The sequence below is a fragment of the Eriocheir sinensis genome, unplaced genomic scaffold (assembly GCF_024679095.1).
Source record: "Eriocheir sinensis breed Jianghai 21 unplaced genomic scaffold, ASM2467909v1 Scaffold154, whole genome shotgun sequence".
Taxonomy (NCBI): Eukaryota; Metazoa; Arthropoda; class Malacostraca; order Decapoda; family Varunidae; genus Eriocheir; species Eriocheir sinensis.
Window position 1 is genome coordinate 38 of NW_026110895.1, and position 72,089 is coordinate 72,126.

General features: G+C 42.5%; 3 protein-coding genes and 1 pseudogene across 3 annotated transcripts; all 4 read left to right on the forward strand.

The window, feature by feature from the left end:
* Nucleotides 1–315: 315 nt before the first annotated feature.
* LOC126990303 (protocadherin beta-1-like) lies at nt 316–2,196 on the forward strand. The gene is made up of 4 exons (XM_050848872.1): nt 316–334; nt 1,290–1,546; nt 1,696–1,830; nt 1,928–2,196. The coding sequence occupies exons 1-4, from the start codon at nt 316–318 to the stop codon at nt 2,093–2,095; spliced, it is 579 nt and encodes a 192-aa protein (XP_050704829.1). The 3' UTR covers nt 2,096–2,196.
* Nucleotides 2,197–3,954: 1,758 nt separating this feature from the next.
* LOC126990304 (protocadherin Fat 1-like) lies at nt 3,955–6,598 on the forward strand. The gene is made up of 5 exons (XM_050848873.1): nt 3,955–4,093; nt 4,217–4,353; nt 4,454–4,574; nt 4,694–4,929; nt 6,470–6,598. The coding sequence occupies exons 1-5, from the start codon at nt 3,955–3,957 to the stop codon at nt 6,473–6,475; spliced, it is 639 nt and encodes a 212-aa protein (XP_050704830.1). The 3' UTR covers nt 6,476–6,598.
* Nucleotides 6,494–42,450, forward strand: LOC126990307 (fat-like cadherin-related tumor suppressor homolog). Its single transcript, XM_050848876.1, is given in 23 exon segments — nt 6,494–6,633; nt 7,476–7,684; nt 10,346–10,490; nt 12,145–12,306; nt 14,503–14,759; nt 15,066–15,200; nt 15,302–15,548; nt 15,672–15,808; nt 15,909–16,029; nt 16,149–16,381; nt 17,233–17,419; nt 18,266–18,463; nt 19,853–20,041; nt 20,457–20,641; nt 22,335–22,472; nt 23,815–23,958; nt 28,215–28,388; nt 28,540–29,446; nt 29,449–30,911; nt 31,116–31,407; nt 40,009–40,032; nt 40,394–40,552; nt 41,897–42,450. Coding segments are annotated over 22 exon segments (6,126 nt in total). The 5' UTR covers nt 6,494–6,633; nt 7,476–7,519; the 3' UTR covers nt 42,361–42,450.
* Nucleotides 42,451–65,265: 22,815 nt separating this feature from the next.
* LOC126990306 (histone H2B-like) overlaps nt 65,266–72,089 on the forward strand; it is a 13,048-nt pseudogene continuing 6,224 nt past the window's right edge.

Genomic DNA, 72,089 nt, shown 5'->3' on the forward strand with positions numbered 1-72,089 from the left:
CTCTGTGTTCAAAGTGTTCCACTGTTGGGTGAAGAATTACAGTGCTCTTACCCCTAGCAGCTGTGACTATGAAATGGTAAACAAAAGGGTTGGTTGGTAAATTCACTCACTGCACAGTGTGCAGGCGGTCACTTTCATTGTGCTACTGAAGGACCTAATCACACGGGGATGCTACGTTCGATGGGCCATCTTGGTCTTGATCGTGACTTTCAGGGACTGTATACCTACTTTCAAGTAGAAATAGATGTTGATTAACCCCTTAATGACGATGATGCTGCTGGCATCATTTAGTTCTATCAGATGTGGGCAACGAGCATGCCGCCAGCGCCGGAGAGTGAGAAGCTTTCCAAAATTTGAATGTAGCGTGTAACTATAGGACTCTTTAGATGCTGCGTGAATAACTGTCACCTCTTTTGTTCCTGCTATGTCCCCACCACCATTCCGTGCAAAAATAGTCTACAGCTCCTGCCTACACATCATGGCGTCTGTAGAGCAATTCTGTTCCTCAGCCGTCCTTTTTGGCGGTCTTCTTTAGTTTCTACTTGTAGTGTGCGTACTGAGCGTAGTCTTGACACCTCCACTGATTTACGTGATGTTCAAGATGGACCAGTATCTAGTTCAAAGGAGGGAGCGGAAGTTGTAATTTTTTGGGAATCATGGAATTCCAGCTAAACGGTCTGTCCAAATAATAATCTGATTTCACAGTTGAATTATACGGATGATTCTCTACAACTTTTATTCAATGAGATTCATTCCAGAATGAAAAAACTACAAAAATTTACCAAAAATATTTTTCGAGTTTCACTGCAACTTTGGCTCTCCGTAGGCATTAAATTTCCGGGTCAAAGTGGAATGGAAGTGTTGGATAGAAATGATTTAATCGAGACTGAAGGGAGGAGGCAACTAAGAGGACACAGTAAGAAACTGAGAAAGAGGACTTGTTTGAAAAACCTAAAGAAGTTCAGTTTTCCATACAGGAGTGTGAATACATGGAATGGACTTAGCAAAGACGTTGTTGAAGCAAGCAGTGTCCATAAAATGAAGGAAATTCTGGACAAATATAGAGTGGGAGACAGGACTGACTGAGATTGAGCTCTGGCCATGTATACTACAAATAAGTAAATACAAATAGGTAAATACACACACAGACACATTACAGTACTGGGAAATCATACACTCATTTCCTCAGATAACACATACTAGCACACACATCACAATCTGCACCTCATAACATTCTGGCCCCAGCTAGCCACCTTCTGTATGCTCAAAGTCTTGCCTTGTGTTGGCAGGCAATGTGATCACGTCCCTGTGGATGGCGGGGCCACAGTCAGTGCAGTACCTGATCATGGTGGACGAGGGCATGAAGGCAGCCAGTGAGGAGAGGGAGTCTGGTGAGAGTGCAGGGCCCTTCACCGTGACCTCCACTGGCCTGGTGGTGGTGCACAGGGCCCTGGACCATGAGCGGCGACGCACACATCACATCAGCGTCACCAACCGTACACTGACCACGCCGCCCACGGTGGACTACATGACCATCTCTGTGGTGGTGAGTTTATGGCAGGAAGCAGCAAGTTTTGGTCTCTTGTCTGTATTGTTGATTAGGGTTTGGATTATTGGCTAAAATGACAGTCAAAGAAAGACATTTTAATTTATGGATTTTGAATTGGTTGGGTCTTGTTCTGGAATGACCAACAGGTGATGGACGTGAATGACTGCCCTCCACGCTTCTCTGAGTCCAGCTACACAGCCCTGGTGGCCGAGAACAGCGAGGTGGGCGCCACCGTCACCATCCTCACGGCCGCTGATGACGATGAAGGAAACCATGGCCAGGTAAATGTTGCCTGTGTCTCCATGTTATTTTCAGTCCATGAAAACATTCCCAGAATAAATTATTAAATGTCTGCTCTGCTCTGCTCTTCCTCCTCAGATCCAGTACAGCCTCGGCCCCGATGACAGCGCTGTAGTGAAGTCAACTTTCCACATTGATCCACACACCGGGACGCTGACCCTGGCGGCCCTGCTGGACCGCGAGACCATGGCCCAGTACTCCTTCACCGTCACTGCCACTGACGGGGGCCCCAAGCCATGGTCTTGATCTTGACTTTCAGGGACTGTATACCTACTTTCAAGTAGAAATAGATGTTGATTAACCCCTTAATGACGATGATGCCGCTGGCATCATATAGTTCTATCAGACATGGGCAACGAGCATGACGCCAGCGCTGGAGAGTGAGAAGCTTTCCAAAATTTGAAGGGTGCGTGTAACTATAGGTCTCTGTTGATGCTGAGTGACTAACTGGCACCTCTTTTGTTCCTGCGATGTCCCCCACCACCATTCCGTGCAAAAAATAGTCTACAGTTCCTGCCTACACATCATGGCGTCTGTAGAGCAATTCTGTTCCCTCAGCCGTCCTTTTTTGGCGGAATTCCAGCTAAACGGTCTGTCCAAATAATAATCTGATTTCACAGTTGAATTTTACGGATGATTCTCTACAACTTTTATTCAATGAGATTCATTCCAGAATGAAAAAACTACAAAAATTTACCAAAAATATTTTTCGAGTTTCACTGCAACTTTGGCTCTCCGTAGGCATTAAATTTCCGGGTCAAAGTGGAATGGAAGTGTTGGATAGAAATGATTTAATCGAGACTGAAGGGAGGAGGCAACTAAGAGGACACAGTAAGAAACTGAGAAAGAGGACTTGTTTGAAAGACCTAAAGAAGTTCAGTTTTCCATACAGGAGTGTGAATACATGGAATGGACTTAGCAAAGACGCTGTTGAAGCAAGCAGTGTCCATAAAATGAAGGAAATTCTGGACAAATATAGAGTGGGAGACAGGACTGACTGAGATTGAGCTCTGGCCATGTATACTACAAATAAGTAAATACAAATAGGTAAATACACACACAGACACATTACAGTACTGGGAAATCATACACTCATTTTCTCAGATAACACATACTAGCACACACATCACAATCTGCACCTCATAACATTCTGGCCCCAGCTAGCCACCTTCTGTATGCTCAAAGTCTTGCCTTGTGTTGGCAGGCAATGTGATCACGTCCCTGTGGATGGCGGGGCCACAGTCAGTGCAGTACCTGATCATGGTGGACGAGGGCATGAAGGCAGCCAGTGAGGAGAGGGAGTCTGGGGAGAGTTCAGGGCCCTTCACCGTGACCTCCACTGGCCTGGTGGTGGTGCACAGGGCCCTGGACCATGAGCGGCGACGCACAGCACATCAACATCACCAACCGTACACTGACCACGCCGCCCACGGTGGACTACATGACCATCTCTGTGGTGGTGAGTTTATGGCAGGAAGCAGCAAGTTTTGGTCTCTTGTCTGTATTGTTGATTAGGGTTTGGATTATGGGCTGAAATGAGGGTCAATGAAAGACGTTTTAATATATTGGTCTTGAACTGATTGGGTCTTGCTCTGGCATGACCAACAGGTGATGGGTGTGAATGATGGCAGAGTGCATGAAGTTTTGATCTCTTATCCTTATGGTTGATTACGGTTTGGATTTTGGGCTGAAATGACAGTCAAAGAAAGACATTTTAATTTATGGATTTTGAATTGGTTGGGTCTTGTTCTGGAATGACCAACAGGTGATGGACGTGAATGACTGCCCTCCACGCTTCTCTGAGTCCGGCTACACAGCCCTGGTGGCCGAGAACAGCGAGGTGGGCGCCACTATCACCATCCTCACGGCCGCTGATGACGATGAAGGAAACCATGGCCAGGTAAATGTTGCCTGTGTCTCCATGTTATTTTCAGTCCATGAAAACATTCTCCAGAATAAATTATTAAATGTCTGCTCTGCTCTGCTCTTCCTCCTCAGATCCAGTACAGCCTCGGCCCCGATGAAAGCGCTGTAGTGAAGTCAACTTTCCGCATTGATCCACACACTGGGACGTTGTCCTGGCGGCCCCGCTGGACCGCGAGACCATGGCCCAGTACTCCTTCACCGTCACTGCCACTGACGGGAGCCCCAAGCCTCTGTCCACCAGCACAAGAGTCACTGTACTGGTCAAGGACTACAACGACAACCCTCCAGTGTTCACCAAAGACACTTACGTCACTGGTGGTGAGGCACTACAAGGGTTTTATAGATAAGTGATTGACAGGAAATTGATTTTCTCTGTAATATGTCATTGGCTGTGAAGGTTTTATATATCTACATTGCCAAATTAGTTTTGTTTGACGCCAGTGCCTGAGGACACCGCCACGGGCACGGCGGTGGTGGAGCTCAGCGTGACGGACGCCGACGAGTCTGTGGCCGAACTTGACTTCTTCATCACCGGCGGCGACCCTGGCGGCCAATTCCTGGTGCACGCCTCAGGGGAGGTGGGTGGGAGGGATGGTGAGACACAACAACAATGGTGACCTGCCAACAACGAAACTGTTCTTTAACGAGAGAGTCATGTTGCTGTGGTCCATATTCCAGGTGTACGTGGCCGGTGAGCTGGACCGGGAGAGGCAGGCCAAGTACACCCTCACCCTCACCGTCACCGACGGGAAGTTTACGGCCAACACGACTGTTACTGTGACAGTCATTGACATCAACGGTTGGTGACAGTATAGTCTTGCCTGAGATGATAATGGATAATGTATGGTAATAGGTCATGAATTAAGTAAACAGAGTGTCTAGCACTTCTGTGACTCACACTGGTGTACTTCACGACAGACAACGGTCTGGTGTGCAAGGAGCCAATCTACCGTCGGGAGATCTCTGAGGATGCCACCCCAGGCACCCAGGTGGCCTCTGTTGTGTCCTGGGATGCCGATGAAGGCACTGCTGCCTGGAGCCGCTACATTCTCACCGGGGACAGCGCCCACCACTTCAGTATTGACCAGCTGAATGGCCATGTGGCCACAGCCACCCAGCTGGACAGAGAGGCACGGGACCACTACCACCTCACTGTAGGTATTCACACACACACACACACACACACACAAAAAAAAAAAAGGGCTATCAGAAAGCTGGAAAGGATACAGAGAATTGCAACTTAAATGGTCTCAGAACTCTCAAATATGATGTATGAAGACAGATTGAAGGAGATGGACTTGACGACACTGGAACAAAGAAGGGAGAGAGATCTGATCATGCTGTAGGCTATAGGTTGGTAAATAAGTTTGATGAGGTGGATAGAGATGATATCTTCTTAACTGCGAGAATGCAGGGGCTGAGAGGACATAGGGAGAAACTTAATAAAGGAACCTGTTTGAGTGACTTAAAACAAGTATAGTTTTCCACATAGAAGTGTTAACACCTGGAACAGTTTGCGGGGAGAAGTGGTGGAGGCGAACAGTGTCCAACAATTGAAGGGAAGGTTGGATAAATGTAGATATGGAGACGGGACTGTTAGAGCTTAGCTCGGGCCTGGTAGACTACAAATAGGTAAATACACACACACACACACACACACACATAGCAAGAAATTGAGAAAGGAGACTTGTTTGAAAGACATAAAGAAGTACAGTTTTCCATACTGAAGTGTGAATATATATATGAAAGGGACTAAACAAAGACATTGTTGAAGCGGGCAGTGTCCAAAAAATGAAGGAAACGTTGGACAAATAAAAGATAGCAAGGGATATACCTTCTTCTCAGTGTGGCAGATTTTAAGGAGGCCCAAGACAGTCAGCTATATTCAAGTTTTCATATTGTTCTCTCCCATCTCACCTTGTAAGGCACTGATAGGTAGACAGCATGTATAATAAGCAACACCAGCAAAGTCCTCAAGCAGCCCAGTCAGCCACAAACACCCAGACCTTACCTAGGCATTATAGCAGGAAATGAGCACTATCTTTGTAACATATTACAACATCGCAATGCCTATCATATATCTTACCAAACAGTGCCATACAACCTCACTGTATTTTTATCCTCCTCAGGTTTAATTGCACTCTCTACAAAGCTTACATGGCAGAAAACTCTTCTCAACCTTCTCATCAACCATTGGAACACACTACATTGCACTAGCTACCACACATCCTACCAAGCAGTGCCATACAACCTCACTGTCTGTTTATACTCCTCAGATTTAATCGCACTCTACGAAGCTTACCTGGAGGAAAACTCTTCTCCTCAACCTTCTTATCGACCATTGGAACACAATACATTGCACTACCTACCACACATCCTACCAAGCAGTGCCGTACAACCTCAGTGTCCGTATATCCTCCTCAGATTTAATCGCACTCTCTATGAAGACTACATGGAGGAAAACTCTTCTCCTCAACCTTCTCATCAACCATTGGAACACACTACATTGCACTAGCTATCATACATCATACAACCTCAGTGTCTGTTTATATTCCTCAGGTTTAATCGCACTCTCTATGAAGACTACATGGAGGAAAACTCTTCTCCTCAACCTTATCATCAACCATTGGAACACACTACATTGCACTAGCTATCATACATCATACAACCTCAGTGTCTGTTTATATTCCTCAGGTTTAATCGCACTCTATATGAAGCTTACGTGGAGGAAAATTCATCTCCTGGCCAGCTAGTCATCAACCTGGTGGCCACGGACCTTGATGCCTGGGACCTGGGCAAGCTGCAGTACACCATCCTGCACCAGACTTCAGAGGGAGCCTTCACCGTGGACAAAGAAGGTAGAGAGAGACATTGGTATTCTTAGACAATTTCATTTCTCACATCAACTTTTCTAAAGGTCAAAAAGGGGATCAATCAGGTTCTAATGAGTGTTTCTTTAGGTTCACGGTACAGAAGAAGAGTCAAACTAACACCGGGGTCTTAAAACTACCCCTGGAAATGAGCAAAACTCCTACGAAAGCCTTGTCAAATATGTGAACTTGGGAGACAAAATGTTTAGTAATACGGCCCATTGAATTTGCTTGTACTATACTTTTGAATTTTAGGTTCCTGCAGTAAGAGATTTCATTTGAAGGTTTGATGTATGAATGTTGTTGTTGATAGTATTAGTAGGAGTAGTAAAAGTAGTTGTAGTCATAGTAGTAACAGTAATGGTAGCAATAAAAGGTTAAGGAGATAAAAAAAAAGGATGGAAAACATGCTCTTCAAGTCATATTTTATTGAAGTTTTCCCTGAGACAGCATTACAGTAGCTTGTTTATTTAACTACATTTTAAACCTCAAGGAACCACATCACTAGAGCATACTGTTGTGAGGCTTTGAATGAAAGATACCCTAAACTTACCCAAACTTAACAAAACGCCGACGATTACCAAACAGTCACCATATGTCTTGACTCGGAAAAATCACATTTACATCCTTACTAAAGAAACTTTCTATATAACCTGAAACTGGCATCTCTTTTGGCCATTTTTTACTTCTATCCTTTTTTTAGGAGCAGCGTTTAGCAGGCTTTTTTCTACACTTTTATGCCCCTGAGCTGCTTCCTTTTCTGTAAAAAAAAAAAAAAGGGGACCTCATTCTTTGTTAATTTATACCATACAAACTTCACCCCTTCCCAGGCAACCTATACACTGAGACACCTCTGGATCGCGAGTCCCTGCCCATGCACAGCCTCAAGGTGTCTGTGATGGACGAGGGGGGCCGGGCCAGCTTCACGGCGGTGCGTGTGACGGTCCGCGACAAGAACGACAACCCACCAGTCTTCACGTTGCCGGAGTATCAGGCGAACATCAACACTGACTTGGCTCCCAGGACAACCATTCTCAAGGTGGGGAACACTGGGCAGGGAGGAGTTGGGCCCCGTTCACACCGTGGCAACGCTGGGCCATGACAACTCAGCGACTTTTAGGCCCCCATCACACTGTGCCGACTCGGCATCTGACAATCGTTTCTAGACCTCTTTCCGACCATGTGCGACCCTTTCACATCAGCATTTCACACCCAAGACCTTGTGTGCCCTTATTCGCTGGGTTGTCATGGCCCAGAGTCAGCACAGTGTGAATGGCGCCTTAATCAACTAATTTCCTTTATGGCCTTTGGAAATATTTGTTGAGAGACCCAAAATAGTCTAAGAATGGACTGTATTGGCTATACAGGCAGCGCCACATGTGGCCACTCAACTCCAAGCTGAATTTCCCACAGAGTTCAAGTTATAGACTAGAGTGCGTCTGAGGCTGTCTCAGGGATACACGGCCATGATGCCGCCATCGCCCCCAGCCGATGATTGCACACTCTTCACTCCTACCCGATTTCAGTTTTTCTCCATGTCAAATAGTAGTCAGGAAATCGGGTAGGAGGAAAGTGTGTGCAGTCGTTGGCTTGGAGCGGTGGCGGCACCAAGGCCTTGTATCCTGGAGGCAGCCTCAGACGCACTAATACATAACTTGAGTTCTGTGGAAAGTACTGCTTTGACAGTTCACTGAGTGGCCACGTGTGGCGCTGCCTGTATAGCCAATATGGTCCATACAGGCCTGGCTTTTAGTACCCTTACCTAGCTAGTAATTTCGGTTGTTATGCTGTCTCCATTCTCTGAACAGTACCAGTAGATCTAGTTTTTAGTCTGTTATTTATTGGGCCAGTAGTCAGTGAGGCCTTTTCTTTTCTAACCTACTATTCGCTGTAAAGAACCAGTAAGTTTATTATGTAATCTGTTGTTTTTTGGGCCAGCAGGCAATGAGGGTCTTTTTTTTTTTCTTCCCTGACCTACGTATTCCTTGTAAAAAAACTCGTAAGTGTACTATTTGTTGTCTATTGCCCTGTTCCTTCTTTTATAATGTTTCTCTGGAGGTGATTAGTGTGTCATTTTAGGGCCAGCAAGCAGTGAGGTTTTTTTTTCCTTTTCTAACCTCCATATTCCCTGTAAAAAACTCGTCAGTGAAATATTTTTTGTCTGTTGCCCTGCTGCTTCTTCTCATATAAGAACATAGTCCTCTTACCACTTGATATTGACCTCTCAGCCACCCTTCTCCACTTCTATAGGAGCAGCGATTAGCGGGCCTTTTTTCTACACTTTCTTTTTGTTGGCCTTGAGCTGCTTCCTTTACTGTAGAAAAAACTCCCCTACTTTTATAGAATCAGTGTTTAGCCGACTTTTTTTTTTATTTATCTTTTGCCCTTGAGCTACTTCCTTTGCTGTAATAAAAAAAATAGAATAACTACAATATTCTGCCCCCCGCTGCACTAAACTCCATTTCACTCTACCATATAATACTGTTTTATGTGAAACTGTACTGTACCTTGATTTGCTGCACTGTGTTTCTCTATGTAGGCATCACAATGGACTGCAATGGAGCCATATTATTAACCCGTCTGCTGCGATTGGCATGGATTTTGCCTTTTGGTACCCTGATAACATATACTCCCAGGTCTTTATCTGCCTCTGTGGTGGATAGTGGAGTGTTTCCCATGTGGTATTGGTATGCTGGATTTCCCCTCCCATGGTGCATGACTTACATTTTTCTTCATTGAATTGTAGCAGCCACTTTTTGTTCCATTCCTGTAGCTTGGTGAGGTCTTGTAGGAAATCTTCAGTCAAGGTGTTGATTTGTTCCACTATGTTTCTGTATGTATGTATCACAAGGGACTGCAAGCCACCATTTCAGGCTGTATTATTAAACATTTTGGCACCCAAGCTCACATATTTGACAAGGCTTTCATATGGGTTGTGGGGATATCCAGGAGTAGTTTAATGACCCTGGTGGTAGTCTGACCCTTCCTCTGTACCATGAATCTAAAGGAACACCCATGAGAACCTGACTGATCTCCTTTTTGGCCTTTGGAAATCGATGTAAGGGAAGGAATCATCTGAGAATACCAACCTTAGTGTCAGGAAAACTGATCGATGGAACTGTATGGCTGCATTAGGCCCATATTCTCAAGCATTTCTGGGCTTACACACCCATAGGTATTTGGTAAGGCTTTTGTAGAGGTTGTGCTAGTATTTCCATGGGTAGGCCAATGAGTTTAGTTATAGTTTAATTCACAAGGCTTTCGCACCATGACTGAAAAACAATCATGTGAACTCAGCCAATCACCTCCGTGGCCTTGGGAAATATTTGTTGTGAGCCAAAAGGAGGGGAAAGGAAAGAGAAAAAAGGGAAGAGAGGGAGACAGGGAGAAGTAAAGGAAATGTCAGGTAAAGCAAGGCTACAAGGAGGAGAATATAGGAAAGAGGAAGGAGAGAGGGAAGGGGAAAGGGAAGGAAGGGAAACATAGTTTGAGAATACATGCAGTGGTTTCAGATTACCCTTACCTACTTATAGATCTTGTTTGTTATACCTCCTCCATGCTCACCATCACAGTTAGAGGCCAGTGATGCAGATGGAGTTAACAGTGAAGAATAGTTAGAGAGTACGTGCAGTGGTTCCAGATTACCCTTACCCAGCTATAGATCTCATTTGTTATACTTTCTCCATGCTTGCCATCACAGGTCGAGGCCAGTGACGCAGATGAAGGGGCAAACAGTGAAGTGAGGTACCGCATGTATGAAGCCAACAGTTCTGAGGCACTGGAGCTCTTCTCGGTCAACCCCACCACCGGCGAGGTCACCGTGGCACAGACCATCCACAGCCGAGGTAATTCATCCACTTACTCACGGTCATGGGTGAAGAGTCGGAGTTGAGTCACCAGAGTCGAACCTGAGTCTTAATATTTCCCTAACATGTTCATTTTCCATTTCTATTTTCTCAGTCATCATTTTTCTTTGTAACAGTTTGTATGTCAGTCTTCTGAGTCTTATTATTTCTCTAACGTGTTCATTTTCTATCTCCATTTCCTCTGTGTTATCAGTTTCCTTTGTAACATTTAGTATTTCCTGCTGCCTCAAAACAATTATTCCAACAACCTAAGGACCATATTTTTATACATTTCAGTGCCCAAGCTCACATACTTGACAAGGCTTTCGTAGGATTCCTAGGTGTTTCCATGGATACTAGTGGTAGATTGATGAAGCTTTTATAACTTGGACCTACAAAGCTACTCATTAGAACCTGATTAACCCGTCCGCTGCAATTGGCACGGATTTGGCTTTCACTGGTAGCCTGGTAGCATATACTCCCTGTGGGTAGTAGAGTGTTTGTTTCCCATGTGGTATTGGTATGCTGGATATCCCCTCCCAAGGTGCATGACTTTACATTTTTCTTCATTGAATTGTTGCAGCCACTTTTTGTTCCATTCCTGTAGCTTGGTGATGTCTTCTGGTAGGAAATCTGCAGTCAAGGGGTTAACCTGGTAGCAGCGACGGGCCAAATTTCTGGCTTTACCGTGTAGCAGCGATGGGCCAAATTTGTGCCATGATATAAACCCCCCCAAAATAGATGATACATAAACTGATCACAAATGCATTGATATACATTATGAAATGGTTTGTGTGAGAGATGATTTTTTCTCAATTTTCTCGCTAAGAGGGACCAATAAGAAACATGATCCCCGCTGCTTCCCGGGTTAATCTTTCTCAGCCTTTGGAAATACCTGATGTGAGAGTCAGAAGTGTATAATACTGATCTGAGGCGCCTTACACTTCCTGCTGTCTGCTAATGCTCTGCCAGGCTGTGTCATCTTCGTGCACAAGTACTACATCTACCTCTCCAAAATTACACATGCTTTCTTTATATTCTTTACTGATGCGGGTCCGGAGCGTGTCTGGGTTAGGATAGTTACTACAGTGAGCAGTTTTATATCTTGAGCCGTCTGCTTTACTGTAAAGAAATTGAGCTTGAATGCACAAGTGAGTAGCGGGCTTTTTTTTTTTTTTTTTTTTTTTTTTTTTGCTTTCAATGTAAAAAAATATGTCCAAAAATAGCATTAAACTTTAATATTTTTTTACCTTTTTTTTTTTTTTTTTTTTTTTTTCCGTCTCCTTTACTCTAAAAAGTGTGAGTTTGGATGCACAAGTGATTATCGTATATAGAGAGACTGTTCCATTAGTTCCATGAGTAGCAGTGAACTCCCAAATTTTTGTATCTTTTCTTGACTTTTTTGTTGAGCTGTTTTCTTTACTCTAAAAAGTGTGAGTTTGGATGCACAAGTGATTATCGTATATAGAGAGACTGCTCCATTAGTTCCATGAGTAGCAGTGAACTCCCAAATTTTTGTATCTTTTCTTGACTTTTTTGTTGAGCTGTTTTCTTTACTCTAAAAAGTGTGAGTTTGGATGCACAAGTGATTATCGTATATAGAGAGACTGTTCCATTAGTTCCATAAGTATCAGCGAACTCCCAAATGTTACAGAAAATGAGGTGTACCAGTTTTTCATCCGTGGCGAGGACAGCGGCTCCCCCCAGCACCACTCCGACGTGCCCGTCACCATCTTCCTGCTGCCCCCTCATGAGAACCCCCCGCACTGCGCCAGGAAGTATGCACAGTTCTTCATCAGGGAGGACGCCCCCAGCGGTGAGCACCCACAGCTATCAGTAATATGACACACACACACACACACACACACACACACACATAAAAAAATAAGATAAAATTAAAAAGTCACTGGTAAAATGCATATTATTTAAGAAAATACAAGGAAGGAAACAATATGCAGATCACTTGGCACACACACACACACACACACACACACACACACACACACACACACACAGGCATTTGATAAGAGACTGATGTGGAAATTAGAAAATAGAGGAGGATTGGGAGAAAAATGACTATGGATGAAAAATTACCTGACAAACAAAGAAATGAGAACCGTGTTGAAAGGTGAGATATCAGAATGGAGAACGGTCACAAGTGACGTTCCACAAGGGTCAGTGTTAGCGAATATTATGTTTTTAATATTTATAGATGATATGCCAGAAAAAGTAAAGAGTTACAAGGGTATGTTTGCAGATGACACCAAACTGCTTAGAAAAATAAGAGATGAAGATGATGATTGTAATAAACTACAGGAAGATTCCAATGAGATACATGAATGGAGTAAAAAATGGGAAATGAAGTTCAATGAAAAGAATTGTCACACAATGAAAATGGGCAAGAGTAAAAATAGAGCAAGTGGAGTGTGTAGGATGGGAGGGACAATCATCGATACAGTGAAGGAAGAAAAAGACTTTGGAATTATAATACAAGATACACTAACATCTGAGAAGCACATAAATAAGATATTTGGAGAAACATATATACCGTATTTCCTGCCATATAAGACGCACTGACGTATAAGACACCTATAATTTGGCAAGATATATTTGAAAAAAAAAAAAAATTACCCTGAACTTAATGTGTGTGCAGTATTACATTTGGCCACCTTACTTACAATTATGACTATGATACCGTATGTTGCTTTGTGTCCATCTCTGTGTTCAAAGTGTTCCACTGTTGGGTGAAGAATTACAGTGCTCTTACCCCGAGCAGCTGTGACTTTGAAATGGTAAACAAAAGGGTTGGTTGGTAAATTCACTCACTGCACAGTGTGCAGGCGGTAACTTTCATTGTGCTACTGAAGGAACTAATCACACGGGGATGCTACGTTCGATGGGCCATCTTGGTCTTGATCTTGACTTTCAGGGACTGTATACCTACTTTCAAGTAGAAATAGATGTTGATTAACCCCTTAATGACGATGATGCCGCTGGCATCATATAGTTCTATCAGACATGGGCAACGAGCATGACGCCAGCGCTGGAGAGTGAGAAGCTTTCCAAAATTTGAAGGGCGCGTGTAACTATAGGTCTCTGTCGATGCTGAGTGACTAACTGGCACCTCTTTTGTTCCTGCGATGTCCCCCACCACCATTCCGTGCAAAAAATAGTCTACAGCTCCTGCCTACACATCATGGCATCTGTAGAGCAATTCTGTTCCCTCAGCCGTCCTTTTTTTGGCGGTCTTCTTTTAGTTTCTACTTGTAGTGTGCGTACTGAGCGTAGTCTTGACACCTCCACTGATTTACGTGATGTTCAAGATGGACCAGTATCTAGTTCAAAGGAGTGGGAGCGGAAGTTGTAATTTTTTGGGAATCATGGAATTCCAGCTAAACGGTCTGTCCAAATAATAATCTGATTTCACAGTTGAATTATACGGATGATTCTCTACAACTTTTATTCAATGAGATTCATTCCAGAATGAAAAAACTACAAAAAATTACCAAAAATATTTTTCGAGTTTCACTGCAACTTTGGCTCTCCGTAGGCATTAATTTCCGGGTCAAAGTGGAATGGAAGTGTTGGATAGGAATGATTTAATCGAGACTGAAGGGAGGAGGCAACTAAGAGGACACAGTAAGAAACTGAGAAAGAGGACTTGTTTGAAAAACCTAAAGAAGTTCAGTTTTCCATACAGGAGTGTGAATACATGGAATGGACTTAGCAAAGACGTTGTTGAAGCAAGCAGTGTCCATAAAATGAAGGAAATTCTGGACAAATATAGAGTGGGAGACAGGACTGACTGAGATTGAGCTCTGGCCATGTATACTACAAATAAGTAAATACAAATAGGTAAATACACACACAGACACATTACAGTACTGGGAAATCATACACTCATTTCCTCAGATAACACATACTAGCACACACATCACAATCTGCACCTCATAACATTCTGGCCCCAGCTAGCCACCTTCTGTATGCTCAAAGTCTTGCCTTGTGTTGGCAGGCAATGTGATCACGTCCCTGTGGATGGCGGGGCCACAGTCAGTGCAGTACCTGATCATGGTGGACGAGGGCATGAAGGCAGCCAGTGAGGAGAGGGAGTCTGGGGAGAGTTCAGGGCCCTTCACCGTGACCTCCACTGGCCTGGTGGTGGTGCACAGGGCCCTGGACCATGAGCGGCGACGCACACATCACATCAGCGTCACCAACCGTACACTGACCATGCCGCCCACGGTGGACTACATGACCATCTCTGTGGTGGTGAGTTTATGGCAGGAAGCAGCAAGTTTTGGTCTCTTGTCTGTATTGTTGATTAGGGTTTGGATTATGGGCTGAAATGAGGGTCAATGAAAGACGTTTTAATATATTGGTCTTGAACTGATTGGGTCTTGCTCTGGCATGACCAACAGGTGATGGGTGTGAATGATGGCAGAGTGCATGAAGTTTTGATCTCTTATCCTTATGGTTGATTACGGTTTGGATTTTGGGCTGAAATGACAGTCAAAGAAAGACATTTTAATTTATGGATTTTGAATTGGTTGGGTCTTGTTCTGGAATGACCAACAGGTGATGGACGTGAATGACTGCCCTCCACGCTTCTCTGAGTCCGGCTACACAGCCCTGGTGGCCGAGAACAGCGAGGTGGGCGCCACCGTCACCATCCTCACGGCCGCTGATGACGATGAAGGAAACCATGGCCAGGTAGATGTTGCCTGTGTCTCCATGTTATTTTCAGTCCATGAAAACATTCTCCAGAATAAATTATTAAATGTCTGCTCTGCTCTCTGCTCTTCCCTCCTCAGATCCAGTACAGCCTCGGCCCCGATGAAAGCGCTGTAGTGAAGTCAACTTTCCGCATTGATCCACACACTGGGACGCTGACCCTGGCGGCCCCGCTGGACCGCGAGACCATGGCCCAGTACTCCTTCACCGTCACTGCCACTGACGGGGGCCCCAAGCCTCTGTCCACCAGCACAAGAGTCACTGTACTGGTCAAGGACTACAACGACAACCCTCCAGTGTTCACCAAAGACACTTACGTCACTGCTGGTGAGGCACTACAAGGGTTTTGTAGATAAATGATTGACAGGAAATTGATTTTCTCTGTAATATGTCATTGGCTGTGAAGGTTTTATATATCTACATTGACAAATTAATTTTGTTTGACGCCAGTGCCTGAGGACACCGCCACGGGCACGGCGGTGGTGGAGCTCAGCGTGACGGACGCCGACGAGTCTGTGGCCGAACTTGACTTCTTCATCACCGGCGGCGACCCTGACGGCCAATTCCTGGTGCACGCCTCAGGGGAGGTGGGTGGGAGGGATGGTGAGACACAACAACAATGGTGACCTGCTAACAACGAAACTGTTCCTTAACGAGAGAGTCATGTTGCTGTGGTCCATATTCCAGGTGTACGTGGCCGGTGAGCTGGACCGGGAGAGGCAGGCCGAGTACACCCTCACCGTCACCATCACCGACGGGAAGTTTACGGCCAACACGACTGTTACTGTGACAGTCATTGACATCAACGGTTGGTGACAGTATAGTCTTGCCTGAAATGATAATGGATAATGTATGGTAATAGGTCATGAATTAAGTAAGCAGAGTGTCTAGCACTTCTGTGACTCACACTGGTGTGCTTCACGACAGACAACGGTCCGGTGTGCAAGGAGCCAATCTACCGCCAGATCTCCGAGGACGCCACCCCAGGCACCCACGTGGTCTCTGTTGTGTCCTGGGATGCCGATGAAGGCACTGCTGCCTGGAGCCGCTACATTCTCACTGGGGACAGCGCCCACCACTTCAGTATTGACCAGCTGAATGGCCACGTGGCCACAGCCACCCAGCTGGACAGAGAGGCACGGGACCACTACCACCTCACTGTAAGTATTCACACAACACACACACACACACACACACACACAAAAAAAAAAAAAAGGGCTATCAGAAAGCTGGAAAGGATATAGAGAATTGCAACTTAAATGGTCTCAGAACTCTCAAATATGATGTATGAAGACAGATTGAAGGAGATGGACTTGACGACACTGGAACAAAGAAGGGAGAGAGATCTGATCATGCTGTAGGCTATAGGTTGGTAAATAAGTTTGATGAGGTGGATAGAGATGATATCTTCTTAACTGCGAGAATGCAGGGGCTGAGAGGACATAGGGAGAAACTTAATAAAGGAACCTGTTTGAGTGACTTAAAACAAGTATAGTTTTCCACATAGAAGTGTTAACACCTGGAACAGTTTGTGGGGAGAAGTGGTGGAGGCGAACAGTGTCCAACAATTGAAGGGAAGGTTGGATAAATGTAGATATGGAGACGGGACTGTTAGAGCTTAGCTCGGGCCTGGTAGACTACAAATAGGTAAATACACACACACACACACACACACACACACACACACACACATAGCAAGAAATTGAGAAAGGAGACTTGTTTGAAAGACATAAAGAAGTACAGTTTTCCATACTGAAGTGTGAATATATATATGAAAGGGACTAAACAAAGACATTGTTGAAGCGGGCAGTGTCCAAAAAATGAAGGAAACGTTGGACAAATATAGATTGGGAGACAGGACTATCCGAGCTTGAGTTCAGGCCCTGTACACTACAAATAGGTAAATACACACACTGGCCTTTCATGGCTCAGTAATAATAGTAATAACAATATTAATACTAGTTGTAGCCAGGTTAGGGTAATGGTGCCTATGATGAGTCCAAAACTCCAGGTCCAGGTTGTAGTGGAGGACTGGGAGCACAAGGCCTGGCAGTGTGAGGTGGTGGTGGAGGTCCTGGTGACGGACACCAACGACAACCCCCCGTCCTTCTCCCTGGCCACCCACGCCGCCACCCTGCTGGAGGACGCGCCCATCAACACCATCGTCCTCAAGACGTCTGCCACGGACCCTGACCTCGGTAAAGGTTTTGTTGTGGCAGGGGATCAGGTCTGGGTTTTTATTTTTTTTTTTTTTTTTTTTTTTTTTTTACATCAAGGGAGGCAGCTCAAGGGCAAAAATCTCACTCCCTTTTTCCTTGCTGTTCATGCCCCTCACAAAAGACACGGGTATTAGGGCTTTTATGCTGTTCTGTGAGGCCCATGATCAGTAATGTGTGATAATGATAATGAGAATAATAATGATCATAATAATTAGACTCATAGCACTCGGAGAGTGCACACCTCCGCCAAAGATCATCTTGAAAATTGGTATGGGCATCAACTGTGACCTTATGCATCATATGGAAGCATTTGTTTCGAAATTTGATGAAATTCTTTTTTTTTTTTTTAACTCTGACCTAGGCAAACTTTTTGAGGTCAAAGGTCAAGGCCATCATGTGAAAGCATTTGTTTCGAAATTTGATTTTTTTTTTTTTTTAACTGACCTTGAGCAAACTTTTTGAGGTCAAGGTCAAAGGTCAAGATCAAGGCCGTTCAAGGTGCATCTTTCCATGCGCTAAAATATGAACCAAGTCTGAAGTCTGTGATGAGGAGAACTGTTAAGTTATGGCCAAAAATATGTAAATCTGACGTTTTGTGCGACCTTGACCTTGACCTTTGACATAAAGAAATTAATGGGTTCTATTCTGGATGGACACGAAGCTTCCCTGAAAAATTGGTTGAAATATCCACAAAATTGTGCACAGGAGACTGTTCACGAACAAACGAACAAATAAACATACCGACCGGACCGAAAGTATAACCTCCTCCCAACTTCGTTGGCGGAGGTAATAATAATAAGAAGAACGTCTCCTCTGTACCCCCAGGCATCAATCGACAGCTGCTGTACAACTTTGTGGACTCAGCGGAGGGCCACTTCACCATTGACGAGATGGAGGGTGTGGTCAGCCTGGCCCGGCCCCTGGACCGTGAGACAAGGGACTCCTACAGCCTGACAGTGTGCACCGTGGACCAGGGAAGCCCACCGCTGTCATCCACCACGCAGCTCATCGTCACAGTCTCAGGTTTGTGACGTGCCGCTGCCCTGCACTGCCCTCCCAAAGTGTCTAGTGGGGCATAAGTAGGTACCAGTGGAGGTGCATGGGCCATTAGAGACACACTTATTACAGAAATCTGTCATGCACAAACTAGTACCCAAAACAGAACAAATCTATCAAAAAATACTAAGAAGTTTAGGATATTTTTTTTGTCTCTAACCCTGTAGCTGCAGGGATCATGTTTCTTATAGGCCCCTCTAAGCAAAATAAAGAGAAAAAATCATCACTCATGCAAATCATTATATTATAATATATATCAACCCATTTGTGATCAGTTTATGCATCCTCTATTTTTGGGGTTTATATCAAGACAAAAATTTGCCCTGTCGCTGGTACGCGGTAAACCATAAGCTTGGCCCGTCGCTGCTACCGAGCTAATGGAGCATGCGTCTACATTGGTTCTCATGTCCTAAGCCTTGCTAGTTTAAGACAAGAGTGGATTCCAACAGAGGATCAGATTTATGCTGAAATCCATGTTTTATATTACCCAATTTACTCAAACAGGTTTTCCTAATCATCATCATCATTTCGTTTAAAGTCCGTTTTCACTCTTCATGAGTGGTTGGGCGGTTTATGGCTCATAAATCAAGCCATTTTCAGTTTTTGGCGCAAGATTTTCTGGGTGCATGCCCTTGCACACCCAACCACTTATTTTAAATGGTGGCCCAAGCCTTTGCCTGAACGAAACAGGCAAACCCTACAAGGCAGCAGGAGCAGGGGGCTATGAAGTTTACCACCCGCTATTTCACCTGTAGCTGGAACTGGATGGCCATTGACTCTAATAAACATGAGTTCATCTGCCCTTAGAATGGTCTTGATTTTAATCCACCTGGGGGTCCAGCACACCCTCCTCACTGGTCCAAAACAAAACCAGCGGGGTTGCCGGTTTAGCCGCTGACTACCCGACCCTGTGGCTGGTTGTACTGTGTTTCATGTTACCAGTAGCAGAGCACTACCTTAACTGCCCTGACCAGACAGACAGATTTTCCTAATGGTAGTCTCTATCCATAAGTCACGATTGAGAAGATATGTTTAAAGGAACCATTCCAACATGCCCTCGTTAGATTGACCATTGAGTCCTCACAATATAAAGTGTCCTGCCAACAGTAATCAACAGCAATCAGAGTTTACTTGCATGAAAAAAAATAGTTGCTTTGATGTTTAAAAATTTCAAGGAATAATCAATTCTTCAAACTTAGTCTCACTGATATCATTTGGAAGGCCAAGTTTATTTGTATTTTAGATAATGAATCCATCCTCCATATATTTTTGAGCCTCTGTCCCGTATATCTGCATTATGATGTCTTCTTGTACGAGAATGCTTCAAAGCAAGGCTGTGAGCTCCGTCCCCCACAGATGTGAATGATAATGCTCCTGAGTTTGTGAGGAAACTCCACGAAACTTCCGTGGCAGAGAACACGGCCGTGGGGACAGAAGTCCTGCGGGTCATGGCCACCTCAAGGGACATCGGCATCAATGCAGAAATCTCTTACTCCCTTCAGCACACCACGCTGGAGGAGTACCTGCACATCCACCCAAAGACTGGTACACTTGTGATCAACACCCTTTTTTTTTTTTTTTTTTTTATCAGTAGGTTGTTATAGTTCAACTCAGCCATGAAGTCAGTTTGGGCAGGGTGTTCGGGGAGTTCCCTGGCCATAGCATCAAATCTTATTTACTGTATACTGAATACTTGATACACAATTTCAAATAGTATGTAGATAACACACGAGGGAGGGAGTGATGTATTTGGGATGATGCGGCAGCACTGTGAGGAGGTTTGGGCCCCACCCAGACTGACTTCATACTGGTGTCAGACGATAGTTTGATTTCACCGCTGAAAATTGAATTAGTCTCTTTGGCTGGTGTGTGTGTGTGTGTGTGTGTGTGTGTGTGTGTGTGTGTGTGTGTGTGATGTTCTCATTCCCTGCAAGTCCCTCATGACCCACCACTGCCACAGGTGTGATAAACATTGGCGCCGAGGTGGACTTTGAGCGCATACAGCAGGTGGTGGTGACAGTAGTGGCCACGGCCTTGGTCAACCTAACAATCACTGATGTGAATGACAACTCCCCGGTGTTCACGCTGCCCACCTACACCGCCACAGTCAGGGAAGACGCTCTGCAAGGCGCCAGCGTGGTGCAGGTAAGCAAGTGCCTCCTTCGTCTCATCTGACCTCCGTGCACTCCCTCCACCACTCACCCTGTACCCAACAGCCTCCTCAGTTACCCTAGTCACTAAATCCTTAACTGCTAAACAGGTCTGGAAGGAGGTAATACAGTGAAAGAAAGGCTGTTGCAGAGTGAACCAGTGAGCAGGATAAAAGAATGAATATCCTGTTTAAGTAGAAAATTGAACCCAGATGTCTTTACTTGCTGCTGGTGTCACTAAGCTTATGCAGAGTAGTGAAGGTGGGAATCAAAAGCATCCTTTCTGTGTGTGCCGGATGATACTGAGGAACATGACACACCTGGTGCAGCGCTTCACTTGATGGTGACATTAGTCAGCAACACTTTTTTTTTTCTTTTTCTTTTTTTACATCTTCGCCTGTGGCGCCAGTAGGCTTGTTTTTGGAGGAGCCTGATGGTATGGCCCAGCCCGTTGTGGCGCAGGCCAGTGTTTATAGTGGCGCCATCTTGCATTGGCTCATGCTGCCCTCCTAGAATCTAAAGTCCGGGTTGATAGGTGGTCTTCTGGACAGCATGTGGGAAGTTTTAAGCCACTCGGCGGCGGCTGAAAAATCTCAGCTTGGTGGCACCGGGCGGGGATTGAACTCGCATCCTCCTGAACGCGGCGCCGTCACACTGTCAACTCACCACTGCCTCTTAGGAGTTCCGGAATAGTTTATTTTTTCCTTCCTTCTTCTTTTTCCTTCTTTCTTCTTTTTCCTTTTTCTTTTCTTCTTCATTTTCTTCATCTTCCTCTTCTTCTTCTTCTTTTTCTTTTTCTTTTTCTGTTTCCTCTTTTTCTTCTTTTACTTCTTTTGCTTCTCCTTTCATATTCTTCTTTTGCTTCTCCTTTCATATTCTTCTTTTTTCTCCCTCTCCTCCTCCTTCCTCTTCCTCTACCTCCTTTTCCTTTTTCTCCTCATTTTCTCAAGTACATTCATATCCACAACTTTTCATAAGGTTATTGCTAATGTTAAAACTACTGCAGGTTCTATTTTCCTCTGCACTCTCATTAACCCATCTGCTGCGATTGGTACGAATTTGGCCTTCACTGGTAGCCTGGTAACACATACTCCCAGGTCTTTCTCTGCCTCTGTGGTGGATAGTGGAGTATTTCCCATGTTGTATTGGTGTGCTGGATATCCCTTCACTGGTAGCCTGGTAACATATGTCATGCCCCGAGAGCATAATTTTCCTTTTTCCTATTCTCCAACACGACCTCTGCATGTATCGAAACACACGAGAAATTAATCAAGACCAGGAGAAGGTATTCGCCGGCTGCCTGGGATTGAACCCGCGACCAGCGTGACGGGAGAGCCACTCCCTACCGAGTCGGCCAAAGAGGTGCCCCCACTCGCCAAGTGGGTTATGGGAGGCTCCCTTATCAGACCTAGTCGCCGCACTACATATACTCCCAGGTCTTTCTCTGCCTCCGTGGTGGATGGTGGAGTGTTTCCCATGTGGTATTGGTGTGCTGGATATCCCCTCCCAAGATGCAGGACTTAACATTTTTCTTCATTGAATTGTAGCAGCCACTTTTTGTTCCATCCCTGTAGCTTGGTGATGTCTTCTGGTAGGAAATCCACAGTCAAGGTGTCAGCAAACTAAAAGCGACCCACAACTACACTAATGTGACTTTACAAATGACAACTTTTTTCCCCTCACCGCAGGTCTCAGCCAGCGACGTGGACCATGGCGTGAACAGCCTCGTCCGCTACAGCATCAGGGCGGGAAACGAAGACCACTGCTTCACTATTGATGACGACACCGGCATCATCACTGTCATCAAGAAACTGGACAGGGAAAAGGTAAGTAACTAGGATCATATTTTTAGGTATAGCATTCTCATGATGTAATAACTTTCCTCATCCAAATAATATTGCTGTCTGCTAGTTTCTGTCCTGTTGGCCGTATAATTCAACATGCCCTGCGACCCAAATACAGATGATAGTGGCTTTGCAGCACTCTACTCGTATCTCTCCTGGATAAACGTCTCTTCCATCTTCTTTTCTGTTACCCTCCAACACTTGATGTTATGCCCTTTTGCAATTCTGAGCTCCTTTTATCTTTGTTCTCATTGCCCTGCGACCTGAATGTAGTTGATAGTGGCTTTGCAGCGCTGTACTCATGTCTCTCCTGGCTAAATACCTCTTCCATCTTCTTTTTTTGTTGCCTTCCAAGACAGTTGATTTTATACCCTTTCAAAACTCTAAGCTCCTTTCTGTTGCCATTGCCCTGTGACCCAAATTCAGTTGATAGTGACCTTTAACCTGGTAGCAGTGGGGATCATGTTTCTTAATGGTCCCTCTAAGCGAGAAAAATGAGAAAAAATCATCACTCACACAAACCATTTCATAATATATATCAAAGCATTTGTGATCAGTTTATGTATCATCTATTTTTGGGGGTTTATATCATGGCACAAATTTGGCCCGTCGCTGCTACACAGTAAAGCCACAAATTTGGCCCGTCGCTGCTACCGGGTTAACCTCCCTCCTCATGCCTTCTTAGGCTAAATACCTCTTCTGTCTCTTCTTTTTTGTTACTTTCCGAGGCTTGATGTTATACCCTTATAGCTCCTTTTTTCTTTCTGTTCTCATTGCCCTGCGACCCAAATATAGTTGATAGTGGCCTTTAACCTCCCTCCTCATACCTTCCTAGGCCAAATACCTCTTCCATCTTCTTTTGTGACCTTCCAAGACTGTTGATGTTATGCCCTTAGCAGCTTAATGGCAGCTCCTTTTTGCCTTTCGTTTTTACTGGCCTTGGGTTACATATATTCCCAGTAAGAAAATAATTGTGATATCAAATCCTTTGTGTTGTTGGAAATTTAAATCAGGCATGTCAAGACAGTTCCTAAATTATCATACAAAGCTGATTTAATTGATTTTGAACTTTTTTTCTTTTTCTTCTTCTTTCCCTTCTTGTCATTATTATTATTTTTTTCTTCTTGCCTCATCATTCTTCTTTTTTCTTCTTCCTCTTCTTCTTTGTTTTTTTATTTCCTTTCTTCTTCTCCCCTTATTTTCCCTTCTTTATTTTCTTTTTCTTCTTTCCTTTTCTCTTTCCTTCTCTCTTCTTCTTTTCATTTCTTCATCTTATTCCTCCTCCTCCTCCTCCTCCTCCTCTTCTTTTTCATCACCTCCTCAGGTCACAAAGTACCAGTTGACGCTGGGTGCCAGGGACTTGGGCACACCCAGCAACACTGCCATGGCTCAGGTCGTGATCCAGGTGGGCGACGTCAACGACAATGCACCCAAGTTCACGCAAGACAACTATACCGTGGTCGTGCAGGTGAGGCGAGAGGGTAGTGGTGGCTGCGTAGCACATCAAGTTCATTGTACAAGATTTTCCTCCTCCAAAGCCATACTGTTTGTCCGTCAATCTGTTGTCTCTCCAGATAATTCATCCATTTATCTTTGATCAACCTTTCACAGATCTTCACCACCACACTTGTCAAAGAGACTGGCCTGTACTTCCCAGAGTCTTCCCAGCATCCTCGTTTGTGAATTGGCATAATGTCTGCTCACTTCCAGTCTGCTGGGCCCTTACCTTCTGCTAAAGAGCTGACTGTGACACATTGGATTTTATCAGCTAATTCCTTACTGCACTCCCTTAGACCCAGCCTGACACACCATCCGGTCCTAGTGCCTTCCTCACGTCCAGACCTCCCATTAATCCTTCCACCTCTTGTACTGAAACTTGTCTTCCTTCCAGGTACTCCATATTTTCTTCTCTTCCTTCTTGTCCATTAAAGTCACTCTCCCTTGTAAACACTGCCTGAAAAAAAAACATTCACCCAGACTCTAGATTCTAGGATCAAAGGTGAGCTCAGGGGGGCAGCATGAGCCAATGCGAGATGGCACCACTATAAACACTAGCCTGCGCCACAATGGGCTGGGGCCGACCATCAGGCCCCACCAAGAAAGCCTACCAGTGCCATAGGTGAAAACGTAAAAAAAAAGATAAATAAATAAGATAAAGAATAAAAAATCATAACTTCCACCATTGCTGCAGCATCCTCGTACTTTTCACCGTCCACCTTAAGTTTATTTATTTCTTCGTTGTTATTCAGCTTGCTATTGACATATCTATAAAATAATTTCAGCTGTGCTTTAAAATTTTCTAGTAGCCTACATTTCTCAAGTAGTTTCTCTGTTCCTCTCTTCATTCATTTCACTTTTTTTTACATCAAAGGATACGGCTCAAAGGCAACAAAGAGTACAAAAAAGCCAGCTACTCGCCGCTCCCAAAAAACTAAAAAGTAAAGAGTAGCCAAAAGAGAGGTCAATTTCGGGTGGAGAGGTGTCTTGATACACTCTTCTTGAAAGAGGTCAAGTCATAGCCAGGAGGAAATACAGACGAAGGAAGGCTGTTCCAGAGTTTACCAGTGAAGGGGATGAAAGAATGGAGATGCTGGTTAACTCTTGCATAAGGTGTTTGGATAGTATAGGGATGAGCATGAGTAGAAAGTCGTGCAGCAGGGCTGCGGAGGGGGGAAGGCATGCAGTTTGCAAGTTCAGAAGAGCAGTCAGCATGGAAATATCGATAGAAGAAAGAAAGAGAAGCAACGTGGCAGCGGAATTTAAGAGGTAGAAGACTGTCAGTAAGAGGAGGAGAGCTGATGAGACGAAGAGCCTTAAGTTGGTATTAGAAGACACTTTCAGGTCTCACATCAACTGTTTCTAAAGGTCAAAGAGGGGGTCAGTCGGGGTCTAATGAGTGTTTCTTCAGGTTCACCGTACAGAGGAAGGGTCAGACTACCACCAGGAAATGTCCACAACTCCTATGAAAGCCTTGTCAAATATGTGTTTTTGAGCGATGACGTGTCTTATAATACAACCCTCAGACTCCACTCTGTCCAGGAGAGCTGTGTGAGTGGAGCCCCCCACACGTGAGATGCATACTTGTTTGTACTTCAGCCAAAGGTTCTGTCTTTCCCTTTTCTCCACCTGTTCCATGCTACATCTCTTTCTCACTTTGCTTCACTTTCACTTTCACATCTTTTATTGAACCAAATTTTATTTCTAACTTCCCTCTTCCCCTTTTTGACAAATATTGCCTTACTCCCTCATTGTAAGTCTCCAGTAAGGACAGCCGCTTCATATCCACTGTTTCCGCTGAATAGAACTTACTCCAGTCCGCTTCTTCAAGTGCTTTCTCAACTATGCAGAGTTCACCTTGCTGTAATTGTATCTCCCAGTTTTGTGGTCTCTTTTCCTCACTTCTCTTCTTTCATTCATCATAAACTCAAGTACCATGTGATCACTTCGTCCTAGAGGTGTTTTGTACGACACTCTATCTACTATTTCAGACTCCTTTGTAAATCCTTGAGGGTTCATCACTCCCCTGAAACCTTGTGTTCTTGATCCATTGTGTAAGAGTGTTGTTTATTGCCATCCTCAGCAGCGTATTTCCCCATGACCCTCACCGCCCTCTGACGTCCACTCCTCCCAACACACCTCTTTGCAGGTGGAGTCCCCATCATGGTTAGGTTGTCACTTCCACTCATCATTTCCTCAATACCCTCACTTGTGTCTTTCATCATTCTCTCATATCTTTCATTACCCCAAGATCTTGTTTTTGGTGGAACACACACCACACCAAAGTCTCTGTTTCTGCTTCCTTCCCAGTGTACTCCAACTTTCATCATTTCAGCATATACCTTGCCATAGTTTACACTGTCAACTCCCAGGTCCTTCTTAACTCGGTAGCAGCGGGGATCATGTTTCTTAATGGTCCCTCCAAGCGAGAAAAATGAGAAAAAATCACCCCTCACACAAACCATTTCATAATATATATCAAAGCATTTGTGATCAGATTATGTATCATCTATTTTGGGGGGTTTATATCATGGCACAAATTTGGCCCGTCGCTGCTACATGGTAAAGGCACAAATTTGGCCCGTCGCTGCTACACGGTAAAGGCACAAATTTGGCCCGTCGCTGCTACACGGTAAAGGCACAAATTTGGCCCGTCGCTGCTACACGGTAAAGGCACAAATTTGGCCCGTCGCTGCTACATGGTAAAGCCACAAATTTGGCCCGTCGCTGCTACACGGTAAAGCCACAAATTTGGCCCGTCGCTGCTACATGGTAAAGCCACAAATTTGGCCCGTCGCTGCTACACGGTAAAGCCACAAATTTGGCCCGTCGCTGCTACACGGTAAAGGCACAAATTTGGCCCGTCACTGCTACATGGTAAAGCCACAAATTTGGCCCGTCACTGCTACATGGTAAAGCCACAAATTTGGCCCGTCGCTGCTACATGGTAAAGCCACAAATTTGGCCCGTCACTGCTACATGGTAAAGCCACAAATTTGGCCCGTCACTGCTACATGGTAAAGCCACAAATTTGGCCTGTCGCTGCTACATGGTAAAGCCACAAATTTGGCCCGTCACTGCTACATGGTAAAGCCACAAATTTGGCCTGTCGCTGCTACATGGTAAAGCCACAAATTTGGCCCGTCACTGCTACATGGTAAAGCCACAAATTTGGCCCGTCGCTGCTACACGGTAAAGCCACAAATTTGGCCCGTCGCTATTACCAGGTTAACCAACATCGTCACTCCTCCTCCCTGCATTTCCCGTCTGTCTTTTCTCCACATATTGTACTTTCCTCCACCAATGTCTAGGGACACGACAGCATTGCCCAGCTTTGTTTTAACTATTCCCATGATGTCCAGTTCGTTCTCCCTCCGGTAATCATTTTCTTCTGCCAGTGCCATTGTTAACCCATTCATGTTTGTGTATGCAACCTTTGGTTCACTTCATCCCTCTCTGCTGACCGTCTGTACCACGTCCTCAATCTTAAGTCTGTGACCCTCCACCAAAACCTCTTCTTCTCCGCCTCTGTCCTGCTCTCGTTTTTTTGCTTGGCTTCTTCCCACAGTTTGTTGACTTTTGCCCTTTCTTCTTCCTTCCTGATCCATACGTCTTTGTAATCCTCTCTTTTAGAGTTTCCAAGTTCCTGCAAGCACTTCCTCTGCAGCCACCTGCAATCTGAACCTTACCTTAAAAGGTCGATGTCCTCCTTTTACATATTTGCCAATCCTCAGGAGTACTTCCTCTACCTTGTCCTCCAAACTGTGCCTTCATGCTGCACCTCCCTCACCAGCTCAACAGCTGCCTGCTTTTCATTTCTCTCTCTCTCTCTCATGTCGTATTGGCAGGACCTTCTCCTTCAGCCCAAAGACAACTACACTCTTCTTTTCAACAACGTCTCTCACCAGCCCATCTTTCTGCCATCTGTGAGTGTGTGTGTGTGTTTACATAGTTGTGATCACAGGCAATGAGCTACACTAGTGGAGTCCCATCTCTGAGTCTCAGTAGGTCAGATTTAGCTTTAAATTTGATTAAAAGTTAGATTGAACAACCTCTTTGTCCAGGCTGATCCTCTGTTCACCGCATCTATTGAGAGAATTGTATTTCTAGGGGTCTTCCAATCATCTTTCATTTTCAACTATATGCAACTACATATATACATGCACATCCGTATCCATATCCAGTGAACATTGAAGTGGTGCGTCTCAAGTGGTTCTTCTTTATTAGGAGAACCGAGCTGTGGGCTGCTCAGTGATCCGCCTCATGGCCACCGATGCCGACGCTGACCCCAGCGGCGCTCCCTTCACCTGGGAGATGATCAACCAGCCTGTTGAGAGTCGTGCCTTCACCCTGGACCAGGATGGCTCACTGAGGCTGGCCACCAATAAATTGAACCACAAGGTAACGCTCAATATTTTGTAACGCATTTAATCCAGTAAAACCATCAGGTGGTCTGAGTGCTCAAGGAAGTATGCATTTTTAATTAAGCTCCACAGATAGTGAGAGTAATACATGAGTGCCATTCTTCAGTCCGTTTCCTCTTCTTCACCAGGTCCAGGATCGGTACGTGGTGCAGGTGCGAGTGTGGGACAGCGGCTCGCCACCACTCCACGCCAACACCCAAGTTACCGTCAGCGTGGTGGAGGAGTCCCGCTTCCCGCCAACACTCTTCCCGCTTAAAACCGTGGTCATCAGTTTCCGGAGTGCCTTTCCCGGAGGCATCATCGGGCGGGTCACTGCACTGGACCAGGACCCCTACGACACCCTGCAGTACTCTGTGGCGCCCTACCCAGAGGAAGTCAGCTCCATCAAGTACTTTGACATTGATAGTGAGGACGGCACTCTGGTGGCACTGACGCCTCTTGATGCTGGCAACTACAGCGTCAACGTCAGTGTGTCGGACGGCAGGTATCACCGCACCGTGCAGGCTTCCATCGAGGTCTCCGTGGTCACTGAGGAAATGGTTGAAAATGCCGTCATCATTCGCCTGGGTCCTCTGTCCTCCGATGAATTTCTCTCCAGGTATCAGAAATATTTCCTCAAAGCTATTGCCATAGAGCTGTCAGTTCAGGAGCATTCTGTGGTCCTGGTCAGCCTGCAGCCAGCCCTCGTACACTCACACTCTTTAGATAAAATAGATTACATTCCACAACGTTCCAAGAGAGACATACAGAGGAGTCTTGACGTTCTGATAGTTGTGAGGTTATTTGAAATATATATGACAAGAGAACATTTGCTGCTGAAGCTAAAAGAAAAACAAGTTGACATAAAAGAGAAGCTTGGCTTGCCCTTCGTGGACATCATGGAGTCCCTGTGTGTGTCTGGCTCAGAGTGCGGCGGCCACGGGGACTGTGTGGACGTGGTGGAAATCAACGATGATGTGGCCATGCCCTTCAACACACAGCTGTCTAGTCTGGTTGCTCCAATATTTACCCAGAAAGTTGGCTGTGTGTGTGACGAAGGTATGGAGGCCAGAACTGCACTACTTTAGTCAATGCCTGTGGGCACCGACCCTGTGCTGAGTATGAGGAGTGTGCGCCCACCAACACCAGCAGCCGAGGCTACACGTGCCAGTGCCCTGCCGGCAGAGCAGGACCTTCGTGCCGAGTGGACCTGACAAAGTGCCGCAGCCCTGCGTGCCACTACCCACTGAGGCCTCTCTCCTTCAGGGGAAAGAGCTATGCCCAGTACAGCATAGCTCAGCAAAGTGAGAGCAGCTCACTGATGCTGAGTGCCTTCATGCGCACCAGACACCAGGTGGGAACGCTGGTTTTTACTGCCGGGGATGTGGACTACAGCGTGCTGGAGGTGGCCGGCGGACACGTGCAGTACCGCTGGGACTGTGGCAGCGGGGAAGGGCTGGTCAGGGTGTCCACGGTGAGGGTCGACAATGATGCATGGCACTTCATCAACCTGACCAGAGACGGCACCATATCAACACTGAGTGTGGACAGCGAGGTGAGTTCAGGAGCGGCGCCGGGTGCTAATGACATTCTGAACATGGATTCAAACTTCATGTATCTCGGTGCTACCCTCAGCAGTGAACCAGAGTCAGGCATGTCTTCCTATTCCCAAAGCAGCCTGGGATTTGTGGGTTGCCTCGATCAGATCATTATTGACGGCACCGAGCTTCCCGTGTCAATAACAGGGACGGCCTCCAGGGGCACGGTGCTCACGCTCCTGGCCAACGTGGAGCTCCAGTGTCCAGGTGTGCTGCCCCTGGCCGGTGTGTGTGGCTCCTACCCTTGCCAGAACGCTGGGACATGCATAGAAAATAAAGGTTCTTATAAGTGCAATTGCTCTCCACGCTTTACCGGAGGACAGTGCCAGGTGGACACGGCTCCCTGCTCCTCCTCACCCTGTCTTAATGGAGGCAAATGTATTGTTGTTGGCCACACCTATAAGTGTCAATGTCCTTCAAAACTGAGTGGAAAACGTTGTGAATATGGCATTTTCTACAACCCAAACCCTTGTCAGAATGGCGGTCGCTGTGAGGAGGGTACCGATGGGCCTATATGCAAGTGCCAACACTTTACCGGTGCAATGTGCCAGCTGGACATTGATGAGTGTACCCGCAACCCTTGCCAGAGCGGGGGAACCTGCCTCAACTTCTTTGGTGGGTTCAAGTGCATATGTTCCTCCAATGTTACTGGTGAATTCTGCACAGAGGCCGTTAGGAAGCCTGAAGAGCCGTCCTCCTCCCTGAACATCACCCTGGAGGAGCTGCTGTGCATCCTGGCCGTGTTCCTGGGGTGCGTGATGGCCGTGCTGCTGCTGGGGGCCTGGCAGTGGTGGCGGTGGAGGCACAAGCGTCACCAGCAGAACAACCGCGTCAAGCTCACGGACCACCACGTGAAGAACGACCTCAAGGCGAATGACGCACCCAAAAGAAACTCCAAAATCTGCAACGTGGAGGCAGACCAGGTAAGACAGACAGTGGTACATGTTAGTTTTATCAGACTCACTTCCTTGGCATCAAGTTACAGGCTGCAATTTGAATGTTTTCTGTCCATATTTCATTTTGTGGATGTTGTTGAGCCTCTGTGTGTTAGGGTGTCAGAGTCTTAGATGTTTTGTTTCTTACAGACTTTTGAGTTGTTTTCTTTTTGTTGCCTTGGTGCCACACAGCAGGGGCCGCCACTGCCCCCCCACCCGGCCTCCTACACCCCCAGCGGCAACGACTCCGCCATTCTCAACACCCTTAAGCACCTGGCGGACCTGTCTGCTGCGGGACACGAGAGTCTTGAGCTGGAGACACTTTCACGATGCTCCCACGAGTTCCTCCACAGCCTTAAAAAGCCCGTGGTCATGCCGCCCAACCTCTCCCCTCCGCCACCCTCCAACAGTGACTCCGACTCTCTCCACAAGCCCTGGGACCACCACAACAACCTCAACGACTCCTACTTCATGCCCATCAAGGGTGAGTCAAATAGCTCTGTAAATAGAGCAATATATGGAGCAGGGGGTCCCAACCATTGTTTACCCATGACCCCATTTTCCATGCTTCCCTTCGCTCATCTCCCCTCGCTGCTCAGGCTTCCACAATTACATTTTAGCGTCCACACTTTGAAAACTTGTTAATAAACTTGTATGTGGTATATTAGGCCGAGGTAAATAGCAGGAATAAAAAAGGACAGAGAAGAACATATGGAGCCTCTAGTGAATTGAAGCATAATGCAATGGATAGGATTTTACTGAGACTTTTTTCTTGGTTACCGTCTGTCTCCCAGTTACCAATAAATGAATAAATAAATAAATAAGAAAATAGAAAATAAATAAATATTGCCCAACAGAAAAGATCAAATTAGCACACTTGGGACGATTTACACCAAGTTGAGAACCTCTGATATAGAGTTTATACATACAAACATGCATAACCCAACATAACCTCAGTACTATTAATCCAATACTGAAACTTTAATGTCAAGTCATGAGGTAAGATTTCAGCACTGGATTAATAGTACTGAGCAGGGCCGTGGAGTCTGAGTCGGAGTCGGGTACTTTTGGCCGGAGTTGGAGTCGGAGTCGATAAAAATACCCCCGACTCTGACTCCTTAACGTAATCCTTTATCGTGTAATGTAGTAGTGAACTTTTTTTCTTATACCTTATCCGGATGTTGTCTATATAGAGTACATATAATTTTGATGTAAATACATGTAAGAGAAAGGACCTCAAGAGAGTCTACCGGCACTACAGGCAGCATCTAAAAAAAAAAAAAAAAAAAAAAATGCCATAGAGGGGGAGGGGCATGGGGGCCGGAGTCAGAGTCAGAATTGGAGTTGCAACTTTAAAATTTCCCGGAGTCGGAGTCGGAAAATTTAAACTCCGACTCCACACCCCTGGTACTGAGGTTATTAAGATGTATAGTAAAAGTCCGCTCAGCCTGTTTGGAGGTGAGCAGCCCGGTGGTGGATGATCGATGTGCCAGACTGTTGGGTGGTACTTACATGCATGAGCAGTTAAAGGCTGCCACAGAGTATTAACTGCTTGACTGCGGATTTCCTACAAGAAGACATCACCAAGCTACAGGAATGGAACAAAAAGTGGCTGCTACAATTCAGTGAAGAAAAATGTAAAGTCATGCACCTTGGGAGGGGAAGCATATCAATACCACATGGGAAACACTCCACTATCCACCACAGAGGCAGAGAAAGACCTGGGACTATATGTTACCAAATGAAGGGATATCCAGCACACCGATACCATATGGGAAATACTCCACTATCCACCACAGAGCCAGAGAAAGACCTGGGACTATATGTTACCAGGCTACCAATGAAGGGATATCCAGCACACCAATACCACATGGGAAACACTCCACTATCCACCATAGAGCCAGAGAAAGACCTGGGACTATATGTTACCAGGCTACCAATGAAGGGATATCCAGCACACTAATACCACATGGGAAACACTCCACTATCCACCACAGAGGCAGAGAAAGACCTGGGACCATATGTTACCAGGCTACCAGTGAAGGGATATATATGATACCAGGCAACCAGTGAGGGCAAAATCTGTGCCAATCGCAGCGGACAGGTTAAGACACCTCTCCACTTCAAATTGACCTCTCCTTTGGCCTCTCGTTCTGCTTTCATTTGTTGAAGCAGCGTATAGCAAGCTTTTTTGTTGCTCTTTTTGTTTTTTTGCCCTTGAGCTGCCTCCCTTGTAAAAAAATAATCCTCTTGTTATCTGCTCCCTCTCTTCTGATGAGGTGCTGTACCGTGCTATGAGTTCTGAGGTGCTGTATGGTTTTGTATGGCAGGGTGGGAACGAATGAGTGCTTTGATGGAAGAGGAGGGGAAGGAGGGTGTAAGAGAGGTGGCAGGAGAAGGAGGTACATGATTGATGGGAAGCAGCTGCCTGAATGAAGTGATTTTTGGCCTTAGGAAAGTCAGGCAAGGTTACTAAATTGCCCTTATCAATCCCTATAACCCAACTGAGAACTTATAATAAATCACCTCACAGTCTACGGCTTTCCGGAATATGTAAGTTAAGGGGTTTTTAGTCACCCTGTACAAGTGAAGTGATTTTAAGCTTTCATTAAGTCAGGCAAGGTTACTAAATTGCCAATATTCATCCCTATAACCCATTTGGAAACTTCTAATAAATCACCTCACAGTCTACGGCTTTCCAGAGAATATAGGTCTTTTAATCTCACCCCATACAAGTTAAGTGATTTTGGGCTTTCAATAAGTCAGGCAAGGTTACTAAATTGCCCTTATCAATCCCTGTAACCCATCTGAGAACTCCTAATAAAGCACCTCACAGTCTACAGCTTTCCAGAGAATATAAGCTTTTTAATCTCACCCCATACGAGTTAAGTGATTTTAGGCTTTCAATAAGTCGGGCAAGGTTACTAAATTGCCCTTATCAATCCCTATAACCCATCTGTAAACTTCTAATAAATCACCTCACAGTCTACAGCTTTCCAGAGAATATGTTATTTTTTTTTTTTTTTTTTTTGTTACCCCGTACAAGTGAAGTGAATTTGGCTTTCGTTAAATCAGGCAAGGTTACTAAATTGCCTTTATTCATCCCTATAACCCATCTGAGAATTTATAATAAATCACCTCACAGTCTATACAGCTCTCTGGAGAATATAATTTGAGGGTTTTCAGTCACCTCATATGAGTGAAGTAAATTTGGCTTTCAGTAATTATTAACTCAGTAGCAGCGGGGATCATGTTTCTTAATGGTCCCTCAAAGCGAGAAAAATGAGAAAAAATCATCACTCACACAAACCATTTCATAATATATATCAAAGCATTTGTGATCAGTTTATGTATCATCTATTTTGGGGGGTTTATATCATGGCACAAATTTGGCCCGTCGCTGCTACCAGGTTAATCCCTGTAACCCACCTGAAAACTTATAATAAAGCACCTCACCGTCTACAGTATTCCGGAGAATATGTTTTTTTTTTTTTAGTCCTCCCCGTACAAGTGAAGTGAATTAGGCTTTTGTTAAGTCAGGCAAGGTTACTAAATTGCCCTTATTAATCCCTACAACCCATCTGAAAACTTCTAATAAAGCACGCCACAGTCTATGGCTTTCCATAATATGTAAGTTAATTTTTTTTTTTAGTCATCCTGTACAAGTTAAGTGATTTTAGGCTTTCATTAAGTCCCTTATTAATCCCTGTAACCCATCTGAGAACTTCTAATCAATCACCTCACAGTCTACGGCTTTCCAGAGAATATAAGCTTTTTAATCTCACCCCATACGAGTTAAGTGATTTTAGGCTTTCATTAAGTCAGAGAAGGTTACTAAATTGCCAATATTCATCCCTGTAACCCGTCTGAAAACTTATAATAAATCACCTCACAGTGTAGGGCTTTCCGGAGAATATGTTAACCCAGTAGCAGCAGGGATCATGTTTCTTAATGGTCCCTCTAAGCAAGAAAAATGAGAAAAAATCATCATTCACACAAACCATTTCATAAAATATATCAAAGCATTTGTGATCAGTGTGTGGATCATCTAGTTTGGGGTTTAAATCATGGTACAAATTTGGCCCATCACTGCTACACGGTAAAGCCACAAATTTGGCCCGTCACTGCTACACGGTAAAGCGACAAATTTGGCCTGTCGCTGCTACACGGTAAAGCCACAAATTTGGCCTGTCGCTGCTACACAGTAAAGCCACAAATTTGGCCTGTCGCTGCTACACGGTAAAGCCACAAATTTGGCCCGTCGCTGCTACACGGTAAAGCCACAAATTTGGCCTGTCGCTGCTACACAGTAAAGCCACAAATTTGGCCAGTCGCTGCTACGGTAAAGCCACAAATTTGGCCTGTCGCTGCTACACGGTAAAGCCACAAATTTGGCCTGTCGCTGCTACACAGTAAAGCCACAAATTTGGCCCGTCGCTGCTACACAGTAAAGCCACAAATTTGGCCTGTCGCTGCTACCAGGTTAAGTTATTCAGTCACCCCATACAGCTCGTTTCTATGTCCTTGGATCACTTTAGTCTCTCCTCTGTACTAATTTAAAGGAACTGTATCCTCTCTGTAATAGGGGCACAAAAATTGAGCAGTCTTATCCAGGAAGGGTCTAACCAGTGGCAAATATACAACTAGGATTACTTCTGCACTGCCAGTTGCTGATGCCCATAGAAATACAGCCCAAGACTATTTTGCATTGAGCTCTTTCAAGTGGAGAGTATCAAGACCCCTATCCACCCAAAATTGACCTCGCTTCTGGCCTCTCGTTCTTTTTTTCTTTTGTCAGAACAGTGTACATATAGCAGGCCTTTTTGTTGCTGTTTTTGTTTTTTGACCTTGAGCTGCCTCCCTTGCTGTAAAAATAAAAAATAAAAAATTGTGTGGTTCAGGGCAGTAATACATTGATTTGGGGGTTGAATGTCAGGGCTCACACATGCCTAGAGTGACCAAGACTTGTTTTATTTATTTGTTTTCATTATTTGTTTTAACTACTTGGAAGATCATTTTTTCCTACACTTAAAAGTATCAGCATCTCCATGTTGAACTGCATCATCCATTCATGGGAACACTCGTACAGTGCATTTAGGTCGCCCTGCAATGCCAGTGTCACTGATTAGTCGTCCTATTTATGTGTCATCCACAAACTTCCTGGATTTATATTATTCAAGACATAAAGAAAGCCAATCTTCAACATGAGAAAGGAGAAAAAGAAATTGGTACCTTACATCTTTTGCACACACACACACACACACACACACACAAAGTGACAAATTTCCACATTCAAGACTGCTGTGGAAACTAGAAAATAAAGGAGGATTGAGAGGAAAAATGAAGTGCTGGATGGAAAGCTACTTAAGAGGAAGAGAGATGAGAACCGTGGTTAAGGACACTAGATCGGAATGGAGAACAGTGGAAAGTGGAGTGCCCCAGGGGTTGGTTTTAGCACCAGTACTCTTCCTAGTCTATATTAATGATATGCCAGAGGGAATAAACAGCTACATGAGCCTGTTCGCGGATGATGCTAAACTGCAAAGACATATAAGAAACAATGAAGACTGCAAGGAGCTGCAAGAAGACCTAAACAAAATTTGGAAATGGAGTCAGAAATGGGAGATGAAATTCAACGTGAAGAAATGTCATGTTATGGAAATGGGAAAAAGTGTAGAAAGACCAAAATGGACATATAAAATGGGAGATGGTGAAATATTAAAGAAAGTAAATGAAAAGAGAGACCTGGGAGTAATAATGCAAGATTATATGCAACCAGAAAGTCATATAAATCGGATCTTCGGTGATACATATAACATGGTGAAAAATATAGGTAGGTATAGTATTCCACTACATGGACAAAGAAATGATGAAAAAATTAATAACTACTATGATTAGACCTAAACTAGAATACACGGAAACAGTGTGGTCTCCACACATGAAGAAACACATAATAAAACTAGAAAATATACAGATGATGGCAAAAAAAATTGTTCCAGAACTGGAGGGACTGACATATGAAGAGAGACTAAAGGAAATGGACTTGCCAACACTAGAACAAAGAAGAGAAAGAGGAGACCTAATACAAATATATAGGCTATTGAGTAACATGGAAGAAGTAGATAACGAGAAATTGCTAAGAGAAGAACCTTCCAGCAGGAATACTAGACGCTGTAGTAAAAAGTTGAGGAAGGGAAGATGCTCAAGAGACATAAAGAAATATAGCTTCCCACAAAGAAATATAGAGGTTTGGAACAGATTAAGTGAAGAAATAGTATCGGCGAAGAGTGTGCAAAGATTCAAAGAAAAGTTTGATAATTATAGATACGGAGACGGGACCACACGAGCGTAAGCCCAGGCCCTGGAAAATTACAACTAGGTAAATACACACACACACACGCACACACACACACACACACACACACATGGCATGGGGAGAGATATTTTTAAAACTGACTACGGAAAACATAATGATGCAGTGGGTGACTGAAAATACAAGATACAGGAGTGATGACGAGCCAGCAAGACTGGACCTGGGGCTGACGAAGGGAGTGCACCTGTTAAATGAGTTAAGATATGTGTGTCCCATGGGAAAAAGTGATCATGTAATAATAGAGTTGGAAACCGATGAGGACGCCACTGAGGAAGACAAATTGTACAAAGGAGAAACTACAGGAAAGTGGACATTGAAAATCTCAAGAAATATTACAAAAACTGGACTGGGAAAAGTTAAAATAACAAACGAAGTGCAGGAAAATATTGTTTTCATAGAGGCATATGAGACAGGAGTCAAAAAATGTCCCATTATATAAACCAATAGAAAGAGGAAAGCAAGATTGGTTTAACGCAAGATGTGCAGGTGCAAAGAAAAAAAGGGACAAAGCGTGGAAAAGATTGAAAAGAACCAGAGGAATAAAGAAGACTTTAAGATAGCAAGAAATGAATATGTGAAAATAAGGAGGGAGGAAGGGAAAGGATATCAACACCCTTACTCCCTCTCTTCGCCTCCTTTCCGCCACTTCATCAGTTTTTTGTTCTTCAATCTCCAAAAAAAATTCTTCTTATCTTCCTCTGATCTTTCCTCATTCCTTTTTTTCACTTCATTTATCATTTCTTTTACCTTCATTCTTTCATCCTCCGTCATATTTCTCCTCACACATATCTGTTTGTATTCTTCAGAGTTGTTTAATCTCCACAACCTATTTAGGATGGTTTCTGTTGTCATTTGGGATCTTAACTTAATCTTTAATGGCCTGTTCTTTCCTTCCTCATACCTTCCCAATCTTGTTATTTCATCTACTTCTTCCTCAAACTTTTCCTCTTCTTCAGTATTCAAATTTCTCAATACACTTTTCACCCTATTCTTCTCACAACTTTCCCTCTGAGTCTTCACTGTGTTTTTCTTCTTGTACACCAAACATTATGACATTTTTTCTTATCTGCCATGTCCCTCACCATTGTTTCTGTGTGTGTGTGTTAAATAGAGAGAGAGAGAGAGAGAGAGAGAGAGAGAGAGAGAGAGAGAGAGAGAGAGAGAGAGACACACACACACACACACACACACACACACTATATATATATATATATATATATATATATATATATATATATATATATATATATATATATATATATATATATATATATATATATATATATATATATATATATGTATTTCAGAAAAAATCTTTCCTTTTTAATCTGTCATGGCAGGAGTTTTGTTTGTGTGATGGCTCAGGGTTGCATCATGTGGTGCTGGCCAGAAGTGCCCAGCTCCTGTACTGCACAGAGGTTCCCGGTGGCACGCTGTGCTGCTGCAGCATGGGTCACCCACTGATGGCACTAATAGCATGCCTGCTTAACACTGACTTGGTTAATGTACTCTAATGAAAATTCTATTAAATTTCACTCCATGTATTTATTTGGTGCCTGCTTCTAATTTATGATCTGCATAAATTTGATTTTGTCCAAGGAAACACTAAAAGCCTTTCTGTGAGGGGTTTAGGTTCTTCCCCTCACAGCAAGGAGGGAAGTGTGAAGGTTTTGCAGTTTACTCTCATCACAAGACTTTACCCTCAGGAATAACAAACTTCTATTTATATCCTGGCGGGTGCAGAGAGGGGCCAGGCGTCAGGTTCCCCCGCTATGCCCCCTCTCCCCTGCCCCCACCTCCTGGCTCGCCGGGCCCCAGCACATTTAGACTACCCTCAAGAGGCCACCACAGCTGATAGTGACCACACCAGAAGACTGTTGCATGGCCCTCAGAGCCAGGCCTCTGCCTTGCATGGGCCCTACACAAGGGCTCCCCGTGGCTTTGACAGCCAAAGGGTTTCTGAGAGGCAATGCAGCACTGTGCCAACACTCACCCGACTGAGTTCGTGTGCTGCTTGAGATAACCAGCCACTGCTGCGAGTCTTCTGAGGCTCAGCTTTGAGTAGCACTTACCATGACAAACTATACAAGTTAACATGGTGATAGTAACGTGCTTTTTTAATATCTTAAGAACACGAGTGCTGTCGCGTTTCATCCCCGTGTAACTTTGTGATCTGTTCCTTCAGCTGCTGCTAACTGACACAGTCTTGTGTTGTGGTTGATGGCCACAGACACTCTTTCATCACACAGCCAAAAGAGCAACAAAGTAGTACATAGTTAATATATATATATATATATATATATATATATATATATATATATATATATATATATATATATATATATATATATATATATATATATATATATATATATATATATATATATATATATATATATATATATATATATATATATATATATATATATATATATATATATATATATATATATATATATATATATATATATATATATATATATATATATATATATATATATATATATATATATATATATATATATATATATATATATATATATATATATATATATATATATATATGATAACTTTTGAACCTCATCTATAATAATAAATTTGCTCTGTAATTTTAAGTAAGTTTCCCAGGTTGAGAGAAGGGAGAATGCACATTGTAAATATAAGCCTCTGGGACATGACCACTCACGTGCCTTCTGTTTCCCTTGCACGCAGCACCGAGCCAGCAGAAGAAGAAAGGTACCTACCCATACTTTAGTAGTAATATAATTTCCTCCTTTTGTGTGTTTTACAAAAGTCATAAAAGTCTGCAGGAGAATTAGGCTAAATGAGGTGTTGCAACTTTAAGTGTAATAGTCTATTAGATTAATATTTTTTTTGCATGGTATCCCATACATCATATTCACCATCTTGTGATGCATGTGGAGAAAGCTCTTGCAGCATCATGGGTCTGGGACTGTCACGTAGAAATCTTTAAAGCACGCTGTGAATACACTGACATACACTGAAGGCTGAGGAATGTGGATCTGTCTCAACAAACCCACATGTGGCTCAGTGTCAGAAAGCCTGGTAATATATGTCTGTGTTTCCCAAATCCTAGGCTACCACTGGGATGACTATGACATGCACGGCCCCCACACGCTGGTGGGCTGCGGCAGCGAGGGGGCCACAGCCGCCCCGCCAGACTTGCTGATGCTGAGCCAGGGCACCTCCCTCTTCCACGGAGACGACCCCATGGAGGGAACGCCACTGCTGCTATGTGAGACTTTTTGTGTGTTTGTGGATGTTATTTTCTTTGAGTTATAGCATCTACAATCAGGTTTAAGCAGCTTTCTTCTCCTATACTGTAATTTGTGTCATGAATATATATAAATAATGTTGGCACCAAATCTGCCCTTGTGGGGCTCCTCAGTAGTCTCTTCAAATGAAGTGATTCTCTGGTGCCTGGCAATATATTTGTCAGGCCTCTCCTGATTGGCTGGGTTTCACTATGACTCATGACAATGGCCTGTCAATCACACATGCTCTCGTGCCACACATTACTATGATGTTTGTCACAGCTCGCCTCTTGCACAAGGTAAACAGACTTAGAACTGATTGTAGAACTTGCATAATGCTTGTCAAAATTCGGTAAAACAAAAAATAAATGAATAAATATATATGAAAATTAATAATGTGATGCAGGCAGTGAGATGTACAGCAGAGGAGCAAGGAGGAGTGAGTGTGTGTGAGGGAAGGAGCTCACCACGGCAGGAAGAGTGAGTAGCAGCTCACCACTCATCCTGTCAACACATGACTAGTATGGTGATGTAGGATATTTGAGAGGCGCAGCAGAGGAGAGAACCAAATATAAACATGTACTTCAACCTTGTCACGTGATGGACACATAATTCTTTTGGTCTTTGAGGGAGCGACTTATTGAAGCAGATCAAAGTGTATGAGCAAGGGTTGTGATGTGCCGAGGCCCTTGAGTGGCGGCACTGTCCACCGTGGGAGCCGGTGAGTAATGTAAACATGGTAGACTGTTCCCGTAGAGTGTACCTCGCCACACCTATGGAGCGGTTCACCCGTAACATTGGTTATCATGCAAGCGCTGGAAATCTTGCTGAAAACACTTTTGCTGGTGGATCTGTTGGTGCCAAATATTGCATGGGACTTACTGAGACTATGCTGTCGAACTGTTCTCATTATTACTACTACTACTACTACTACTACTACTACTACTATAGTGAAGCCAAATTGGCGAGTCTGTTGTGGTGTTGGCTCCCGCGGGTCCTTTCCTCCCTTCTGCTCTGCCACACAGTTGCAACACCTATCTCTTCCTCCCTTATGTTAGCTATAGCTAGCATACGAAAGGAAAATATAGGTGTTGGGACTGTGTGGCAGAGCAGAGGGGAGGAAAGGACCCGCAGGAGCCAACGCCAAAACAGGCTCGCCAATCTGGTTTTATTATACTCCTACTACTGCTACTACTGGTGCTACTGCTATTTCCACCAATGATATTCAAGCAGTTACTGCACTACTGGCTATCACTACTAGTTCCAGCTCCATGGTAACAATCACCATGACTGTTGACCTGACTGAGTGTGTGTTGTCCCTCCAGGCTCTGTTGCCACACCCCTGCTGAGTGAGGACGCCCGGGGCGGTCCAGACGGTAACGAGGACAATGATGATGCTGGTGATGATCCCTGCAGCTTTGAGAAAATACTCCTGGCAAATAATATATCTGTTGACTCATGCCAAGACCTGACTCTTGATCATTCGTCTAAATACAACATTGTCTCGGACCTTGAAGATGACTGCCCAGAGTCAGCCCTGAAGATATCCAACGTGCCTTCTGTCGTCGAGGACGCCAACAGGCTCGGCAGCCCCAGGAGCCGCCGCCCCTCCCACTGCAGAGACTACAGCTGCGTGTCGGACCTGTCCTTCCTCTCCGCCCTGGAGGAGGAAGGCGTTGACGACTCAATGTCTGAACTCCAGGAATCTGACTGTGAGCTGCTGGATAGAGTCAGTGAGGCCCTCACACCCACACTGGTGCAGACTTCCCTCTCAGAAGTGTTTCTATAGTCTTGTGATGTGATAGCTGCTGCTGGACAAGGAGCAAAAACTTTTTACCCCACCAACTCCCAGCAGTTTGTTTAACATTAAATTAAATTTGGGAAAGATAAATATGAATTACATGATAGGTAGGTAGATAGATAGATAGATGGATGAATAGATAGGTTGAAGTACTGAGAGAAAGAAGAAATTATTAAATATACTTTTATACAAATATATACATAACATACACATTCTGTTCATGTTTCAGACAAACTTGCATTCATGGAAAGATTACTAAAATCTAATTTAGCACAAACTAAATTCATTATTCCGTAAGGAAAAAATGGAACAGGTGTAGATGCTTTCTATTACTGCATGAAAACCTGGAGTAACCAACAGCACTTCTATAAATTATCTAAAGTATCACAAGCAGTGTGCAACATTTTCTCAAGCCAAGCTTTCACATGTCAGGTCAGCACAATGCGTAGAAGAGAACATTTTACCAACAAGGCTGAGCCGAGTGAGTCGAGAATCACAAAGTTTTGTACAAACGAGCAAGGACAGAGACACTGTGTTTATGAACACACATTATCTCAGGATGGTTAAGGGAAGCCACTTGTAGCCAGCCCAAAGGGGTTACAATATGTTGCCAAAGGTGGGGTTTCATGTTAACGTATCCCATGAAACAAAGATGACTAACCCATGAAACAAAGATGACTATGTTAAACGGATTTATATACAAATGATGAATATACAATTATTTAAAATACTGAATTTAATATATCCTACCCTTCAAGTGACATTTATGACATCCTACCCTTCCCAGCGCGCTGACATGAGTGAATGTGGTCAATCGAATTTTGGAAGGGTAATACAAAGTCGAACAGAGACACGCCAACACGGTACCAAAGTCGGATATTCATTCACGTAAAGTTGAGATAACATTTTATAATTAACAAGTCATACAAATGAGACGTAAGAACAAGTCATACTCTTTTATCGCCTCCAAGGTGGACCGGATCGATGGATTCCCGGTTGCTGTTCCCTGCCATCGCTCTGCTCAAATTTTCTAAAGTTGACTTTTGGTAATGGTCGGTGTTCAGAAACACGTTCATCGTTAGAAACCAATCGTCTCAACCCTGACAGGACTGACGACAGTGGAAATCAGGAATCAGCAGACATGCTGCGTTGCATCTGCAACGTACTCGGTCTAGACTTCACAATCTTCGAACAGTCACGTTAGCTTTGTCATGTGAGTCGATGTTCCAATCTGTACACTCTGCTGTTAGGGAAGAACAAAGTCATGTGAGTCCAACATTTGTAACACCATGTCAATGTGACGTTCGTCACGTGTTCCAGAATGACCAAAGTCTGCTATGCACACTTCCAGAATGACCAAAGTCTGCATTTATTATACACACTTCCAGAATGACCAAAGTCTGCAAAGTCTGCATTTGTTACCACCAAAGTCTGTATTTTTACATGTGATGTACGTCCAAATATATTTGTGTTACGTGTTCCCAAATGACAAGGTCTGCATTTGTCGTGGTCACACACACACACACACACACAAACACACTTGGACCAATCTAGGATTAAGCAACACGGTACCTGCTCACGTTGTCTAGTACAAACATAAGTGTCATAGCCGTTCGCTCAGTTGTTTAGGTGATGACGTATCGATTCATTTCTTGATGACACGTGGGTCCTGAGAGGTACTCCCCTGCCGCCTACTCGCACCGGGAACACATTTCTCTATTCTAACGCATTTCTCCAAGTCTTTACTCTCACCTCACTCAATGTCAGATACATTCTCTTTGGTGGAAGGGAAGAGAGAAGATTCTGATTTGAACTTACCTCTTCTGCAAATGCTCAAGCACATCCACCACTCTAAGAAACCATCTTTCTGCAACTATTTCTCCTTGTTTGTTCACCTTGTGTTCGGCTCTGTCTTCTATCTCTTCCTCATCGTGACGTACACTGAAACGTTGTTGTAGGTCGTATCTTCAGGACGAGGCGATGGATTGTTTTAGGAAAATGTCCTTGCAGCACTTCGGACACGTGGACACGGATCGGGCGCACGACATGCAACAACACCCGTGAGTGCAAGGTTGGAAGATCACGTTCACTGGGTTAGTGGCACACAAGATGCACACGGCCACCTCTGACATCAGATTCATTTTTTCTTTATTTTTTTTCGGGGAGCGACTACCTTGTTACTCTCTGTCAGCATCGTGTATAGAACAGCTTTCGCTTCTTGCATGCTAGCAAAGCATCTCTTCTCGGTGAGGAAATGATGTTTAACAGCCGCTCGAATATCGTCGAACCTTGCATCGCCGTTCTGATAGATCTCCGTGACGAAATCACAATTCATGTACTGGTTGATTGCATCTTCTAAGTCTTGCTCAGACACTGATGACACCCACGAAGACGCGCGACGACAATTTGGAGATGCCTCTAGGTGACGTAGAACGGGATCATCGTCTGTTTTCCAATTCCTCAAATAGACGCTGAGGAAACGACCCGATTCGTGAATGCGCACGTAGTGCGACGGATCAGATTTTAACACGCAGTGCGTTTCCAATCGAGTGTGTTCCTCAGATCGCTTGGGAATGATGATATCTATTTGTTTGGTCTTCACAGCGTCGATCAGGCTGTTGTAATTTCCGTTGGGTATGAAGCACTTTGCTGATACATTCTTTTGAAACAAAGTGTTCTCGTAATCCTTCAGCATTCTCTGAGACAAAGTGACAAGTCAGAAAAGTCTGAGGGAATAAGCATGCAACACTCGTATAGTATTCAGAATCAGTCTACTGCTGACATAAAGTCTCGCATTCAGACAACTAGCAACATCTGCAACGCATTTGATCCAACTCTGAGACAAAGTAAGATTTGTATTCAGAATCACGCAGAATTGGACAGAGATCTTGACACGTAGAGTTCTTTGACACCGACACCCTAAGGTTTTCAGAATCAGAAGACTGCACATCTTAACTCTCTATTTGAGTTTACAATAGTATCCTGCTCGTTCTCGAAAGTCAAAAAGAGTTGGTCGAGAAGACTCTCGATGCGTTTGCGCTTGTAGACGACGACAACAACAACAACAACGACGATTACGACAGATCCAATAAAGTTTTTGAAAGCAGCGAGATAGCCAAGACTATCGATTCTAAATTGAGTTCGGATTATAGCAACCCTCTGGACATCACGACACGAGAAAACAAACATCGGGTCGTCGCTGCAGTCTGCATTCGATTCAGATGAAACCAATATTAACATTATAAGATCATACAACGTGCTGAAGCAAATATACGATTCTTTGGTAGAAAAAGATAGGTTGAGTCAATATTACAACCGGAAAATAAAATATAACAATATAAAAATTAAACAACTTCTCAACGCCATTAATCCTCATCTTAACAACAACAACAGAATTAAGAAACACTTGTTGGACAAATACAAAATTTCCAATCAGAATTGGTTAATGTTTTTGAGAACAAACAGAGGGGACGGTAAATGGTGCTACAAAATAAAGACAATTTGATTACATGGGTGTTTGATCGTCCCTTGATTCACAAATTTGTGTTTTACCCCCTTACATCCCAACACAGTCACATCCGAACAAAACTTCGTGTATTCCGTTCTTGCCTAACACATGGAGTACTCTGTTGGATGGCAGTATGTCACAGCGGAACACATTCGAGGAAATGACAACATTCTTATTAACGAAACTGAAAATGTGGTTTTAGTGCTGCCAGAAAATATAATGTGAACGAGGACGAGTTCGATCCCGAACAGTTCGATGTCGATCAGTTCGATGTCGATCAGAAAAGGGAAGATCACCACCAGTAGTTTGTCACATACACACAAGTGAAATAAGAAAGTTTGTCAAGTGAAATAAGAAAGATAGATATCTCTTGAGTAAATTAATATGTCACAAACGAATGTTTGAGAAACATCGTCTCGGATGTCAACGACGATACTATATTTGATTTGACCGCCCATGTTAAACAATTAATCGATTCACAATCCGTCTAACGCCGACGCAGTCACATATTAACCAACTGTAACATCTGCAACCTTTGGTATGTAAGTTGAACTCTTGCCTACCAAACAGCGGAATGTAGATATTGGAACGTCGACTCACATGACAAAGTCAAACGTGACGATGACAACTTTGGAGGTATTGCTCTCGAGAGAGACTTTCACGCTCACATTGACGATGTTCTTCTTAGGATTGGCAGCCACGTACACACTGTCGACCATAATTTTGGTTATTTCTTGAGAAAGGTTTGCAATGATATCCAATTCCTTTCCGCTCACCACTATCATTAAACGACCACCAAGAAGAATAACAACAAAAGACAAACATGGAATTCGAGACTCAGGAAGACTCTGCAAGCAAAGTTGAAACAGGGTTGACACAGCAACAGGAACAACAACCGTCCAAAAAAACAAACAGGACGCAACGCAACAAGCAGGCGAAACCCGAAATGGTCCAGTCGGTACCCACTATTGTGATGGACATAACACTCACAATTGACTTTACAATAGTAACCCCTTCAAACATTGAGTTCAGAATCGGTAGCGTTACTCGACAAAGTCTCACAACGGGTAAAGTTCATGATCGGTTGTAGTACCCCCCTGAAAACTCAAAATTGACTTTACAAAAGTAACCCCTTCAAACATTGAGTTCAGAATCTGTTGATCAGAATTTGTTGGGGTGAATGTGAGACCTTGTCGTACAGGTCGTCTGATTTTGAGTTCAGAATCGGTAGCGTTATTCGACAAAGTCTCACATGTAATAGTTCATAATCGGTTGATATCTTGGCCAAAAGCCTACATTGGTGCGGGAGGTGGGAAAGCCTTACCTTTTCCGAGACACATCAAGAAATTGTTTTTGTTCCCAAAACACTCGTTGCCGAAGGACAACAATGCACTTGTTGCCGAATGAGTGCACCGTGTAATGAAATATAAAAAAAATAAGAAAGCAAAATGGTTTTTATTCACACCCAATCTGTAAAACTACACGTCAAGAACTTTTACCTGACAATGCATTACATACACTATTCACACCCAATTGTTTTTATTCCCAATGACAATGCATTGACTATACATACCACTACTCTTTACTGATGATGCATTAAGCTATGAACTTGTAAGTATAAGTAACTGGTTGGGAACAAATTGGACAGATCGGTACAGATGTGCAACTGTAGGGGTCCAATGCGCATTCCACCAGCAAGCTACGAAGTTGTTGAATACGCAAGTTGTGTACTCACCGCGAACAGCATCTGCTTCTGTCGTCTACGTCGCGATGGTTGTCGCTGCACTTGTTCAAATGTCCAAACTTATTTCTTCACATTGTTCAAATTTCAATTGTCCGTTATTTTAGTGTCACCCAAGTAATAATGTTCACGTGTTGATGTTTGGTGAGTCCTCTCAACTATTAAAAGATATTCCTCATAACGAAGATGAAAATAAGAAAATAATAGTTTTGGTCAAAAACATCGAAGAGTTTATGAAGGCATGGAAGGCATCGATCGGCGATGATAACTCTGATAAAAAAACGATGACAGAACTATATTTCAACGAAGCCGTAGACGCGGTTCAGAATATTTATTTCTCTTTTTCTAGCAACGTTTCCTTTTACAAATAACGAAAGAGAAGCGCGGATTATTCGTGGCGCTGGTCAATTTCTTGCCGGGTGTAGGCGTACGTGATCGCCGACTATGAAGTCTCAGACGTTCGTGTTCGTTATGCACGACAGCGTCTGATTCCGCTAACATCGTCGGCAGTGTGTTGGATGCATGTGAGGCACATATACTCATACTCACACACGCCCAGTTGCATTACACAAGTTGCTGGTCGTCTCATCGCTGCACTTTTTAAAATTATTTTCAAACACTTCAAAATAAAATCACTTGTCTCGGTACCGATAATTTATTTACTCCAAACCCCACTTTTTAGAGCACTGTAAAATTACAGAGTTAAGGTACATCAAATTAGCATATGTAGTGGTCATCACGTATACAAACCTTGTTTTGTCTGACTCTGTCAAGCAGGGTGAATGTGGGAGTCGTCAACAAATTAGGTGTGTATTTCAAAATCTGAAGAATATGTTGTTGTTGTCCAAAGCGGGTGAACTCTTGCGAACTGTAACAAGTCTAAGAATAGAGAGTTAAGATGTTCACCAGTCTTAGAGAGTTATGATACCTCAAACTTGGATGGTGTCTCTACATTTGGTTCATGATAGGTTTATAGACACGACTAATAGTGGAATGAGATTTATGTGGTGTTATTTTCAACTTCTCTATGTCGACTTGCTTCTTTTTTTTATTTCCTCGAGTCGATTTTCCAAAGCGTTAAAATTGTTAGTCATCTGATCAACAATGTACGTTCTGGAATCTAAACTGAATGTCCGTGCCTGTTCATACAATTTACTTTGCATTTCTAACACACACGTTTGGATAAACAAATCTCCGATATCGATGAGAGACTGCAACGCGACATCGAACCATAACTCTCTAAGACTGGTGAACATCTTAACTCTCTATTCTTAAACTTGTTACAGTTCGCAAGAGTTCACCCGCTTTGGACAACAACAACATATTCTTCAGATTTTGAAATACACACCTAATTTGTTGACGACTCCCACATTCACCCTGCTTGACAGAGTCAGACAAAACAAGGTTTGTATACGTGATGACCACTACATATTCTAATTTGATGTACCTTAACTCTGTAATTTTACAGTGCTCTAAAAAGTGGGGTTTGGAGTAAATAAATTATCGGTACCGAGACAAGTGATTTTATTTTGAAGAGTTTGAAAATAATTTTAAAAGTGCAGCGATGAGACGACCAGCAACTTGTGTAATGCAAGGCATTCATTAAGTCAAGAAGAACTAGTTCGAGAGAATAAAGCAATAACCGCGGAGATCGAGAAAATGAAACACGAAAACGAACTATTGAAGATTAACATCAAGTATGCAAAACTCGAAAACAAACGATTGAATTTAGCCATCCAGGCAAGACGTGCAGCCGAACAGTTCGATCCCGAACAGTTCGATGTCGATCAGTTCGATGTCGATCAGAAAAGGGAAGATCACCACCAGTAGTTTGTCACATACACACAAGTGAAATAAGAAAATTGTCAAGTGAAATAAGAAAGATAGATATCTCTTGAGTAAATTAATATGTCACAAACGAATGTTTGCTGTACCTGTGAACAAAAGTAATAATGACCAAAGACGAGTTGAGATACCTGAATTGGTCTCATGTGGTCGGTGTGTTTTGCATCTTGCTCTGGATCGTTCTGCTGGTTGCTCTGACCGTACGTCACAAATTTAGAATGAAATTATACGACAAGCGAAGCGAACAACATTTCAACTCCAAATTCTTACCGGTGTCGTTCTTGGAGCAAAAGACGGGAAGAGTCAGAGATATGTGGTTGTCTCCCAATGAATATGTGGTGTTCGCAGGATTAGTGAAGCAGTGTCAGCGTTTTCGCCACGGTCTGTGCACGGACACTCCAGGATGGACGCAGTTTGCCTACTTCGCTGCTGCTAACGCTTACAACCGTTTGAGTGACGCGGCAGCAGAAGATCAAATAAAATTGCTTAAAATCTCGAAAATACCCGAAAAAAAACAGACTCGCTTACTCCATCCGTTTTACGACCAAGCTTCGTACCGGAGAAAGACGTCGGAGGGTAACATAAACGTGCACGTAACCCAAGAACCTACCGTTGTCTACTCTGTTAATTCCTTGGCCGAAAGTCGCTTCGTTCAACAGCGATTGATTGCCAATCCCGTTCGGTCCCAGTATTTCGAGTTTGTGGAATTCTGAGAGGAGTTCAAAAGCGTTGCACGGGATCTTCATGTTGCCCATGCGCGTTACGATTCGTTTAGTCGGACATCGTTTTATTTTGAGTCAACTCTTGTTTGAATTGATCATTCTCTGTATCTAATTCGTTATTACGTTGTTGGAGTTGTTCGTATTCATTTTGCATAAGATCGATCTTGTTTTTATTTTCAGATAATTCTGCGTTCAGTCGGTCTTTCTCTTGGATTATCTTTCGTATATTTGCATTAACTTCTAAGAATTTCTTATCTACATCTTTGTATATCGTCATTATTTGTTGTACTTTGGCAGATGACTTTTCAATTTCTTTCCTTAATTCAGAATTTTCTTCTTCGTGTTTAGTTTGTTGATTTTGTAATTCACCCATGTGCTTCTTTGTAGAATCGGCAGTCAGGTACTCTGATGTGCAATTCGTCTTGTTACACCCATAACATCTGAACTCTAGCAATTCGTCTTGTTAGTTGTCGACATGTCACGACATCGTCTTCTTACACCTCACAGTCTACTACATCTCCACATCTACTACATCTTAACTCTAAGTAAATGTGTGACTTTGTTTCAACAGTCAACTGAAATTCTACTATATGTACATAACCCGAGATTCATGTACATAACCCGAAATGAATCTTATCTTCTCACTTGGTTGCAGCGAAGAGTACGACAACGATTCCACTGTGTGTATTTGCACTGTGTGTATTTGCACTGTGTATTTGCACTGTGTGTATTTGCACTGTGTATTTGCACTGTGTATTTTGACTGTGTATTTTAGCACTGTGTATTTTAGCACATCGTTTGTTACTCACCCCAAATGGAAGGCATCGATCGTCGATGATAACTCTGATAAAAAAAACGATGACAGAACTATATTTCAACGAAGCCGTAGACGCGGTTCAGAATATTTATTTCTCTTTTTCTAGCAACGTTTCCTTTTACAAATCAACGCTGAGGAGTCTCAAAAATTTGGTCTGATTTCAGATTGACATTTTCTAATCTTCCACCCAAGAGGAAATTCCCGTCGATCAGAAAGAATCGGTTGTTGTCGACGCTGATACATGACGTCTTTGAATTCACCATTTTAAAGACGCTCGAGATTTTTCTGGTTGAGAGGATGTAGCTGTTTGACCTGAGTTTGTTATTTTGGAGAGAGGAGAAGGTAGCAATATGCTAGGCTTTTGTTGCGTCCTCTCTAGAGGTGAACGATTTTCGAGACTTTGTATATTCAACGTCTTGATTAAACTGGTTGGTAAGAACGGAGATCCCGCTTTCTGGCTCTTCCCACTTGCTACTCGCTTGACTGCTGGAGCGCTCTTTTTCATTCGAGGTTTGATTGTACTTTGTAAAGGGTCTTTTTTCGGGACATCTACTTTACTTTGTACCGTGTCTTTTTTCGGGGTATCCATCCTAACTCGATTAGGCTTCGGTGTCCACGCACGCACACCCGTAGAGTGTTCAATGTATTTATTGTTTACCTTTGCAATGTAAATCGTCAACCATTAAAACAAATTCATTCCTAAGTAAAACAAAGTCAGTCCTATTTAATTCTTTTTATTTTATTTGTTTAAAACCTCCAATAAAAAAAATCTCAATTGTCCTTTTTGTTTTAATCAGTCACACAAGGATACTATCGGTTATAAATTAAAATGATAATATGATTCTTAAGATAAAGAACACTATAGACCTAAATTATGTTTGGTTTAATCCTGTTTTTTACTTTAATCGTTGTCGTACTCTTAACTCCATCAAAGAAACTATGTACGAAAATATCTTCACTGCTGCCATTCCGTTCTCGTCCGTGTTCGCCAGGTTCTTGTACGACGACATCGAAGGCTACGGTGCACACCTACAAGCCGTGTTGGCCGAATTGAAACTTTGAGTCAATGTCTAAAATAAAACATGTACTTCTAACGAACCTTTTATTCACACTCCAAAAATAAAAAGGCACCTAAAACACCAATCTTTGACCTGCACGAGTGGGGTCCGTGATTTCGCGTCTCGGTGCAAGAATAACTCGCTGCACCGATTTCAAGAGTGATGTAGGTTGTTGAAAATAATAAATATGATGTAGGATATAAACATTTTATTAACCCTGATGTTCACACAATAGTATTCAGAATCCGTCTACAGCTGACACAAAGTCTCGCATTCACATAACTGTAATGCAATATGTCAATATTAGTTAATTATTAAGACAAAAGACTAGCATTCACTTCAAACATTCAGTTCAGAATCTGTTGGTCAGAATCTGTTGGGCTGAATGTGAGACCTTGTCGTACAGGTCGTCTGATTTTGAGTTCAGATGAAAAATAATAATTGAGTTTACAATAGTAACCCCTTCAAACATTGAGTTCAGAATCTGTTGGTCAGAATCTGTTGGGGTGAATGTGAGACCTTGTCGTACAGGTCGTCTGATTTTGAGTTCAGAATCGGTAGCGTTATTCGACAAAGTCTCGACAACGATTAAAGTAAAAACAGGATTAAACCAAACATAATTTAGTTCTATAGTGTTCTTTATCCTAAGAATCATATTATCATTTTAATTTATAACCGATAGTATCCTTGTGTGACTGATTAAAACAAAAGGACAATTGAGATTTTTTTATTGAGGTTTTTATCGTTACGTGCCGAAAACAAAGAGATGTACACTTTAAAGTTTTCTGTGTTTTGAACCGAATTTTAAAATTGATCACATCGTTGTTGGCAACAACAGAAACTTTGTCTATCCAAGCGTACAAAACACAGAAGGCACTATGTCGCTTTCCGAAAAGGAGTATCGATTAATTTAATCTGAAACGCTCCGTGTTGTTGAGGTATAGTCGTGTCGGTATAGGACGTTAGCGTATCGTCGTCGAAATAAAAATTCAATATGCAGAACCTGTTTTGTTTGTGAAGTACTTTGTTCTTCGAATTGGATTCGTCGATAACAAATGTGTTTATACTACTTCTACTGAGCAGTTGATGTTCGTCGATTAATTGTTTAACATGGGCGGTCAAATCAAATATAGTATCGTCGTTGACATCCGAGACGATGTTTCTCAGATGATTCAATACGGTGTCGCGTATGTTAACTTTTAGTATGTCGGTGATTTTAGCTCTCAAAGAGTCTTCATCGCCAAGCACTTGTTCCGAGAACTTAACCAGTGTTTCGTTCACAAACCGATGTTTTCCTGATCTATGTTTTCATCTTACTGAACCATTCTTCGTCTGATAAACTCTGAATGGTTTCGTTTGATAAAATCTGAACGGATTCGTTTGATACGTTTGATAAAATCTGAACGGATTCGTCTGATAACGTCTGAAAGGCTTGATCACCGGAAACAACAGTGTTGGTGGCAGCGGCAATTGCATTGTTAACGGCAGGATTTGTGTTAATATGTGACTTTGCGTCGGCGTTAGACGGATTGTGAACTCTTGCCTACCTAACAGCGGAGTGTACAAAATCTTACAAGCATTAAGAGCAACTAGAGAGTTGCATTGTTGGTCTAGATGCACAATGCCCGAATCAGGAAACGCTCAGTGTCAAAGAACTCGAAATAACCCAGTTGAACAAGCAAATTCTTGAAAACGTGACAATTAATGAAACGTCTATAAATCAACGAATTGCACAGATGAACCAACAAATTACCGACTTACCGTAGATAAAGAAAATGCAACCCAAAAAATAACAGAATTGGAGGAAAGTATTGATAACAAAGACGTCGAGATCCAAACATATCAGGAAAGCATTATTAACAAAGACGTCGAGATTAAAACATTGAACGATGAAAATTTGATAAATTATCAAAAGTACGTTTCCTGTGAAGCCGAGTACAAAAAGAGCAACGAACTCTTAAAAACCACATTATTCACTGAAGGTAACAAAGTAACTGAATTAGAAACACAAGTAACAAGCCTTAGCACCGAATTAAGTGAAAAGACAAATAAATTAAGTATATGTGAAAAAACTATAAAGAATAATGATTTTAAGATTGCACAGATGAACACATCGCTAGAGAATCTAAAAAAAAAAACGCTTAAAACACACACACATAGGAAAGAGTTAAAGAATCCGTCTGTCGCTGACGCAAAGTCTCACATTAGCAACATTTGAGTTAACTTACACACACACTTGGAATCCCTCTACCGCTGACACAAAGTATTGCATTCACACAACTAACAACATCTGCAATGCATCTGCAGCACCATTCAAGGCCAGATCAAAACCTTCGACATGCATGAAAAAATCAATCATCAAGCAAATGAAGAAATGTCTCCGTATGAAAGACTGAATGGGAATGTATCGGACAGTAAGAGTAAAATAGAATGTTAAGTCCGTATTTATTGTTTATTTTTCACCAGTACAATTTGACTTCATTTGTCAACTCGGTCATGGATGTGTGTGAGAATCTGTCGCTGTGCAGCACGTAGTCTCACATTCACTCCGTCGGTCAGACGTTCGCAACCAGCCGAAGGCCTAAGATGTCACAATCTGTCGACATGTTGAACAAAGTCTCACATTCACTCCGTCATACAGTCAGACGTTCGCCGAAGGCTTAATATGCCACATGACGGCACATTCACACGGTTTAGGAATCTGTAAACATGTAGAACAAAGTCTCACATTCACTCTCCGTCATACTAAGTTAGACAATCAAATGACAGACATCAGTGGAACAAAGTCTCAGACTCTGTAGAACAAATCTCATGACGGAATCTGTCGACGTGTAGAACAAAGTCTCCAAAGTTTTGAACATCGATCGGACCTGCCTTCCGCTCACGACGACATGGAGGAGGATGCTAGCACGGGTGTCAATCCCTCCTCCCACGAAGAATCGGCCGTCACCGCCACGGAAATTGTGGCGAACATCAACCACAAACTGTCGTTGCTTTGGCAACACGTTCAATCCACGTGTTCGAATGTCAATGAGACTCACAAAGGGGCAATCGAGAAACGCCAAAAGACATTTCAAAATATCAAGACGACCAGTAAGAAATGTCGCGACATTGCTTCGAATTGTTCTACGAACGGTTCGTCGCACTCATCACCTTCTGCGAACGTTATAGAAGCCAGCCTAGAAGCACTCAACCTCGAATTAGAGTCTATCGTCGGTCAGTTAGAGTCTTTTTCATCGGAACGAGAGAATATTCTGATCAACCTGAGACAGAACATTCTATTGAGGATCGTTAACAGTTGTCCCTACCTACCCGAAACGGTTTTCGTTCACCGCGGCGACGAGACGAGCAAGGCTTGTGCGTGTGTCAGATTGGACGGTGTGTACGCTTGTCTGCTCAGCAGCGGAGAAAACGAAAGCAAGAACATAATCGACAACACTTATCCTCTGGTCAACAAATTTGAGTTTACCTGACTGGTATTCAAGTATCCCTTCAGAACGACTCGTTGGTGATAGACCATGTCAATTTTGCAGTCGAGGAATACACTGGAGACAACGTTAAGAGGTACGCTATCTACAGAGACACTCTGGCCTCTGAACCCGTGGCTTACCGAGACTTGGACAGCGATCGCTTGAGCGAGCCTGAGATGAACGACATCAAAGAATTCGCACGCGTCGTAGACGTAAAAGTGATGCACGACGGACTGATCTGTGTTTGTATGACCAACGGTCCAGAAATCATTGACGCCATTCCCAACTTCATTGTCATAACGACAGATCCTAAGCTAACGATTAGCGAAGACGATGATGACGATGACGACGACAACAACAACAACAACGACGATTACGACAGATCCAATAAAGTTTTTGAAAGCAGCGAGATAGCCAAGACTATCGATTCTAAACTGAGTTCGGATTATAGCAACCCTCTGGACATCACGACACGCGAAAACAAACATCGGGTCGTCGCTGCAGTCAATCCTACCTTGAGCGGATTGAGGGACATAATCGAAGAGGACAACGCTAAGACCTTGCACAGCTCTGCTTACAACATGCAGGACACTATTTGCAAATCGTACACACAACACATCTCTAACGTCGTCGACACCAAAGATTCTGCGGACTTCTCTCAAAGTTTTCCGAACTGGAATCGGAGAGGGTTGTCGTTATTTCCACAGCATAAATGTCACTAACTTCTTGTAGGTGCTTGGCACTCATGAAGAAATTCGAAGAACTCATCACAGACAGCAGTAGAAAGAGAAAGATAAAAGTTGAGTTGATAACCTACTTCAAGCGCAGGCGATTGCTTTTTCTACCAAAGAATCGTATATTTGCTTCAGCACGTTGTATGATCTTATAATGTTAATTTTGGTTTCATCTGAATCGAATGCAGATCGCAGCTGTGTACGCAACTGCTCTATCAAGATCATTGTATCCTGATCGGGATTGTACTTTAGTAAGTCGGACAGTAATACTTCAACATTAATACTGTCGTACACGATATTAATAATTGTCCTGACAGCATTTGTCAAATCTTGCAGCGTTCTATTGACGTCCGTTGACACAGTAGACTCCACCTTCAACACGAACGACGACGACCAAAACAGAGAGCTAGACGAGCCCACTGACAACGACCAAAACGACATTGCAGACAAAGTCACGCATTCACCAACGTCTCAGAATTGGTCTACATTGCAGACAAAGTCACGCATTCACCAACGTCTCAGAATTGGTCTACATTGCAGACAAAGTCACGCATTCACCAACGTCTCAGAATTGGTCTACATTGCAGACAAAGTCACGCATTCACCAACGTCTCAGAATTGGTCTACATTGCAGACAAAGTCACGCATTCACCAACGTCTCAGAATTGGTCTAGATTGCAGACAAAGTCACGCATTCACCAACGTCTCAGAATTGGTCTACATTGCAGACAAAGTCACGCATTCACCAACGTCTCAGAATTGGTCTACATTGCAGACAAAGTCACATTGCAGACAAAGTCACGCATTCACCAACGTCTCAGAATTGGTCTACATTGCAGACAAAGTCACGCATTCACCAACGTCTCAGAATTGGTCTACATTGCAGACAAAGTCACGCATTCACCAACGTCTCAGAATTGGTCTAGATTGCAGACAAAGTCACGCATTCACCAACGTCTCAGAATTGGTCTACATTGCAGACAAAGTCACGCATTCACCAACGTCTCAGAATTGGTCTAGATTGCAGACAAAGTCACGCATTCACCAACGTCTCAGAATTGGTCTACATTGCAGACAAAGTCACGCATTCACCAACGTCTCAATTAACGAAGTCACGCATTCACCAACGTCTCAGAATTGGTCTACATTACAGACGAAGTCACGCATTCACCAACGTCTCAGAATTGGTTTACATTACAGACGAAGTCACGCATTCACATTACAGACGAAGTCACGCATTCACCAACGTCTCAGAATTGGTCTACATTACAGACGAAGTCACGAATTCACATTACAGACGAAGTCACGCATTCACCAACGTCTCAGAATTGGTCTACATTACAGACGAAGTCACGCATTCACATTACAGACGAAGTCACGCATTCACATTACAGACGAAGTCACGCATTCACCAACGTCTCAGAATTGGTCTACATTACAGACGAAGTCACGAATTCACATTACAGACGAAGTCACGCATTCACCAACGTCTCAGAATTGGTTTACATTACAGACGAAGTCACGCATTCACATTGCAGACGAAGTCATGCATTCACCAACGTCTCAGAATATACTCGAATTGATGCACAAGTAAACAGAGCCGTTGGATGGACTCCTGACAAGATAAGAAGAAGCATTGCAATGATTATGTGTAATAAATAAAAATAAGAATTTACAGATTGTTTTAGTTTATTCTTCTGTCGATCCGTACAAGGCGTATCTATGGAGTCACCTCAAATTCTATCCAAAATAAACTCGGATCGATCTAAGTTAGACCCCTTTTTAAACTAAATTACAGTTGATAAAAATACGGTCCATCCGCATTCTTTTTTATTTCATTTAGTTTTTCTACCGCTTCGTTGAAAATCTTGGATGTCTCGTTATTTTTCTCTGTTAACATTCGGTTGACCAAATCATTGAATTCTTGCATTTAAAAAAAAAATTCCAGTTGTTGATTATTGAATTCGGTTTCGTAAAACTCTTTAACTTTATAGTATTCAGAATACGTTTACCACTGACACAAAGTCTCATATTCACACAACATCTGCAGCATTCTCTGAGACAAAGTGACAAGTCAGAAAAGTCTGAGGAATAAGAATGCAACACTAGTATAGTATTCAGAATCAGTCTACTGCTGACATAAAGTCTCGCATTCACACAACTAGCAACATCTGCAACGCATTTGATCCAACTCTGAGACAAAGTAAGATTTGTATTCAGAATCACGCAGGTCACACAATAGTATTCAGAATCCGTCTACAGCTGACACAAAGTCTCGCATTCACCACCATCTGCAACTCTTGAGGGTTTAAGTCATGCAACAACACGTATAGTATTCAGAATACGTTTACCACTGACGCAAAGTCTCATATTCTGCTGCTGCATGTAAGTTGGCTTGCTGCTGCTGCTGCATGTGCAGACGTTCGCGGTGACTACACAACTTGCATATTCAACAACTTCGTAGCTTGCTGCTGCATGTAAGCATGTGCTGTGTAGCTTGTTAGTGCGTTTAGCTTGCTGCTGCTGCTGCTGCATGTAAGTTGGCTTGCTGCTGCTGCATGTGTGCTGCTTCGTAGCTTGTTAGTGCATGTAAGCATAGTAGCTCGCTGCTGCTACTGCATGTGTGCTGCTTCGTAGCTTGTTAGTGAATGTAAGCATAGCTGCTGCTGCATGTGTGCTGCTTCGTAGCTTTAGTAGCTCGCTGCTGCTGCTGCATGTGTGCTGCTTCGTGGTTTGTTAGTGCATGTAAGCATAGTAGCTCGCAACAATGCAACTCCCAACAATGCAATGCAACTCTACACAAGACAAACAAACTCACATTCACTGAGTTAAGATGTAGTAATTGCTACATGCCCGTCCAATGTATCTCTACATGTTTTGCATAAGTCGAGATGACCTGCACCAATACTATACCTCTTGAATGTGTCACACACTACAGAGTTCAGAATCGTATCTTAACTATATTCTATCTGAATCTGTTCGCAGCAACTCTAGTTGTGTGTGACATTTGCATGGGTCTCTCTTCGCGCATGCAATGTAAGTTAAGACTTCTTCTTTGTTGAAGAACTCTTGCCTACCTAACATCGGAGTGTACAGACTCACATGACAAAGTCTAACGTGACGATGACAACTCTATTCAGAATCTGTTCTATCAGAATCTGTTTGAAGAGTAAGTTGCCCAGTGAATGTGAGACCTTCTCGTCCTTATCGTTGACTTCCTTTAACAGCATTATTTCTTTGGTGTTGTAACCGTTGAGATAAGTTATACGATCTCTCGATCCCAAGTCGACGTCTTTCATGATTTGGAAATAATCTATGTCGGTTACTATCTTCGTGGGTTGTAAGGCACGTACAGCGTCTGTCCACTGGTGAATCTGGCACCGGGTAGAGGATCAGGCATTTCGTTGCATTGTTGGACTCAAGCATTAAGAACTAGAGAATTGTATTGTTGGTCTAGATTGGAAAGTCGACTCACATGACAAAGCAGATGTTACATGTGTTTAGACGGATTGTGAACTTGCCTACGGAGTGTACAAAATCTTACAAGCATTAAGAGCAACTAGAGAGTTGCATTGTTGGTCTAGACGCACCGTCGAACGTGCAACCTGCTCTGAGGTGACACACCAACAGATTCTGAATAGAGATTACATCACGCTAGACTTCAGCAATGCAATAGAGAGTTGCATTGTTGGACTCAAGCATTACAGATGTTACAGTTGTGTTAATGTGTGACTTTGCGTCGGTGTTAGACGGATTGTGAACTCTTGCGCACGCAGATGACAAAGTCTAGTATAACAAAGTCTAGCGTGATGTACTCTATTCAGAATCTCAACTTTCTATTCAACTACATCTCCTAATCAGAATCTGTTTTCACACGTCCAAGAGAGTTGCATTGTTGAATAGACTCTTCGAATTTGTAGAGCAATGTTAAGAGCGAAGAGTCAAACATGTTTCGTCTTTCCGTTATCGTTGAGCTGTATGGCCTGTAGGGAACCTGTTACGAAATTTACGTTGTGTTCGTGTCCGTCATCCAGATGTGCAGTAGTAGTAGCACCAGCAGTGACACCGACAGTTTTAATGATGGTGGCACCACTAGCAGCGGCAGCGTTATTATCAGTAGTACTAGTAGCAACAACAAAGCAAAACGTAAAAGAATCAACTACACTAAAAAACATTCGAAGAATATTGACTCGTCGGACCGAAGAAGATTAACTCAACGCCACTCGAATATTGACTCGTCGGACCGAAGAAGATTAACTCAACGCCACTCGAATATTGACTCGTCGGACCGAAGAAGATTAACTCTCTTTTTTATTTCATTTAGTTTTTCTACCGCTTCGTTGAAAATCATGGATGTCTCGTTATTTTTCTCTGTTAATATTCGGTTGACCAAATCATTGAATTCTTGCATTTTTTTTTTAAATTCCAGTTGTTGATTATTGAATTCGGCTTCGTAAAACTCTTTAACTTGATTAATCGCAGTCGAATGTTCGTTTAGTTTGACCATTAACGATTCGATTTGTGTTCCGAGACCTTCGGATGATGAACACTGCTGCCGTGCAGCTGAAGACTGTGGCTGTGAGGTTTAACAAGACGAATTGCATATACTTGACTGCTGCTAGTGAATGTGCGACTTTGTCTCAATTGTCAACAGAACTCTTGTCCGCTACCACATAAGAGTTGTACTCTTATTGATTTTAATACACACACACAAGTTACATACAACAGGAAGAGGTTCAACAGGAAGAGTTCGTTTACAACTGTAAGTTTAAAATTTAGTACACACTCAACATCTTAAAAATTACATCTTAAAAATTAGTACACATCTCAGCATTCACACACATGTAGAATAAACACATTCACACACATGTAGAATAAACACTTGACATTTCATCATATCACGTGAGTCACATCCTTTCTTCCTCCACACTATGTAATGTACATTTGTTAAATAATGTAATGTACGTTTGTTAAAAATAAAACAATGTAAATTTTGTTTTGTTTTTTTAATGTAAATATTACATAAATATACGTCCTCATAGAAGACAAATATTAAGATCTTTGCAGATCGCTAAACTACAAATCTTATCCTATTGAGTATTGAAGATGGCTGAAAGTCTTTGGCGGTTTGTCGTATTACGACTTTATCTACATTCTTGAAGATAATTTCATTTAACAGTGTGTTCGTGTACCTTATTATTGTATGTTAATTTAGGCGAGTGTCAATACTGTCAATTTATCTTTTGTTAAGCTGAAATAAAATAAGTCATTGTCGATAAGTTTTACACAAAATCAACAAACTAAACACGAAGAAGAAAAATCTGAATTAAGGAAAGAAATTGAAAAGTCATCTGCCAAAGTACAACAAATAATGATGATATACAAAGATGTAGATAAGAAATTCTTAGAAGTTAATGCAAATATACGAAAGATAATCCAAGAGAAAGACCGACTGAACGCAGAATTATCTGAAAATAAAACAAGATCGATCTTTTGCAAATGAATACGAACAAATCCAACAACGTAATAACGAATTAGATACAGAGAATGATCAATTCAAACAAGAGTTGACCGCATTACGTTAAGTTAAGTCTATTATTACTCTTACAGGTGTGGGTGACAACGTGAGGTGCTATCATTGTGGTCTTTCGCTGAGAAACTGGCGTAAAGGCGATCCCTTAACAGTCGGCGTTCAGGTTTCGGGTCAGCCAATCCTTGGCGTGGATTTCGTTCAACGACATGTCGCATTTGATGCAGGAGCTCGATCTTTCGATATCTGCCATTTGACGTTTGTTTTTCACGTTGTCTGGGATGTCGTGCAGTTGACAAAACTAAAATCTATTTTAATGGACTTTAGAGTTTCAAAAGTCGTCTCAAAATCGTCTCTGTGAATCGGTGGACTGAATGAAATCTTCGCGTATCAACGCGTCGAGAATCAGACCTCGAAAATCATAATTTGTCAAATCGAAACTTTTAAGGAAGTTATTCACGTTCTGACAGAAGTTCAGGATGTCGTCACCGCGGTTGACAGTCGCGGACTTGCATTTCTGCCATTGGATCTTCAGTGCTGTTTTCATTTTGTCAAAGACATCAACCGATTATGGACTTTACCCGTTACATGTGAGACTTTGTCGAATAACGCTACCAATTCTGAACTGTCAAATTGTCAAAGACATCAACCGATTATGGACCGTTACATGTGAGACTTTGTCGAATAACGCTACCAATTCTGAACTGTCAAAGAACTCGATAACATTTCAGGGAATACTATTACTAGAGTGAACAGAATTCTTGTTATACTCTGACACGGTGTAGGAAATAAGTTTATTTAGTCAAGAGTTAGCCGATTCTACAAAGAAGCACATGGATGAATTACAAAATCAACAAACTAAACACGAAGAAGAAAAATCTGAATTAAGGAAAGAAATTGAAAAGTCATCTGCCAAAGTACAACAAATAATGACGATATACAAAGATGTAGATAAGAAATTTTAGAAGTTAATGCAAATATACGAAAGATAATCCAAGAGAAAGACCGACTGAACGCAGAATTATCTGAAAATAAAAACAAGATCGATCATATGCAAAATGAATACGAACAACTCCAACAACGTAATAACGCATTAGATACAGAGAATGATCAATTCAAACAAGAGTTGACTCAAAATAAAACTCTACTCCTACATGAGACACAAACGAGAGATGGACTTCAGCAAGATGTCACTCGCCTCCAGCAAGAGAAAACTGCTCTCGAAACCCAACTGAGTGAAAAGAGTAATGACTTATCGATATTACTGAAAAAAACAAGAAGACGAAATTATACGGTTGAACAAACTAATTGAGGCAGATTCCTAAACCGTCCGTCATGAACAAGTAAACATTGGATGGACTCTCCTGACAAGATTGATTTTGTAAGAAGAAGAAGAAGCATTGCAATGATTATGTGTAATAAATAAAAATAAGAATTTACAGAATGTTTTAGTTTACTCACATCATGTCGTGTCATGGTGGCATCTTAGGTCTTCGGCTGGTGGCGAACGTCTGACTTTGTACAACGGAGTGAATCGGAGACTTTGTTCTACACGTCGACAGATTCCGTCATGAGATTTGTTCTACAGAGTCTGAGACCTTGTTCCACTGAGGTCTGTTATTTGATTGTCTAAGTGTGATTTTTTAGTCTGTATATACGTTACATAAATTGTAACTCGGATAGACTATGTAGCATATTGTAGGTTAGGAAATAAGACTTTTATATAGAATTTGTATGATATTTTTCAAGCTATGTTTAATAAAATATAGTTGTATTTCCACCTGTTTAGACATCCTTAAATCACGTGTTCTGGGTACCTATTAATTCGCGTTAAAATCACGAGAGATGATGAGTGTATTTTTTTGTTGGTGACAGTGAAGTGCTATTACTGTGTTGTCGTTATACAACCATGGAAAGGATACCGACATCGTATACAACGCAACGCCGCCACGGTAAGTGCTCAACATCATCCACATGTTTATTACGAAACTTTTATTCACACTCCAAAAAAAAAAAAAAATAACACAATAGATTTATTAATCACATTACAGGTAGCACCTAAAACACCTATCTTTGACCTGCACGATTGGGGTCCGTGATTTCGCGTCTAAGAAATTCTTAGAAGTTAATGCAAATATACGAAAGATAATCCAAGAGAAAGACCGACTGAACGCAGAATTATCTGAAAATAAAAACAAGATCGATCTTATGCAAAATGAATACGAACAACTCCAACAACGTAATAACGAATTCGATACAGAGAATGACTTAACATTTTTTTAGACATCAACGACTCAGCATCGGCATTCAATTCAAACGCTGTAACGACAGATTCTAAATCGGACGCGACTACTTGCAGATTCAATAATTGATCGGCGACGGGTTCGTCAACATTACCCGCGAAATGCCCGATCCTCTACCCGGTGCCAGATTCACCAGTGGACAGACGCTGTACGTGCCTTACAACCCACGAAAGATAGTAACCGACATAGATTATTTCCAAATCATGAAAGACGTCGACTTGGGATCGAGAGATCGTATAACTTATCTCAACGGTTACAACACCAAAGAAATAATGCTGTTAAAGGAAGTCAACGATTTGTACAAGCGATGGATGTCGAGTGAAAAATCTCAAGAGGAAATGGCGAAAATAAAATACCTGTATGACAAAAACAGAAAGATAATCGCAGCTAACCGGGGGTTCATCAAAGGCAGCCACACTGTCGTGCACTTGTCAACACATCAAACTGTGAATGCTGCAGATGCATTGCAGATGTTGTTAGTTGTGTGAATGCGATGCTTTGTGTCAGCGGTAGACGGATTCCGTGTGTGTAAGTTAACGCTGTCTCTGTGAACGGTTCACTTGGACCAAATGTTGCTAATGTGAGACTTTGCGTCAGGGATAGACGGATTCTGAAGACTATTCACTCAGTCTCTGTGAATGCTGCAGATGCATTGCAGATGTTGTTAGTTGTGTGAATGCGATACTTTGCGTCAGCGATAGACGGATTCTGAAGACTATACACTCAGTCTCTGTGAATGCTGCATTTACCCAAAGGTACATGTCTGCACTGCACTGAATGATGACAATTTGTTAGTTGACAGCTTTGAGGTGCATATATTGCATTTTGGCAAATAACAACGCTGAACGAATCTGGTATTCTTTTTTAAATGATCCAAAAAATCATTCAGATTTTTAAAGTTTCTAGTGATGAGATATCCTGGCGTGTCTGCAATTCTTTTAATAAGCATTATTTTTTTGTTATCTGTAATTCTTTTAATCTTGGTATTGCACCGGGAGGTTGAATTTGCTGCTTGCGGGAAATTACGCAACGTCGCCGCCGTATCAGAAGACGACGGGTATTCAAAATGTCTGCAAATCAGGGTTCACCCTTTGAGACCACAGGAAATCAAAACGGAAAGTCGAGGATGAACATGTTTATAATGTTAATATGTGGCGTTCTGGCGATGGTCATCATCGGGATCTTCGCTAAGCATCTGTGGTACGACGACAACACCACCCTGACCGCCGAAGGAACAGAACAGACCGTCTACCAAACAAGTGACCCAGAACACGTGATTTAAGGATGTCCAAACAGGTGGAAATACAACTATATTTTATTAAACATAGCTTGAAAAATATCATACAAATTCTATATAAAAGTCTTATTTCCTAACCTACAATATGCTACATAGTCTATCCGAGTTACAATTTATGTAACGTATATACAGACTAAAAAATCACACTAATGTACATACAATTGTTTTCTCTGTCTTCAAGCAGTTACAATTTCAGATTCACCATGCTACAAAATTAACATTCAAAAACAACACTGGTCATAGGAATATTAGTAGCGATCAGTTAGTGACAGAAACTAGTAAACAAAGAACCATGAAGAATGCCAAGATAGAATAAGTGCTGACAGCCTTAGGTTCTTCTTGGCATTCTTCATGGTTCTTTGTTTACTAGTTTCTGTCACTGCTATTGTCTACGTGGTATTTAAAACAACACGACGACTGATGGCACGGAACCATGCTGAGTACTCTCTGACTGCTACTAATATTCCCGAGACCAGTTTGACATTTGTACCAATACTATACATCTTGAATGTGTCACACACTACAGAGTTCAGAATCGTATCTTAACTATATTCTGTTCTATCTGAATCTGTTCGCAGCAACTCTCTAGTTGTGTGTGACATTTGCATGGCTTCCTGTGTGATTAAGATAACGCCCATGTTTTGGCATGTGTCGATAACGACGCCGATTGATAGCTTACGTCACAGCTTTTCGCGCGTTACTTCGTGTGTGTCAATTACACCTTGCACAGATCGAACTCGCGGAGGTAGTAGAATCCGTTACGAGCCAGTACCTCAGGAGATATATTTGCGTTAGGCCATCCTATGAATGTTTTTAATCTCTCCAATTCGAGGTTCAAGTGTTCTCGTCGTTGTTTGTGAATCACAGTCAGCATCTGCAAGTCAAGAGAAAGTGAAGTTAACATTTTGTGGTGTAAAAATGCTACTCGCTATCTGGGTAAAATAGCGGTAAGTCAAACACTAAAAACAAAAAGGGTGTCGACTGGGGATACTATTATACATTAACTCGCAAAGGTAGATAAACTCTACGTGTACAACACACTTGATTTTTTATTTTTATTTAAGGGGATACTATTATAAACGTAGGTTACATATTCTAAATTCGGGGTGTGTGGGATACTTACTATCATAAAATCAAATTGTGAGTTGGGATACATAACTGAATAGAGAGTTAAGATGTGCAGGTCACTGAATACAGGTATGACTTGTTCTTACGCCTCATTTGTATGACTTGTTAATTATAAAATGTTACTTAAAAGTTTGTTTCTAAAATTCCTCTCAACTTTACGTGAATGAATATCCGACTTTGGTACCGTGCTGGCGTGTCTCTGTTCGACTTTGTCTGACCCTTCCAATTGTGAGTCGTTTCGCAGCACTTTCAAGAAATTAAATCGGAGAACAAATTTCTGTCCCGTCGGGTTGCTTCCAAGTGTTCATCGCAACGCCAAATTGAAATTCCTGAAACATCCTGAATTGATATTTAGTAATGCTCTCAGAATGTTGTTCGAATGTCGCTTCATGAATGGTATTCTAATGTATACCTGTGAGAGTAATCTGGTTCAACACATCAACAAAGAACCGTCGATAAAACCGTTGTGGACTATCATTCGATATGTCTCGTGAAGAAATCACACAACGGTTGCAAGAACATCAACGTTGCCGCCACAGCAGACAAATCAGACAAGAATTCGTCGGGCCAGTATCTGACGGAGTGTTTTACGACAGGATACGGAATCTATCCATTTTCAATCAGTCTATTTCAACACTACAAAGAAAACCTAAAACTATTACTGAAGTACAAAACGACCATATCCGAACTCCAGAAGAAAACGTTAAGGTAGGCTGCTGCGTTTGGCGTCAGCAGCAGCAGCAAGCGTATGACGTAGGCCAAGACACACCCACTTTTTGTTTTATTTCTTAGAAAAGACATTTTGAAACCAGTTTTGTATTTTTTAATCGTGTGTCTAACGATGCCAGGCATCTGTCGTGTCACCAATAAAAGAAAGAAGGTACGCTGTCCGTCCAGACACTCGACTCGGTGTGTTGGCGAGCGAGCATACTTGCTCCTGACTCGACTATCCTGAAGTCCAGTCGTTGAAGAGGAGAAGTGACGAGTGACGTTGTCGTGACTTAGAGTGACTTTGTCGTGAAGAAAAGATTGAACAGTGAGGAGGACTGAGCAGTGAGCAGAGTGACATCGTGATGAAAATGGGTGGATCTTTCAACTGTTGCTGATGTTGTTGCTCGCCATAATCACGATCCAGTACCCTGACAGCAGCGGTGTATCGTGGTACTCATCGGACGTTCATCCATCCATCACCTTTTCGAGAAATGGCAAAATGTTGGGATCGACGATCTTCACACCAGTTGGATTTCCGAATAACGCCTTCGACCAAAGTGAGAAGCTACTTTACTTCGAGTAACAGTCATCACTTCACCGATGACTATCCAGAATTTGTTCCTATGACCTGGGAGATCAATTCGTGCAACTGTAAAAGGTTCATAGAAACTCCGATTGATTTAGAAACTCAGATTAATCCTCCTCCGATTAACCCTCCTCCTCCGCATACTTCTCTTTCGTTAGAAGCCCTTCAACGAGTTATCTAACAACTACACCAACACCACCAACTCCCAGTGTTGCATGCTTATTCCCTCAGACTTTTCTGACTTGTCACTTTGTCTCAGAGAATGCTGCAGATGTTGTGTGAATATGAGACTTTGTGTCAGTGGTAAACGTATTCTGAATACTATACGTGTTGTTGCATGACTTAAACCCTCAAGAGTTGCAGATGGTGGTGAATGCGAGACTTTGTGTCAGCTGTAGACGGATTCTGGAATACTATTGTGTGACCTGCGTGATTCTGAATACAAATCTTACTTTGTCTCAGAGTTGGATCAAATGCGTTGCAGATGTTGCTAGTTGTGTGAATGCGAGACTTTATGTCAGCAGTAGACTGATTCTGAATACTATACGAGTGTTGCATGCTTATTCCCTCAGACTTTTCTGACTTGTCACTTTACCAATTCTGAGACGTTGGTGAATGCGTGACTTTGTCTGCAATGTAGACCAATTCTGAGACGTTGGTGAATGCGTGACTTTGTCTGCAATGTAGACCAATTCTGAGACGTTGGTCAATGCGTGACTTTGTCTGCAATGTAGACCAATTCTGAGACGTTGGTGAATGCGTCTGAATCCATCTTAACTCTCTTATGAATCTTATCATCTAAGTTGGTTGAGAGTGTTAATTATCATCTACGTTGGTTGCGAGGTGAGTTTAACACTTGCACTGTGCTCACAAGAGTTTAGTTGACAGTCGAGACAAAGTCGCACATTCACTAGCAGCAGTCAAGTGCTCAGATGTGCAATTCGCCTTGCCTGAAAAGCTTATGCTTATATAAAGGCTGGCCTCTAACAATACATACAACATATGTAACTGTATCTAATAGGCTATTAATAAATGTTTCAAATGTTTCAAATGTTACACCTCATGGAATAGACACACAAACTCAACTCTGAACATCATATACATTTTATTTACACAGAGTACATACCACATTATATTAACAGAGTACATACCACTGATATTTACACAAACTAGATATAACAGAGTACATACCACACGCCTGATATTTGCACAAACTAGAGAATCCATTACAAACCTCGAGAGAACTGCAAGCATCTGTCACACAAGTATTCGTCTTCAACAGTCTTGCCCAGTTGTCTCAACATCAAAATAACTCTTTTGAATGTTCATTGTCTTTACTCTAAGTTGGTGAGTTTTTGCGTGACTTTGTTGTCTGCAATGTAGACCAATTCTGAGACGTTGGTGAATGCGTGACTTCGTCTGTAAATGTGAATGCGTGACTTCGGCCAGTTTGATAAGAACGATGAAGCATTAGAATCCTGTAAACAAAAACTGGATAAGTGCCAGAGTGAGTTAGACGCTAAAATTAATGAAATAAGTTTATTTAGTCAAGAGTTAGCCGATTCTACAAAGAAGCACATGGATGAATTACAAATCAACAAACTAAACACGAAGAAGAAAAATCTGAATTAAGGAAAGAAATTGAAAAGTCATCTGCCAAAGTACAACAAATAATGACGATATACAAAGATGTAGATAAGAAATTCTTAGAAGTTAATGCAAATATACGAAAGATAATCCAAGAGAAAGACCGACTGAAAGCAGAATTATCTGAAAATAAAAACAAGATCGATCTTATGCAAAATGAATACGAACAACTCCAACAACGTAATAACGAATTAGATACAGAGAATGATCAATTCAAACAAGAGTTGACTCAAAATAAAACTCTACTCCTACAAGAGACACAAACGAGAGATGGACTCCAGCAAGATGTCACTCGCCTCCAGCAAGAGAAAACTGCTCTCGAAATCCAACTGAGTGAAAAGAGTAATGACTTATCGATATTACTGAAAAAAACAAGAAGACGAAATTATACGGCTGAACAAACAAATTGAGGATATGACCACAGAGAACAAATCCTCCCAGGAAATACTAGCAGCTGAAACCGCACGTGCAAATGCATTGCAAGTAACTAACCTGACGTTATCAAGCTCTAACGAAGAATTGAATAAGATTGCGAGAACCGTGATTGACAAAGATTCCGAAATCAACCGGTTAAAAGACCAAATTAATGAAAACAGGAAAAATATCGAAGAGTCTAACCAAAATACCGAAACCCAAACAGCAGAGATTGCACGGCTGACCCAAGAAATTAACGATCTGATCGCAGAGAAAAAAAGATCAACACAATTGATAACAGAATTGAAGGACTTTCAAGAAGAGATGAAAAAGACCGAAACATTGAATCAGGACCTTATCCAAAAGCATCAGGACGTTATCCAACTTAGAGATCCGTCTGTGTTATCGCCATGGATTTATTTGTGAATTACACCAAACGTGTTACATCCGTAGACATATTCGTGATTTGCATCAGCTAGATGACAAAGGTTAATAGAAACACAAAACATCTATGCAAATATTGTTTAATTTAACAATACACTTAATTGACACACACATTCTTTACCTTGTGACGTACATAGTTTCAGGGGTAGTTAATAACAAAACATATACGCATATATTATATTGTTAAACTTCATCTACGCAGATGTTGTACAAATTACATGTAATTTTATTAAACTTTTAAAAAGTTACATTCTTTCCTAACCCCGTGACCAATATGCAATATGTGTGAGCAAACAACAACACAATTAAACACTTTAACAGATCCAGAGTACGCAGACGTGGAACAGCAGCATCCATGAAGCAGCGAAGCGGTGCGCGGTGACTACACATTTCTTGAGTACGGTGCACGACACATTTCTTGAGAGTACGGTAGATTCGTCACCTGCTGACGCAACACCTATATCTTCTCGTAGTCTCCGACCTTTGTGGAACGCTTGCCAAAACATTGGTCTCGGAGGAAGTCTTAACTCATAATTGCATGCGCGCAGAGAGACCCATGCAAATGTCACACACAACTAGAGTTAACGGACCCTGGTGCTGAAAAGATGATTCATGTTGTCATTGTGATCTCTGACGGTGAAAGTTATTTTAAAATTCGTAACTTGCGGTTCTTCACTTTCCTGTTCTCTCCCAAAGTACAAAGTGTTCGATATGGATTGAAGGAGAACGATACTTCACCTTTTCTAAAATTCAAAGAATGTAAAAACGGAGCTAGCCAGGCATGCCTTGCATTTTACTTGTTGAATTTTTCAATGGCGTTGTACGACGTCATCATGATGTTGAAAGAAGGTCAAAACCATCACACACTCTTAATGTCTATAATAGACCGATTAATCGCACCTTCGGTTACGATTATCAAACCCCGCTCAGGAACTTACTCCAGAAAGTGTTAGACAAAGCAGGCATCGCTACGATCTTTCAGGACACAACACGGCTCGCTGAGAGAGAGGAGCTTTCAAACTTACCCGTCAAGTCGACCTCCGATGAAAGATAAACTATTAGAAAGTGGTTTTGTTCACCAATTAAATTCTGACAACGTTAGTTGTATGGACTGTAGATTCATTCATACACAACCTCGAATTTCATGTCTCTTAATACTTTGGTAAAATATGAAAGAACATCGTTACATGTTAAAAACAGCCACAACTTCAGTTCAATTTTTATTTTAGGAGTAAAACAAACATACACTACTACAGAACATACGCACACGAATAACAGATACAGAATTCTCAGTCCACACGCACACGAATTACATAGAGACTTTTTCAGCCACAACTTCAGTTCCATTTTTATTTTAGGAGTAACATAAGAGTCTGCACACATGTCTTAGGTTGACTTGATTTATAATGTTAACACAATTTATATACTGTACAGAACACCTCCATCACACACACATACACAAGTTACATACACTACACACTACACACAACAGTTCCATTTTAATACACACACACAAGTTACATACAACAGGAAGAGGTTCAACAGGAAGAGTTCGTTTACAACTGTAAGTTTAAAATTTAGTACACATTCAACATCTTAAAAATTACATCTTAAAAATTAGTACACATCTCAGCATTCACACACATGTAGAATAAACACATTCACACACATGTAGAATAAACACTTGACATTTCATCTTATCACGGGAGTCACATCCTTTCTTCTTCCAGCTTGCAACAACAACACCAAACTTAAAGTTGAC

What these genes read in the sequence shown, in the direction of transcription:
- LOC126990303 (XM_050848872.1), top strand. An exon ending in ACATGACCATCTCTGTGGTG is followed by an intron (nt 1,547 to 1,695) that starts GTGAGTTTATGG and finishes AATGACCAACAG; the next exon opens with GTGATGGACGTGAATGACTG. An exon ending in ATGAAGGAAACCATGGCCAG is followed by an intron (nt 1,831 to 1,927) that starts GTAAATGTTGCC and finishes CTTCCTCCTCAG; the next exon opens with ATCCAGTACAGCCTCGGCCC.
- LOC126990304 (XM_050848873.1), top strand. Translation starts at nt 3,955, where the DNA reads ATGGCCCAGTACTCCTTCACCGTCACTGCCACTGACGGGAGCCCCAAG. An exon ending in AGACACTTACGTCACTGGTG is followed by an intron (nt 4,094 to 4,216) that starts GTGAGGCACTAC and finishes GTTTGACGCCAG; the next exon opens with TGCCTGAGGACACCGCCACG. An exon ending in GACAGTCATTGACATCAACG is followed by an intron (nt 4,575 to 4,693) that starts GTTGGTGACAGT and finishes ACTTCACGACAG; the next exon opens with ACAACGGTCTGGTGTGCAAG.